The sequence below is a fragment of the Camelus dromedarius genome, chromosome 13, assembly GCF_036321535.1.
Source record: "Camelus dromedarius isolate mCamDro1 chromosome 13, mCamDro1.pat, whole genome shotgun sequence".
Taxonomy (NCBI): domain Eukaryota; kingdom Metazoa; phylum Chordata; class Mammalia; order Artiodactyla; family Camelidae; genus Camelus; species Camelus dromedarius.
In genome coordinates this window covers 67,380,687-67,441,634 of record NC_087448.1, presented here as the reverse complement: position 1 = coordinate 67,441,634, position 60,948 = coordinate 67,380,687, and the positions used below count along the sequence as shown (strand labels likewise).

At 49.9% G+C, this 60,948-nt stretch overlaps 1 protein-coding gene across 1 annotated transcript; it reads right to left on the bottom strand.

Annotated features, from left to right (window-relative positions):
* Positions 1–4,760: 4,760 nt before the first annotated feature.
* GPR12 (G protein-coupled receptor 12) lies at positions 4,761–9,934 on the bottom strand. The gene is made up of 2 exons (XM_031465790.2): positions 9,833–9,934; positions 4,761–9,107 (listed from the first exon to the last, which is right to left on the bottom strand). The coding sequence occupies exon 2, from the start codon at positions 9,090–9,092 to the stop codon at positions 8,088–8,090; it is 1,005 nt and encodes a 334-aa protein (XP_031321650.1). The 5' UTR covers positions 9,093–9,107; positions 9,833–9,934; the 3' UTR covers positions 4,761–8,087.
* Between the last annotated feature and the right edge of the window lie 51,014 nt (positions 9,935–60,948).

The window sequence follows — 60,948 nt, the reverse complement described above, 5'->3', positions numbered from 1 at the left end:
ACATCCATCCTAGTGCGTGCACACGCACACACTCCCGTGAATATAATTCTAGCTGTAAGAATTATTATTTTGAGGTCTCAAGTTCTATGAGTCAGCTGATTGCTGTGCTGAAATGAACTGTCAAATTCATCATTTTCAGTGAAATCCTTTATCAAATACATAGACCATCATCTTAGAAAGTCTTAAGCTTGGCAGACTGGGAAACAGCCCGTCTGGGCTTCTCTCCCTCACTAGTCCTAAGAAAGCAGCTTTAAAAAAATCCTGCTTTTTGTGGGTTAGCTTATGCCATTGAGGGGTTCTTCAGGTTACCTGTGTTTCTGTACTTCCAAATGTTTTCTAGGCTTCCTTTACAAAATAACTGAGACTCAGGAAATACTCCTGTATTTAAGGACCAGGCCCCACTGAACAGTAGGGTGGAAGTCGGGGGCTGGAGCCCCTCTATTTAAACATTCAGTGCAGTTTACTTGATTCGCATCCGCTGTTCACACAGGGTCAAGGAACGTCTCTTGGCGTGTGGTAGAAGGCAGTCTTGTGCTCAGAGGTGTTACAACAAAGACAGTCTCAGATCCTGTCTTCCAGAAACTGCCTTCAGTATTGTGTAGACAAGCCTGCTGAGGACAGACACTCAGGTTAATCCTCAAGACAGATCCGAAGGAACAGGGTCTAGCGGGAGAGAGGGTGGCTGTGACATCAGGCGGATCCTACACTTAGCAGGCGGAAGGTCACGTTCCTTAGTCTCTCAGTCCTTGGTACCCTCGCCTGGAAAATGGGGACAGCGAACCTGCCTGTGGGTCCCTGGGTCACTGAAAAGGTTGAAAGAGCTCGTCTAGGCAAAGCACTTGCCCTGCCTACTGCGGTGCCCGGGACAGCCGGCCCCCGATGGATTTTGCGATTTGCTGTCACTTTGAGCAATAGTTGTATCGGGATTATTTCCGCAAGCTGGTCGCCTGCCACATGCGGGATTCCCTGCGCCTTCTCATACAGGCTTCTTCTAAAAGCATACTTGTCACGTCTGGTACCAGCCACGCACTTTCTGGCAGGACAGAAACAGGTTCTAGGCCTTTGCAAATCCCCCTTCAAAGCGTGCCAGCCCTGCTGTGACACAGAATCACAGTGGGTGGGGTGTCTGCCAGGCTTTGTACTGATATTCTGGACGGGCAGACGTCATATAACCTGTACTGAAGATGCAATGACTTCTGAAATGCAGCGTCACCTGTTAAGGTGATAAATGGTTTTGGAGGATTTTGGCCAGAAGTGTGTTGAGCTTGTTCTCCATCTGGGTATGTAAACAGCCCCTCTTTTGAGGCTAGTTTTCAAATTCTACCTTGAAGGATGTGAAGAATGGCCAAGTCAGTACACGTATTAGCAGCAGTGCTAATAATAATAATACGAACGCAAAATAACATCCAAGCAGGTGTGTGCAGAGCGCCGTCTGCTAAACCTCTCCTGTGTCCTAACTCACCCGGCACGGTGGGTCCCTGGGTCAGGCCCCTCGCACAGAGCCAGGACACGGAGGGTCAATCGGAAGTGATGGAGAAGGGACATGATCCCAGGTGGTCTGTGTCCAGAGCTGAGTCAGCAGGGCTGGGGTGAGGCCTGAGGCTCTGCATTTTTAACACGTTCCCAGGAGACGCCGCTGCTGCTGGCTGGGGCCACACCTGCAGGCCCCACGACCAGCAGAAGCAGAGGATAATGGGTCGTTTTGCTCCAGGAAGCGCTGCATAAATGAGCCATTGTAGCCCAGTTTTGATGAGTAGAGCTGAAGAGGTTGCAGAGAAATGGTAGATGTATGGGGGGAAAGAACAGGAAAATGAGCAAAAGGATATAATAGAAAATAAATCGGAAAAAAACAATTTCAGTAATTGGGATAACCTCGTGTGAAGAAGAGGATAGCGTTTCATTGATATTTCCAATGTATAAATGTTGACTGCGACGAAGGCATTCTCAGTACCTCCAGGGGCTGGCCAAGAGAAACAGAATTAGAGAGTAACAAGGAAGACTTCCACGCGGAATATTAACACACCGCTAAGCACTGAGCGAAGCGGTGCAACTTCCCGAGGTATCCTGACTTCGATGATTTTGATTCAATATAGACAGTTCCACTCTGTGAATTTTCTTCCCATCGTTAGACCCTGTAGGTTCCAAGAATAAATTTGCTCATATTTCAAAAGGATCTCTTTCCTTTTAGCATCTTCTACTTGCCTGTTCACATAGTCAGTTACCAGGGAAATCTGTGCCCTGGGTACTGTTTTCTCCTCTGCTCCAAACTTGTTTTCAATTGAAAGTTTGTTCACTGATGATCTGATGCTAGTATTTGAGTGTTTATGATTTTTAAATTCCTAGATTTCTTCTGTAAATATTTTATACCACGGAGATATTTAAGTTAGATATTAAAATCCATTTCAACTACGTACCTTAACATACTTCTATTGGATACAAAATGTTCTCATCTCCTTGGGCAGGAAAGAAGCAAGACGTAATGACCACTGTAACGACAAACATTAACATCGTTTTTGATGCTGAAAAATAACAAAAGCTTACAGATACATGTCAGAAGTCAAGGTGAGATATTTCAGAAAGTCTCTGATTTACCAGACTAGAAAAGGGTTGCTTTAGGATGAGTTCAGCTGAATTTTAGAACACAGAGAACGAAAGTTTCGTCTCAGTTATCTCAGGATGAAATCAAGCAAGCACACACAGCCCCCCAAACACAAACCACAGGTCACGCAGAAAACTGACCTTGAAAAAAATGGAGGTGCAAACCTCTGTTGCTAAGTATGCTCACACACATATATAGAAACACATTGCATTGTTATGTAGAGTTTCTGAAAGAATTACCCTAAGGCAATGGTAATCTGAATTTTTAAAAGTGAGAACATTAACATGGAAAAAATATATTTATAGAGCTTTACTAGATACTGAGAAATTCTAGGAAAAGTTCAAAGTTCATATCCATTAAACACAGACTAGTTATCTATTAACTTCTGACAAGAATACACACTTTAAGTATATATATTTAAAATACATTAAATTTGTATATTATATAATAATTATTATAAATTAGTTATAACTTAAATATATATTATATATTCTATTTAAGTATATATATTTTAAATTATTTATTCTTATCAGAGGTTTATATATGTGTGTGTGTGTGTGTGTGTGTGTGTGTATACATATATATTTTAAGGATGCTGAAGGTGTGACACTTACCCTTGTGACTCCAAGTGTTGGCTACAGACCACCAGCTTCAGCATGACCTGGGAGCTTGCTAGAAATTCAGCAATGCCCAGATCTACTGAAGCAGAATCTGCATTTTAACAAGAGTCTCAGGTGATTTGTATATCTTTTAAATATTTAAATTTTGAGGATCCCTAGTCAAAATTACCAGTACTTTTTTTCTGCATCGTTTGCCAAGAGTACAATAGATCAGTAAACCTGTCTGCTAATTCAAACCACATTTTTACTTCCTTGATGTACATAAACTATGGTGATGATTCTAAAAGATCTAACCAGATTTTAAGATTCCAATAAAGCCTGCCACCCCCCACCCCGGCCCCTTGTCTATAAAAAAGCCGAGTCTCCCCGCCTCCCTGAGTCACAGAAGAGCAGCTCCAGCAGTTGGTGAGGACAAGCCTACGGGCACCGGGGGATGGCAAGGACTCTGACCACCTATCTCAACAGTTAACTGAGATCACTCACCCATTTCCCTTTAAAACTTTCATAGCTGAACAGCATCTTATGAAATTTGGGGGGAGGGAGGGGATGCTGGGTCCACCAGATTGCAGGCATTTTGATTAAAAGGCAACTTTCCTTTTTGTTACCAATGCTGTTGCCCCCGGATCGTACCCCTGCCCCTCCCTCAAACAGAAACCAGTTACTCTTATCTAAGTGTCAGGAGGCAGCTGCAGAGAAGAAACAAGAACTGGTTAGAACCGACAGAGTCCAAGATGGTGGAGGACTTGACTTCCAGTGACCGTGAGCCTCATTATTTGTTCGTTGTAATGCATTATCTGCTAAGTGACACCCCCACCAGGACCATGACAGTTGTGATCACCATGACAACAACCGGAAAAGTCCACACAAGGACTGAAAAACCCGAACAAGAACTGACTGGCTCCATCACGCCCAGAAGGCGGACATGATGGTGGAAGCCTCCCGTAAAAGTCCACGTGGCCCAGCCCAGGCAGGAGCTGTCTCTGCCGCCCACCTTGGCTGACCGCTCCCCACCTGAGTGCCTCTTCCTGCTTGAGAGCTTTTCCTCCCTCTCTCTGCTCCAGCACTTGCCTTTCACTTCCCCTTGTGAGCAATAAAGTGCCTGTTCACTTCATCCCCCTGCCTCTGCCGTGCAAATGCTTCCACAGCCAGCGGCAAGAACCCACACTTTGGTGGGCTTCCTACTTTAGGGGTCCCTCCCTCCACTACCACAACCAGGTATCAAAGCCATCCAATAATCACGACATTTTTTAAAGAGGACAAGAAGGCCATCTGTCCCTTTATTACACCAGGCATATAATCCAAGTGGAAACAAATGTTCAATGTAACACCAACATAGTCACTTATTTAATATGCATTTTAAATTTGAAATGCTAAGTCATCCTAATTTCATAGGATATATATTTATCATGAAATAAAGTCAATCATTTTAATAATGGACTAAGCATTTCTCTAAAAAAATAAAGTTTAAAGTTGCCAAGATACTTTCACTGGCACTAAACATTTATTTCTCATTTTCTCTTTTAAGTTTGTTTAAATCCTGCTTTAAATTCTGGAGGACTCCCAGACGATTCCTGCTGCCAAGTCACCCGAGGATTTCTCCCCTCCTGAACGCAGCTGTGTAATTTAGGCTTCAGGGAAAGGAGGTGCTCTCCTCGGGGTCACCCCCTCTGCCTCCAGGTACCAGAGGGAACAGTCCCCTCCACCACCAAGAAACAACCGTGACAGAGACAAAGAAACAGAGCTACGAGGGATAAAAGGAAACAAACCCCAGGACGCCACAACTTGGATAATGAGCCTAGAACTGAGCTGTCATCGTTACAAGTGTAACTCTTTCTACTGGAAATAATACAAGTTTCTTGGCAGCTAAAAATTTTAATCACATGGAGTAAAAGATTACCTGCTACCTCAGGACTGCTGGCAAATGACTGTTTTCCATGCTGTTTTCAGTTGCAAAGTTCATCTTATTGAACATATATAAGCATATTACACATACACAAACACCTACAGAGACGTACACATATATATCAAGACACATGAGCATATCTTAATCATTAACCCGGTAGAAACAAGACGCTTTGAAGAAACCACATAAACATCCAGAATTCTTCACAATTTAAAGTCCACAGAAAGGACATGTTGTAGTCGATTGAAAAATCTCAGTGGAAAGCAGATGTTTTAAAACTAGGAGGCAAAATCAACCATTTACAGGACTTACAAGATCATTATGTACTGATGTTAAGTGGATAACATGAAATTTAAAACAGTAAATGGTCCTGGGTTCAATCTCCAGTACCTCCATTAGAAAAAGAAAAACAGTAAATAAATAAACCTAATTTCCCCTCCCCTAAAAATAGTAAATGAAGGGAGAATCTCTGCACAGTAAGACTGCCCTCACGTCTTTAAATTAAAATATTGCCATGTGCCTCTGGGGGTTGGTCTCGGCTCCAAGTGGAGGAGAGGACACCTAAGTAACCCAGACCCCTTCCACGTAGTAGGACCAAGCTGACAGTCCCATCACATGTAATTTTAAACAGGAACCTTTATGTCTTAACTGTGGAACTAAAGCGTTAGTGGCAGTACCATGTTATAAATCTTTTCCTCCCTCTTGGATCCAGGGGGGCATCAAAGGCAGCCCCATGTGGGGAAGGAGAAAGGCAGGGACTTCGGAAAACCTGGGTTCAGAGCCTGGCTTTACCCTTGAAGCTCTGTGGCCTCGGACCAATTTCTTAGGTTCTCTTACCCTCAGTTTTCTTAAATTTAGAAGTGTGTGTTTGTGAATATAGGAACAGAGCAGGTAAAGCCCCCAGCATGGGGCCGGCACACAACATGCGGTGAAACACACTGTAATTTTTACTACTAGAGATATGCAAATGGCAACCACCATTTCTGCAGAAACGTCATTTACCGCTTTCAAGCCTCACTATGGATACTCCCCCGGCCCCCGTCAAAACCGGTCTTACCTCGTCATTTCTCACATGGGGACGCTATTAACTTTTAAGTGATTAAAAACATATTCAACATATTTGGCCTGCCAGCTGCATCCCATGTTGATGGATTTTTTTTAAAGGCATCAGCTTGACGAGATTGATCGTACAGTGATATGTACTGAAATCCTCTCCCACTTCTGAAATATTTCAACCCCTCTCCTGCTTCAAAGTAACCTAAGGGAGGAGGCACAGATTCAAGCCTAGGGTTTGCTCACGCTTGTGCTATGATTTGAGGGGCGCTGGAGGTGGTACCGGCATGCGGGCTGTTGTACCGGTCCTGCGACCACCACCGGCATAATGTTTGGGACAGACCAACGACGTCAACTTATTACTGATGAATCCCCAAGGGCCCTGAAACACCAGGCTTGGGCTACGCTGATGTGCTGTCCAGAAAGTCTTCCACTGGTTGTACAGACACAGCCATAAACGCACTGCAAACAGAGGGAAGGTTATCCGTGTCCAGAACGTCTGTCTCGCTAATGGAAGTGACACTCAGACACAACGATTTTACAATATATATAAAATGAATTCTTCTGTGTCATTTCCTGACTAAATCCTTGATCTTTGAAAACAGGCAATATAGTTTTTATTGCATTTAAGTTGTTTTTTGGTGAAGAGAAAGATCAGAGTTCAAATTTAACTTTTCACAAACAGCCATGTGGTCATTCTGGCTGTAAACTTACAGGACAGAGCTGATACACATCACAATCAGACAGGTACGTTGTTCACTAACTGAATCAGGAAAATAGGAGACCACCTGTTTCAAATGCACTGCTACCACAGACAGTATGAACAGAAATACTTGTCTACAATATTTAATTCTATTTGCTTCAATCAAGAATACCTATTAATATAGTCTTAAATAGAGAGAGATAGGAAAGGTGGTGCTTTTCATATTTTCTGATAGCTTTCCATGGATTTATTTTTTCAGAATATACTAAAATAATTTTAATCTACTTTTAATAATATTATTCATTTTTTTTCTTTTGTTTCCTGAACACAATGAGACTGTAGTTTAAAAAACTACATGGTGTACCTAATCAATCTTACTTCATATGTAAATCAAGACAAATTTCACAATTCATTTTAGAAGGACATATTGAAAAACTATATTAAAAAGTGATTCACATTTGATTCTGGATTTACACGGCAACATTTGAAACTAGTGGTCTAGCTAACACAGGCAACCATGCAGAAAGAATTACAACATTCATAGAAATACCAAAATAACTCTGGTAAACAGTAATTGCTGAAAGGAAGGAAAGAATGAATAAGAACGGGGGTTCACGGTTTCAATGTTGGTAACTTATTACTGAGTTCATGTTACTAAAATCAGGTTCCTTCCAAACATAACCATGTAAACGATTTCTGTTGGCTTGAGAGTGACTGCATTTTGGTAGATACACATGGCAGTGAAAATCTACCTTGACATTAAAACAACAAAGCCTGCAAAAAGTAACTTCTCCATTTTCCTCAATAACTCAGTTTTATTTTAAAGTCTGGTAAACTCTGGGACCAGTTTACTTTTTATAATTTCATGGACATGTCATAGCCCTTCCTTTCCCACCCACTACCAATCCTCCCAACAGAACAGAAAACAAAAACCCTACCTCCAAAGATATTTTTTTAAAAGCCCACCCACCAAACAAAACAAAATAATATTGAGCGAAGAACTCAACCATTTTTTTTAAGAGTGAAAACACTAAGAGCATTATTTTCACTTCAATCACTTAACTCATCTAAACGAATGCTTCACGAGTGCTGAGCTCTCCTATGGCTCAAAGAGAATCCAGCAGAAAGGATTTAAGGAAAGCATCTCAACCATTTGGCCAGGCAGTGGGAGTGCTTGGTAAACGCAGTGTTCCCCTGCGTGGAGGGCTGCTACACGTCGCTGGGTGACCGCGCTCTCTGGGAGAGGCTGGACGGGACGCAGCCGCAGCAAATGAGGCAGAGGGCTTTCTGGATCTCTTGGTTTCGGAAAGCATAGATGACAGGGTTGATGATGGAATTGTAGGTGGCGGGCAGGAGGGTGGCGTAGGTGTAGATGGAGGGGTAGGTGTAATCAGCTATCAAGGAATAGAGGGTGAAAGGCATCCAGCAAGCAGCGAAGGTCCCCAGGATGATGGCCAGGGTCGATACCCCCTTCCGGGTGGTCACGTAGTGCGAGGTGGCCAGGAAGTGGTGCTGCAGGGCGATCTGGTGGGCGTGCCTCATCACAATCTTGCAGATCTGGATGTAGAGCTGGAGCATGAGTGCAAACATGAAGAGGAAGGAGATGGAGAGGATGGCGGCGTTGTTCTTGGTGAGGGGTCTGACCACACTGCAGGTGGACTCGTCTCGGAGGCAGTTCCAGCCCAGGATGGGCAGCAGTCCCAGGCAGATGGACGTCCCCCAGAGCATGATCAGCATGACATAGGTAAATGTGACCGTCCTCTCCGAGTGGTAGGTCAGAGCGTAATACAGGGAGAGGTAGCGGTCCACAGTGATAGCCAGCAAGCTGCAGACAGAGGCAGAGAAAGAGGCGACAATGAGTCCAATTGTGACCAGCTTGGTGGCTTCTGACTGAAGCAGGTAGGCAAAAACAAAATTGATGATCAGTCCGATGCCGGCCAGCAGGTCTGCAAGAGCCAGGCTGCCTATCAGCAGGAACATGGGTGCACGCAGGCTAGGGTTATGGAAGATGATAAGGACCACGATGGCATTCTCACAGGAGATGAGGGTACCCGAGGTACACAAGACAATGTCCCAGGGGTTGACCACGAGCTCTGGCTCTGGCTCTACAACAGGAACCTGGGAGGAGGCAGCAGCCGAGACGTTCTCCGCAGCACGGGCATCTAAATAATCCCGAGGCAGCCCGCTTACATTGCCCTTCAGGTCTTCATTCATTTTAACCCCTGTCCTCTTCAACGAAAAGACAGGCTGTTTAATGTTTAGATACAGCAGGGAGACAATCCAACATCATGCAAAAAACACACAAACAGAAAGCCAGCCCCCACTCGGATGCTACCACCAAATGCCACAAGCTTCGTGAATCACAAACTGATATGAAATAAAACAAAAGCCAAAGTCTCCGTGGTTTAAAACCCACACCACCACCAACAAAAAAACGCCGTCTGGCGTTGGGGAAAGCACAGGACTTGAGCACGCGAGCGTGAGCGGGGCAGGCACACCCGGAACCGCGGCGCTCGGTTTGCTGAAGTGCTGGGGACACGCACGTGAAAATCCGTCTCGCAGGCTGACAAGGAGCAGCCGCCTGGCATCGGGTCGGCCGCCGGGGGACCCCGCCGCTGGGACAGGTCGCCAGCCGGGGGCTGCCATCCTCGGTGGAATATTTAAACCGCCCACCTCCCTCGAACTCCCACCCGGCCAGCCAGCCAGCGCGCGTGCACACACTCACACCCCAGCCAGAACAAAGAGGGGTCCCGGCCTCCCCCGTGTGCACGGGGCAGTCGCGGCAGGGCCACAAAAGGCGTGCGCGCGCGATGGAGGTGTGGACACAGACAGATACACAGATGTCCATGCACCGCGGCCGCTGCCCTGGCGGCGGGGGCGCGCGGCGGACGCGAGGGGACACACGTGGCGCCGGGACAGGCAGCCCGCGGGGGCGGGGGCATCAAGGGGGTCACCTTGCGCGCCCAGGCCGGGGGGCTCCTCCGCTGCTCCCGAAGCGCGCGGGCTACCCGTGTCGCATGTCGGCGCCAGGCCCGCGGGGCGAGGGGCGGCGGCTGCGCTCGGGGCTCCGCGGGGGGGGACGGGGGCGCGCTCCGCGCCAGGTGAGCCTCGGCGGCAGGTGAGCGGCGGCTTCGGCTCGCGCGCCCGGCTCTCCCAGCCCGGCCGCCCGGCCGCGCGCTTCCCGCGCGCGCCCCCGCCCCGCGCCCGCCTGCGCGCGCCGCCGCCGGAGCCCCGGTAGGCCGGCGCGCGCCCCGCGGGGCTCTGCTGCGCGGGTCGCGCGGACAGGCGCGGACGCGGGCGCGGAGAGCCCCCCACCATCCTCTGGGAGCGAGGACCCGGACACCCGGAACTGCACCGTCACCCTCGCTGCCGCCGCCCTGCATCCCACCGGGCAGGCGGTCGGCGCTCGCACCCGCGCGGAGGCGGGGCAGCTCTGCCTGGGAGCCCCGTGACCCATTTCGTTCCTGAGGTCCCCCTCGGGAGTCCCAGTCTCCAGCGTCCCGCTTCTTCACGCCTTTCCCTAAATTGCTACAGTCTTGGTCAAAAGAATTACGATATTCAAGATTAGCAGCGAGGATGGATGTGGGGTGAGCAGATTAGGGAGGCAAATCCTACAGCAGCAAAATGCTCAGCCAGTTTTAAGAACCGCCGTTGACCACATTGCATCCTGATCCCAAAGGAGCCCCTTCCTTATTGCGCCCTGGATCTGGCTCACTGTTACTATTCCCCGAGAACATCGGCTTGTCTGGATGGACGCTGCTGCGGTGTAAATCACCACTGTGCTCCTCAGACTGCAATTACTAACTGCTCCTCGAGCTGTGTTTTCAAACGGAAATTATTTACCGAGTTCCTGCAGAAGCAGATGCTGGCCCAAATCCAATGCATTTAGGTCCTGAAGTGGCAGTGTTAATTTATTTGTTTTTATTTTAACCCATCAATAGTTTCTAAAATTAAGAACCTGATCTCTGCCTGGTTTTATGAGCCTGTCTCCTCTGGATACAAAAACCAGAGCACGCAGTAGATCTTAAGTTTAAATATGATCTCTCCGTTTATAAAGATGGGAGAAGGAAAAGGCGTGATATTCTGGTGTTTCCCCGTCAGCAGGGAACGTTTTCCCAACTACCTCTCCCCACACTCAGGGACGGGCTCCTGCATGAACAGAGGTGGCCTGCAGGATACAGGACCCCAGAACTAACTCCTTCCTGCAGAAGCAACATCCTCAGGGACTATCAAATAGAGAACGGAAGCAAGCATCACATAAAGACAGTATTCCGCTTGAGATTCTGTATGAGAAAGAGAGCTCTGTGGTCAGGGCCTCATTTCTCTATATATTTTTGTGTTGTTAAAATGGTATTAAACATTTTTAAATTATATGTCTTTTTTCTGATTGTAAAGTAACACATATTCATTACAGAACTTTTAGAGCCTGAAACTAAGATTAGAAAGTAAAATTACTCTCACTTTTAAGGAGAGGCACTGTGCTCGTTCTGTCAATACACATTTTTAATGAATTTATTTGGGTTTTTTTGTCTGTTTTTTTTGGTAGAGTAACTTGAAGAATTACTTTCAGAAACATTTTATTCTCGTTGTTGCATGGAACAAAGTTTTTCTTTTTCTTTGGATTCTGAACTGTTGGTTAGTCCGGCCCCTGCCCTGGAATGTGGATGGTCAGGCAGAGACAGTGCTGTTCCCCCTTGGCCACTCCTCTGCCCCTCGGCCACCCGGTACGCTGTACACCCCCAGCTCCCACCAGTCCGCTTCCTGCTTTGTTTCTGTCCTCAGCGCTCATCACCACTACTGTGCCGGGTATTTTATTTCTTCACCTTGTTCATCTGTCCTCCCCTCAGCCCCCCCAGGACAGGCTCCTTGGCTGGCTGCGGCATCTCCAGCACCTAGAACCGTCTGGTGTGCAGGGGGCCTATTTCTGGGTGACGGAGGAGTCGGCGTCGGAAGTGAGGAGACCTGACCGCGGCAGAGTTGGACTGCGATGGCCTGCAGTCTGTGTCTGACCCCAGGGTAGGCCTCCCCCGAGCCTGGGGCAGCTCGTGTCTGAGGTCCTGGATGTGCGGGGTGGGCCTCCGCCGGCATCTCCATGGTGACCGAACAACTCCCTTGGGAGCCACGTGCTCTCTGAGACGTGCTCTTCTACCCGACGGTCTAAGGCAGGTCCCGCTGATTTCAGAGCCCTGTGCTCTTTTTCAAATGACTTGCCTTGATGCTAGGGGAGGGGTAACTGGTGTTAGGGGCTAAGTTACATTCCCCCCAAATTCCTATGTTGAAGTCTTAGCTCCCAGTACCTCAGAGTGGGACTGAGTTTGGAGAGAGACACTTTAAAGAGATGATTCAGTTAAAAGGAGGACATTAGGGGTGGGCCCTAATCCAGTACAACCAGGTCCTTACAAAAAGAGATCAGGACACAGACTCACCCAGGACAAGGGAAGACCACGTGAAAAACCGGGGGAAGGCGGCTGCCTGCAAACCAAGGAGCAAGGCCTCAGGAGGGACCCACCCTGTCGACACGTCAATCGCAGTGACGGCTTCCAGAACTGAGATTAAATAAATTTCTTTTGCTTCAGTCACCCAGTCTGCGGTGGCACTTGATCACCACAGCTGAGCAGATGGGCGGATTCTGACAGAAGCCAAGCTCTCCTGGAGGGCCTGACATCGGTCTAGAACTGAACTTCCCCAACCGCATCAAGGAATATCACTGTTCAGTAAGACGTGAGGACAATTCTGAGACGCGTGCCAGGTGCTATCAACACCCCAGCGTGTGCCCCGGCCCCTCAGGGCCCACCAGCCAACCTCCAGCACCCAGCACCTGCGTCTCTTGCCTGAGGACTCTCTCTGGTCTGGAGCCTGCTTGGGCACCTGCGCTGCAGGTGGGTCAGCGCCGGGCGCCAGGACTGATGGGAACAGTGTACGTACCCCAGCTCCCTCCTCCCCTCTGGGTCTCAGTTTACCGGACTAACAAGTTGGCATGATGTTTTCAGATTGGAGAAGCCACCACCGCCTGGGTGACGTGGGAACTTCTCTGGTTGTGCCACTCACTCAGTCCCGGGTGTGCCGAGCACACGGCACGGGAAGCTCGCTTATACCCTGTTACTGTGCGGAGATCCCAACCTGCCCCCCCAGGTTGTCTCCTTGTGGTTTAACCAAGGCCCTGGTGCAGGTTTTCCTCTGACCCTTAGGGGCCTTAAGCTCATGGCGGGAGAGCACTAGTCAGCTCGGGTGGATGTAACCAAGTGCCACGGCCTGAGGGGCTGAAGCAGCAAAAGGTTTATTTCCTCACAGTTCTGGAGGCTAGAAGTTCAAGATCAGAGTCCTGGCAGAGTTCTGTTTCTGGTGAGGATCTTCCTTCTGGCTTGTAGACACCACCTTCTCTGAAGGCCTCACACGCTTGTCCTCCGTGTGGGCACACGTGCCTGTGGAGAGACCACGCCAGCTCTCTGGTGTCTCTTCTTATAAGGGCACTAATCCTTTCAGATCAGGGCCCCACCCTTATGACCTCATTTACCTTAATTACTTCCATCAAGGCCCCATTTCCAAATACAGTCACACTGGGGGCTGGGCCTTCACAATACACATGTGTGAGGATGCAGACGTTTACTCCACAGCAGGTAACTTGCTTGAAAGCCCAGCACGTTGTCTTATCTTCTTTCTTGTCTCACTTCTCCACCCCTACCAATGTTTCCTGGGATCACATCCAAAATTCCTGACGGTAAATCTGCATCTCAGGGCCTGCCTCTGGGGAACCCAAACCAAGACGGAAAAGCTGAATGTGTTTGTCCTTCTAGGAAAATTACAGCCCTTAGGAGCATGTTAGAGGCTAAAGTCTTCAAAAAAAAAGGCACTTAGTTGAGTTCAAGCCAGGGCTTCACAAACTTTCTCAGCCAGGATCGCTCGTTAGCCACCCTGGAACACCCCTGAGCGCTTCCAGAATTTACTTGGACGTGCTGCTGTAGGATGGGGAATGCTGGGGGTGCCCATAGTTGGTTTATTCTACAATTGTTGCTGGGGAAGCCGGGGGCCATCTGGGTGGACCACAAGTCGAGGACGTCCTCAGTGGAGGATTGTGTGTCAGGACAGAGGTCGGGGCTGCACAGGGAACACTGGCCAGCGGCATGAATGGTTCATCCGAAGGCACTGGACTAGCAGCTACTGGTACAAGGCCCCAGAGGACAGGGGACCTGACTGCTGCCCTCACCAGGCTCACGGGGGAGTGAGGGGGCAAGGGAGCTGGGCCACAGTTGTCACGGGATACCTGATGCTGCGATCCCCACCACGCGTGCTCGGTGACTGGCCCCAGGACACTCATGATGGAGAGGAGAAGGGGCTGAGCCTCTAGGTGCTTCAGAGACGCTCAAGCTCTGGTTGTTCGTTTTGGGATGATGTTTTATCCATCTGTCCCCAGGTTTATCAGAACTCCAGCCAGCCACCTTTGTGGCCACTAAAAATGCCTCCTCCGTTTCCTCCAAGACCAATCAGATTAAATGATGTTGCAATAATACCTTTGGTTCAACATCGACTTGCCCCTGTTCACAGTCCAACCAACTTAAACGTGTTATTTATGGGCTAATATTCATCCTATTAAAGTTAAATGGCATGAAATCTGAATTAGCCCAATTGAATTAGTTTCCTTCTCTGATGTATTTATCCATGACTCAGAGGAGTCTGGGCGAGGGCCACCTTGGTTTCTTTCAATAAGACACATTCTGCTCCATGCTCCCTAGTTTGGACTCTGTAAGTCCCTCAGGGCCTGGAGGATGTGAAGACACCCTAACCGCCCCTCCTCATCCTACTTAACTGGAAAAGGGAAAAAATGGAACCCATTTCACAGGGTTTGCTTTTTGAGATTAAGTCAATGAACTCACGTGAAGCCCTTGGCATGGGCCTGGTACCCAGCAGGTAAGCTCGATGTGCTTGGTAGTAACATGCTGTCAGCACTCCCAGGAGCCTCCTTCTGTGCAGACACGAGGAAACAGTACCGGAGGCTGGGCCAGGAACCGGGAGACCCAGATTCTCGTCCCTCAGTCAAGGGAAACCCAGGTCTTGTTTTTTCCTCTGTTCTAATTTTCTGATCCACAAAGGCAGCCACACCCTTCCAGGCTGGAGGAAGAGCCGGGCGCGGCTGCAGGTGAACCTCTGTGGCTGTGCTCCCTGCTGTAGTGTGAACCCAGCCGGAGGCCTTGATGTCCCCAAATGAAGCTGGTTTAGACCCCCAGGATACCAGGACAATGAGTTGGCAGCTTTTCCAATCACGCCATTGCTTGAAGGTCTGAAAGGCCAGTTCTGCCATCTCTTGCGGCTCAGCCCAGCCCCAAGCCCATGCTTCCTGTGACCTGTGCTACTGGGACTGTGGTCCAGGGTGGGCAGTGGGGACGGCAGGAATGACTCCTCACCTGGGACTGAAAGGGGCTGATGTGGGTGAATTTCCTGTTGCCAGTTTCTGGGATCATGACCCCTACGTTTGCAATCCTAAGAGCCCCTGCATTGTTAGAGGCTCTGAAACATCCGGGCAGCAACGGATGAAGATGGGGATGTTCTGCTCGTCCAGTGAGTACAAAAGAGTAGGTATTTTTAGTAAAACTTTGTTTTAATTCTATATAAACACACATATATACATGTACATGTGCAGACTCCGAAGATCAATCCTCTCAACTGCGGGATGTAGTTGAACAACATGACAAACACCGATGTGGTCCATCACCATCACTTTTCAGAGGAAGACACGCAGGTCCACGTGGGTTTACTGCCCGGCTCCCGCTCGCCAGCTACGTGTGGTAGAGGCTGGACTCGTCCTCCGCTCACTGACCCAGAGCATTCTCCTCTGTTGGCTTGGCTCTGTCCATTTCATCATTACAGCGCTGGATTGTCAGAGCTGGCCCCATGGGATTCTGTCATCACTAAAAAATTAGATCTCATTTAGAAAATAGGGTTTATTATTGCAGGAAAGTGGACTAACCCATTTTAGAAAGATTTACATGAGAGCTGACATAAAAGGGGTTTTCTAGTGAATCCGTCTTCGGTGAGAAAGGACCTCGTGGATTCACACCATCCCATCTCAGGCTCCGAGGAGTCCAGTGGACTGTAACTTCTTAGAGCCTCCTGTCCCCCCATCGCATCCTGCCCCAATTCTTTACGTCAACCTGAATCTGGTTTAGAGTTGCCTGGGTGAAGGAACATGATCACTTCCCTGCTGTTCTGGGAAGCGTCCCAGTGAAGGGCTGGGTGTTATAGGAACCCCCATTTCAATCCAGTTTCCAGGAAGCATTCTTGGACTCCCGTGCATATTGTAATAGTCCAGATACTACTGACCAGTTAGATGGGGCTGCCCACCCGACCTCAGTCAGCCAATTATGATGTGTTTTGACCTTTGGAGTCAAATAGACCTGGGTTCACATCCCAGCTCTGCAACAAAATGACCTGGACTCTTGGGAAGTCCTATAATTTCATTCACCCCTGTACTTCCATGGTTCATTCAACAAATATTTCTTGAGAGCCTACTATGTGCCAAGACTGTGCTGGGAAAAATCAGAGTCAGGCAGCGTCTACTCTCATGGAGCTTAAAATACACCAGGGAAGAGATTCATCTCACAAATAGTAATATAACTATAATTGTAGTGAAATAGCAAAGAAATACTATTGGGTTAATCAAAAAGAAATAGGAAATATCACAGGGCTATTCAATGAAGGAAAACCATAGAGTCAATCCATAAAGAAAGATGTCCAGGCACTGTGAGACCAGGACTACCTGGCCTCATTAACCTTGGAGGACAAGAGAAGCCACGTTGATGGAGTGAATTCTGAGGTGATACCTGAAGAAGGTCACAGCCAGAAGAGTGGTGGGGTCGGGGGAGAGCACTCCAGGCGGAGGGCAGCACGTGCAAAGGGCCTGAGGTCAGAATCATTGATCCTGTCGACCAGATCTGGAAGAAGAGACTGGTGCCCATGAGGATCTGAGGACAGGAAAATAAAGCCCACGCTACTGTGCTACTGTGAGAATTAAACAAGTTAAGATCCCGAATGCATCTAAAGCTCTTAGAACACACAAAACTAACAGCTATTACGAGGGCAGCCTTTAATAATTTACAAACTGCAGTTGGAAGCCCTTGTTTTGGAACACATCAACATTTCTGTGGCCAGTGTTTCTCCCTGGAGAACCTCAGAAAATAGCATCAATATCAGCCGCCTGGTTCCCAGGCTCCAAACTGAGGCAGCATCCTTGATTCCTTGCTGTTTCTCAAGGCTCACACTCAGTCCTTCAGCAGGTCCTGTAGCTCCGCCTCTGATAGAATTCTTCATCCTCACCTCACCCATCTCCGCTCCTGCCCCCCTGGTACCCATCACAGTCTTGGGGAAGGTTTCCTGGGAAACTGGCTAAGATGAGGGTTTGCCTGAGGGAAGTTTACTGGGATCACTGCTGGTGAGGGAGCAAGTAAGCAGGACTGGCAGAGGATGGAGAACTGAGGGTGAGTGGTGCCAGAAGCCTCTGCCAATCCCAGGGGGCACTATGGGGTGGCTCTGGGTTGCCCCCAAATCGAGGTGAGAAGACCACTCCACTCCTCATAGACCCTGGGTGTGGCAGCTTCCCGAGTGTGGCTTGGCTACGGCTCCTCGGGGGGGAGGATGAGTGTTTGGCCCCAAAGGGGTCTGTCGGCTTCTTCTAGAAGGTGGTTTCCCAGGAGGGCTGGCAAGATGGCCGCCTACTATTCGGTACCTTCATGCAACTGAACAGTTTGTCAGCAGCTGCGAACAAAGATCCCCGGTTTGGTGGCATCTGCTTTTATTTATCGCGAAGAGAGTTGCGAAAAAAAATTCCAAATAAAACCAGTTGAACCTGTTTCTATAAATGACACCGTGTCCTAGTTTTCTTAAAGCTGAGATTCACTTTGTTCCCCCCTTTCCAAGTCATCACTGCTGTAAATTCAAAATGTTCATGCGCAAAAACAAACTGTGCAAAGCCCGATGGAAGGCTTTCCTAGTGGAGGTCATCGATGCTATCAGTGTCTCTTGCATTTTAGTTTCAGGTGTATGTTGATGACTTGTTCTGTCATTTTGGGGCTCATGTTAGTACTTGAAGCAAAAAGTATGTCTGCAAAACAAGAGTTATCTTGGTTAGTATTAGCTATTCTCTTCTTTATTGTGGTGCAAATACACAATGTGAAATGTACCGTTAAAACAGTTCTCAAGTGTGTAGTTCTGTGGCATGATTCACATTCACACTGTGGTGCAACCGTCACCACTGTCCATTGCCAGGATCTTTTCATCGTGCAAAACTGAAACCCCTTCTCCATTAAACAGCAACACTCCATCCCCCCTCCTCCCAGCACCTGGCAACCACCGTTCTACTTTGGGGGTCTCTGGGTTTGATTACTCTAGGTTCTTCACATAAACGGAATTGCACAGTATTTGTCTTTCTATGACTGGCTTATTTCATTCACCATCATGTCCTCAAGACTCATCCGTGCTGTAGACGTGTCAGCATTTCCCTCCTCTTCAAAGGCTGAATAGTCGGTCCCCTTGTGTTCATACACATGCAACTGCTTGCTTAGCCGTTCCCGCGGCCGCGGGTGCTTGGGCTGCCTCCACCTTTGGCTCTTGTGAAAAAGGCTTGGACGCACAAATAAGATGAGCGCTTCTTGAGTGCACTGAGCGAGGCGTGGAGCCACGACCCACAGCTGAGACGCAGGATGAGCGTTCTCCAGTGGGTAAAACTTCACACCCCCGCGTGAAACGAGTGCTTGCGTTCTGCTGGGCTGTGCTTTGGAGATTTTATTTCCTGGCATAAATAGTTATGCATAACTCTGGGTGACTCCAGAAAGTCATCTGCAACCAGAAACTAGTTCTTGTGGAGTCTTGTGAGATGGGTTGGCTGACCAGGAACCAATGGCTAATCCTCACTGATTTAACCAATGAATGAAGGGTGGGGGCTTGCTCAGTGCCTGAAGTGTTCTTTTCAGCGTTGGTGCATGAAACACCAGGGGCCCTGTATGTTTTTGGTAAATCGCTCAAATTGTGGACTCTGCAAAGCTGCATAAGACACAAACCTATTTTGCGACGCCTAAAATCCGAGTCTAGACCACGTCTCTTTGCGCCTGAATGTCCTCACTGCACAAAGCGGGTTGTAGCTACAGCATTTGAAAGTAAAAATTAGTCTGACTGTTACGCCTGAGATATTTAAGAAGGATAAGATTGAGGAAGGACAGGAAAAGGCTGTGATATCAGACCCAAAGCATGAACAAAGGAAGATGTGCACAGAAGGAGGAAAAGATGGGTAAGTCCAAAAACTGGGCAGAAAGGCTCACAATCCATTATCTACAATTCCAATATCCAAAACCCAAGAGGTCTGGGGATTTTTTTATCTCTTGCATTTAGAGGCAGAACCTGACCTAAAATGAGATGAGGCAAATTAGGATCTTAACTCATGACACTTAGGGCGACTGTTGATACCCTTTGCTAGAGGAATGCTCGTGAGTTTAATTATGACATGCTGCCCTAGACCTGGGGCTGTTACATAAAGCGTGGCAGCTGCCTTAGACTGACTTCCTGAGGTCTGCACACTTCTGAAATCTGAAACACATCTGCCCTAGCAGGTTTTGAACAAGGGATTCTGGATCCTCTAAGCACACCCAAGGGGCAGAGAAAAATAGTTCCAAAAATGACGAAGGAGGAGGCTGACTGCTTCGGGCATGCTGTTTTATCTGTGCGTGTCCCTCTTTGGGAAATGCAGTAACCTAGCAATAATTAGATACACTTCTACTCTTGTTTTCTGGATGAAAAGGCTGCAAATGCATGTTATTTTCCTGTGGCACTGAGTTCTGAGTGTGGCCAGCTAGAGCACACGGTGGCCCTGCCAGCCTCGCCGTGTGCGTGTGTGTGTGGTGTGTGTGGTGTGTGCGAGGTGAGCTGTGTGCACATGATGACGTGTGTGTACATATGTCTGTGTGGTGTGGGAGGTGTATGTGTATATGGTGGGGGGGGTGTGGTGTGTGTGGTGTGTGCGTATGTGTGGAGTGTGTGTGTGATGAGGTGTGTATATGGTGGTGGTGGTGGTGGTGTGTGTGTGTCTACATTACTGTCTATCCTCAGCCTCCAAGCACGGTCCGCATCCAAAGTGAAGTGAGAGAGTTGCCCAGTGAATGCGTCACACACAGAGAACTCTGCTGAAGACCAGCTCTCTCACTGTCCACATCAGCTTCAAACAATAAGACCAAAGCATTTCTCTAGTCTCCGAAACTTGGCCAAAGCCTCAGAGCTGAGAAATGAATGACAGGAACTCCTTATTCTGAAGGAAGGTTCTAGACTCATCTACGCAGTTAAAATACAGCGAGGCAATCCAATAACCGCTACCTCAGGCTCGCTGAGGAGGCTGCAGTGTTTCTGAGAGGCCCTTGAAAGGCGCGCACAGACACAGGGCGCAGTGCTGGCTGAGCTCCTCGGCAGAGCAGGAACGGTGCTCTGCCCGCCCCCCTCTCGCAGGTGGGGGCCCCCAGGAGAAGGTTTCCTGGAGACCAGGGCTGCCTGGAAGCAGCTCGCTCACTGCCAAGTGCCTGCTGAGCCAGGGGAACAACTCTGAGGCCTGGCCCTTGCTGCTGCCAGAGCAGGAGGCTCTTGAGAGGCATGTCCCTGGGGGTTTGGGACACACACACACACACACACACACACACACACACACACACACACGGAGGGAGACCGTACCTGTGTTTCCTCTAGACATTTCTGGGAGGGGATGTCAGTGAGGAGAGACGGCCCCCATGGGAGCCGGCTGCCCTTAGACACTGTGCAGGACCAGGAGGCAGGAGGGTCCCCGTGGAGGGGGGTCAGGCCCACATCACCCTGGAGGACTCTGCCCAAGAGGGCTGCCTGCTGGCACAAGGGGTTTTAGCCAGAAGAGCCTATAGGTGTAACAGCACAGGTGCAGGAGCTGAAGGCGTGGACGCAACAGAGTGGCCCGGGAGTGCAGCCCACAAGAGAGAAAGCAGGAATTTGAAAGTCTTCCGAAACAGAAGGCATCTGACAGACAAGGGGGGACACAAACAGCACCAGCTTCGCGTAAAAGCCCCTTTTCCTCTCCTCCTTGCCCCCTCCTCACCCCGTCTCAGACACGGAGGAGGCAGAAGCTGTGGGGAGGGGCTGAAACGCAGGGACAGGGTGCTGACGGCAGAGTGGAAGGCTGCCCATCGAGTGCCCTTTCCTGGTTCAGGCACAGTGTGCTTCCTAGGTGTGGACTCACGTCTTTCACCAGTCCTGGAGAATGATCTCTTTATATTCCGTCTCTGTCCCCTCCTCTGGCATTCTGCCTGGATGTAACTTAGACTGCCTCGCTCAGCATTCCACATCTGTTATCATGTCTTTAATGTTTTCCGCTCACATCCTTAATGTGAGTAATTTCTTTGGTTATAACTCCTAGTTCACAATTTTTCCTTCGACTGTGTCTAATCTGCTGTTTGACCCATTTGCTGAGTTTTTATTTCAATGATTATAGCTTTTTCTCATTTCCAGAATTTTGATTTTTAAACATCCGATTATTCCTAATCATTTCTTGATGATTGATAATCTTTGTGGTTGACTTTTTTATTTCTTTTGTCACTAATACATAGCTTGTCTACATTCTGTGTCTGACGGTTCCAGTGTCTACAGTCCTCGGCAGGCTCACTGCGGTCATGCTCTGTCCCAGTGCCCTGCTCTGCTCCCTTGTGTTCAGTTATCTTGGCTGTGATTGTGAGCTTATTTCACATCTTACTCTGTCTGGGTAGCTGACACCAGGGGTTGGGAAGGCTCTCCTGTAGAGAGGATTTGCTTTGTCTTTTGCCAGAAGCCAGGGAATATCACCAACTGAGGACTATTTCTCCCCGTCCGGGGCATGTAGTCTCAGTTTTGGAGTCCCTGATTCTTCCTTCCTGACCTTTGTCTTGCTCTGTTTCCCCACAGCACGGCGGCTACCAGTGATTCCTGACAGACGCCCCCGGCCACCTGCCACCTGGTGTGACGCTCGGCCCGGCTGGTCGCGCTCCGGCCCTGACCTACGTGAGAGCTTCGGGGATCTCGCGACCTCTTGTGAGACCAGCAACAGTCACCTGCTGCGTCTCTCCCAGGCTTTCGTGGTCGGCAGGGGGCGGGCCCCTTGGAGCCCTTAGGCTGCCACCCCAGTCAACCTTTTGAGTTCACGGTTAAGGTCACAGAGAAGCATGTAAACCATGTGCAGACAACTTAGCAAAAATTCCTAACAACAAAATGCCATTCTTGCCTTTGCTGTTGGTTGCTTCTACTACCTCCTGTGACCCTGAGCAGGCTGCTTAATTTCCTCAAGCCGAAGCTTCCTCATCTGTAAATGGGACTGTTACTGCCCACTGCATGGAATGGTTAAATGAGATAAAGTAACATACCTGCCATGACGCCCGGTATGTGTTTCCTAACAGATGAGCCCATTCGGGGAATAAATTTGCTACTGCAGCAAAGATATAAATCTCTAAGGGCTTTAAAAACTCCAAATTAAAATCAATCTTGTATAACAGATTAATGCAGCATCCCATTGTATTTCCTAAGAAAAGTATTCATACTGCCTAGCGGAAAAGTAACCACTGGGCGTGGAAGCATGACTTGCTCAAAAACCACGTGAAGTGTAGTCTGAGAGCAGGCGGGGCTGGGGCGACACAGGACATGATCTGAAGGTGGGCTGGGGCGTGAGCATCACCAAGGAGGCTCTGAGAGCACTAGCCCTGCCGCACGATCTGCAGCCTCTGGCATGTGTGCTGCGCTGTTTCCCCACCGGCTGGCCAGGTCCCCCAGCTCAGTGCTGCCTCAGGCATGGGGGCTGGCAGGGCTGGGTCAGCCAGGACCAAAAGCAGAGCCAGGGAGTCAGGGAGGCTCCTGCAATAAGGAGGGTCCTGGGTCTGCTTGGGGGATCAGGTGGGCTTGAGGAACCAGGAATGTCAAAGGTCTGGGTGGCAACAGTCTGCAGCCTAGACAGCCAAAGGTCGGCAGTCCAGGGAAGAGATCCTGGAGCATCAGTTTTCAGGCCGATGTTCTCTGCACCGCGTGTGTATCTCGTGGTGGGGGCGGCCCTGGGAACTCGGCGGGCACGGCTCCTGCTGGGCCAGAGCTATAGGAAGGCAGGTGCGTGCTTCCCGCCCCTCTGGGACCAGCCCCACAGGATCTACTGTGTTTCTGCTACGCTGGCCTCACAGCTCCTTGGGCTCCTGTGAAACAGCTCCGTGGGCAGCCTAGCACTTTCTGTGCCCAGGCAAATTGTGCTCCGCTGACACTGGGCAAAGCTGGTGCTTGGGAAAGTCTCTGATTGCCCCAGAGGAGTTCAAGGCCTTCAGTTCAATGTTGAGGTGTTTTATTCTGACCTGGAGCCCATTTAATTAATTCCTCGGGGAAGCCAGGGGTCCCCTTGAGTGCTGGGGTTCCCGTAGCTGTGTCCTGAGCAGGAAGACCACGGTAGCACAGGGAAAGCCTGGGCTGGACTCGCCAGTCCTGAGGAGGCCTGGGCTGTGGGGTGATCTGGGCGGACTTGGATCTGCTGTGATTCAACCCCACTGTGCGTTTCCCCACAACCGGGACGTATCAAAGAGTTACATGTGACTACGGGAGGTGACAGGACTTAGAGACGCTGGGGTTGATGGCTTCTCTCTGCCACCCCAAGCATGTCCACACCAAGTATGGACAATCTTGCCTCCCGAATTAAAATCTGAATGTCGAGGACAAAACTGGGGATAGAAGCATAATACAGATTTTAAGCATCACTAGCAAATTCTTTCATCAGAAAGAAAATGTGTGCGTGTATTCGGAAATACCGCCTTCTTCCGTCATGGCAGGTGCGTGTGAGCCTCCAGCTCTCCCAACAGCGGGCCAGCTCTCTGGCCTTAACGAGCTCAAAGGCCAGAAAAGTAAAAATCTCAGTAAGTAAAAATGCAAGAGTCAGTCGCTAAAAAGCTTTCCTGTAAGCAGCTGGATTTTAGCTGGTTTGGGGTTTAGCCCTGTTTTCTGTTCACCACTGGTTGCATAAAGCATGAAGGCTTCTTTCTCCCGTGAAGCCTCCAAACGAATTTTCTGAAGACAGTTCAAAAAGCCTTGTTCCAAAATGACCACAGTGATCGCTTTGTAGAGAACACGACTCCTTTACACACATATTGTGGCGTGTTCCGTCTGACTCAGGGAGGGCGTGTTAAGCACCTGGACGAGAGGGATGCGACGCAGAGGCTCCCTGACCTCTTCCAGTGCGCCAGCTGGTGGGGAGCGGGGAGCCCGTGAGGCAGGTAAGTCAACCACGGCGCGTGCTGCGGAGCAACTGTGTCGGGAGGGCGGCTCTGTCCGAGTAGAGCTTGATAAGCCGATCGTCCTGTGCCCTCTCTGGGTCAGATGGCCGCACATCCACTCCGTCCCAGCGAGAGCGATGCCCCTGGTGGTGGTGGGTGGGCAGGTGAGTGGAGCACACGTGGGAAACAAGAGTTGAGAAGCTTGCGTGAGTTCAGGACTGGAGGCAGGACAGGGATGTCACAGGGCAGCGAAGTGACCACCACACTGGTGGGGGCTGTAGATCCCAATCACGGTCACGGTGTGAGTTCCCTGCCCTTCTCTGGTCTCTGCCTCTCGCCTTTGTGCTGGCTTCTGGACCTGCTCAGGTTGCCAGGACCAAGTACACCCTTGGGCAGCCCCCAGTGACAGGTTTCACTCTGGGGGTACAAGAGCCAGGTAACAGCCTGCCCAGGACGTCAGCATCCTGCAGTGGCCTGGAGTCTGCAGGTGCTGCCCAGCACCCGGCCAGAGCCTGGTGGCCTTGGCAGCTCTGGCCAGCACTCCTGACCCAGGCCCTGTCTCCAGCGTGACCGGGCCACACGGATGCTTGGCTAAGCAGCGTCGCTCCACCTCCCGGCTCTGACTTACTGCCATCTTCTCTGTGTTCTGTCCCTGCACCCCACTCTCAGTCCCTCCGCATCTTTGAGATCCCATCTCAGGAGGTTCTAACTCTCTGAGGTCCTCTGTTCAGCTGGGTTAGTCCCACCCTGTGTGGAGGGCGGGTTGTGAACAGAGCTTTGGGGCATCAGGTGGGTCCCTGGGCAACTGCCTGCCTCTCTGACTCCTAGGTGCTGGGGTGCAACCACCTGCAGGGCCTTTACATGAACTGGAAAACGACTCCCCCCAGGGCAGGCGGTTATAAAAGGCCTGTCTCCAGGCAGACGAACTGTAAAAGGAGCCCTTTCCCGGGCTCCTGCGCCCACAGCCAGCACATGCCTTTTCCAGCAGAGCGTGGGATTTCAGTCCCCACACCCTCTGGGCCAGGCACAACCTGCAGGTCCCTGCAGTGGCCCTGCCGGCGTGCGTCCCTGGTCCCACCAGCTGGCTCCGGAGGCTCCCCAGAGCTGGCACCTGGGGCTCCCCTGCCTCGGCTGAGGGCTCAGTGACCAGAGGAACTGCCTGGCCTCCCAGGGCATCCTCCTCCAGGGCAGGGAGTATCTGGAGCCTGGCAGGGCCGGACGCAGCGTGGCTCACCAACACGGTATTCGGTGCTGCGGGGGGGAACGCATTCACCCTTGATGGAGACAGGGATTCCTCCTCTTCCTCTGGGCCTCTGGCTTCCAGAGCTCTGCGCTCCCTTGCCCTGGGGGGAGTTGACACCTGTTTTTCCATTTCAGGCCAGGTGGGGGTAGGTAAGACCCCAGATCGCCCCCAAGCCCCAAGTGGCACAGCTCTTCATCTGAAATATCTAAGTTGATAACGATAACATAGCCAAGAGGGGGAGGAGGTGAGGGCAGGGGGAGGAGGTGAGGGCTGGGGGAGGAACGGGCGAGGGTGTTTAGGGAAGGAGACAGGTGTGTGTGTTCTATCGCTCACAGCCATGACCTGGTGCAGGACCGGGGCGGGGGAGGCTGCAGAGATGCCTGGGGGCACCGACCTGGCACCTGCGTCCTGGGAGCCATAGTGAAGCCCACTCTGCATGACAAGCTGGGCTGGGGGGAGCTGAGCCCACTATTGGAACATGCCTCCCAACCCCGCACTCCCTGCCCCTCCAAATGGTCCACGAAGGGCAAGGCAAAGAGTGCAGGCCACAGCGAGCCGCTGGCCGGCAGCTCTGCGACAAGGCGACACTGTGCTCAGACGTGCGGGCAGGTTGTTTGGGCTTAAAATAAATGTCTCCAGGTGGCAGCGCTCCCTTGTTATGGTTTTGACTTTTAGACAAGGACAGATGGCTAGTATTTGGGGTCATGCAGAACCAAATTCATTTTAGAATTAGGCAATCAAGTTCATACGGAGTCTTCTCTAGGTGGAAATCGATCAGAGGCAGGGAGCAAATTCTTGACTTCCCCCCCTTCATTATTCCTGCGTGAGCCCTGGAGGGACCCCAGGGATGGGGAGGGGGCGAGAGCCACCACGATCAAATAAAACCCAGCTCCAAGTCACCACTTGTTTCCAATGGTGAGCAGTCATTTGGAGCTAAGTCTTGTTTGAATTTTGAAAAAAAGAAATGGACCATCTGCTGCTCCTTGGGAGTCGGAGGCAATTCATGTTGGTTACACTCGCTTCTCCACCGGCAGCCAGAGTCCACACAGCATCATTGGGTGTTGCCTGAACCACTTCCGACAGCTCCCTGCCAGCCTGGCACTCACATGGTCACACTGTCCCCTCACACTGTCGCCAGAGAGAAGTTTCCAAGCTCAGATGTGATCAGCTCACCAGCCCCGACTCTCCGCTGCTTTGAGCAGAAGGACCCGAAGCCACATTGTGTTTACAGGGCTGGCGTACCTGGCTTCATTTTGCTCCACAATCCATCTCACTCTCTGAGCTCCATCCATTACTGTCTTCCTTTCTCTTGAAAACACTGAAATCCTTGCCATCTTGAGCCTTTTGCACACGCCACCCTCCCCATGAATGCCCCTCCCTCCCCCTAATGCAATCGGGCCCCAGGCCTCTGTCCACACCACCCCATCCCCGGCAGCCTTTCCAGACCCTCCTGACCTCTCAGATTCCGTTATTTATTCTGCACTCCCATGTGAGGTGTACCCCTGCTTGGTGCAAGCGTCACAGCCGTATGTTTCTACTTGTGATCTGATCTCATGATTGTCCTTCCTCAGAGACTCTAAACACCACGTGGTCAGGGACCGTCACCTCCAGGAGGCTGGGACCTCCACCTTTTTGCTTAGGGCTGTATCTTCAATGGCTCACGCTTCACAGTCAAATGAATGAGTGACGAGCACAGGACCATCAACATTTGTCAACAGATGGCCCTCAGGCACTGCCAAGAAATTTAGGATCTAGACAGGCTGGAAACCAAAAGCCTATGAGATTCCCTAAGGACCTGTCAGTCTGTAAGATTTTATGACAGTGAGGGAGGATTTCTAGGCAACTGACGGATGGAAAGGAACACAGAGAAACAGGCTTTCAGAAGGGAAGAAACACAGAGCATGTGTCTAAAAGGTATTCTTTTCTTCCCAAGCTGTTTGCAGGGATTTCTGCCTTATCCACTGAGGTCGAGCACTGTCTTTTTTATCTTTATGTCCCCAACGTTCAGCATCTCGCGTGTGACAAATAGTAAGTACTCCGTAAACGCTAGCTGCGGGGAGAGAGCAATGTGTCACCTAGAAAGAGGTGAGCACAGAGGCGCTGTTCTCCATCCTCTAATCTGATTTTATGTTCATTATGGATTGTGGCCATTGAATCCTTTTTATTGAGATTTCATTAGCTGTTCAGCAAGCCATGTGCTTGTATTAACCTCCCGGGCTCTTTCGTGTAATTGAATGTAATGGCTTGAAAGGGGTGGTGATAATGAGGTCAGGGAGAGAGCAGGCGCCCTCAGCTGGACCGTCCGCAGCCCCCGCACCGAAGCCTGCCGGCGGGTCCTTCCCACTCCTTCCCAGCACGACCCCCGGCTCGGGTCCCGTCCCGCCCTCATTCACGCCCTCATTCACGAAGCAGCATCCACTTCAGGGGAGAAGCACGTAGAAGCTTTGGAAGCTACCATGCCTGCTTCTGTGAAAATATATTTAATTGTTTATCTCAACTCAGTTTGATCCATTTTGCTCAGAAATGTCACTACTTTCTGGATGGCTCTTTAAAAGAGTTTCAGAGGAACTTACTTAACCTTTACCCAGAAACCCAGAGCAAGGGGTCTGAATCTACGAACTCCTGGAGTGGATACTCCGTGGGGCACAGGCTGTGGCCACGGGTGCTCTGTTTGATCACACCGTTGCCTCGGCCCGGAACAGCCTCTCTCTTCCCTCATTGCCTGGAGAAGTTCAGTTCACCCTTGGGTTCTCGGCTTAGAATGTACTTCCTCTGGAAGCCTTCTGGGACCTCCTTTTTTTTTTTTTTTTTTTTTTTAGTGGAGGTACTGGGGATTGAACCCAGGACCTCTAGTGCATGCTAAGCACGCACTCCACCACTGAGCTCTACCCCCACCCCCATTCTGGGACCTTCTGAGCCTGAGTGAGGCGCTGCTCCTCTGAGCGCAGCACCTGTAGGGTCCCCTTGAACAGTTTCCAACACACCATATTTATCTATTTCCATCTCCCATCAGACCGAAAGCTGAGTGAGGACAGGGGCTGTCTTAGCTGCTGCCGAGTTTCCAGCACCTGTAATAGATATTTGTGACATGGATGGACCTGGAGATCATTATACTAAGTGAAGCCAGCCAGAAAGAGAAAGAAAAATAGCATGTGATGTCACTTGTATATGGAATCTGAAAAAAAACTTATTTACTAAAAACAGAAACAGACTCACAGATGTAGAAAAGAAACTTACGGTTACCGGGGGGAAGGCGAGGGGAGGGGCAAGTTGGAAGTTCAGGATTTGCAGACACGCTACTATATATAAAACAGATAGACGACAAGTTTACACTGTGCGGCTCAGAGGACTATATTCAATATCCTGTAACCTATAATGAAAAAGAATATATACGTATATAAAATACAGAATCACGATGCTGTACACCAGAAATTAACACATCATTGTAAACTGACTATACTTCAATTTAAAAAAAAAGGTATTTGTTGACTGTTCCTGGAAATAAGGCTTCTTAAGATGCAGGGGGTGGATAAAGCCGGGCTGTTCCCTTGGGGTCAGAGGTTTGGGGCTGGCTTGGAGCTGGAGGCTAGCCTAGCATTCTCCCTATGTGTGTGCACACAATCAGCTAGGTAAAAAGCGACCTTTCAGTTTTATTATTTCATTAGAAACCTCCTTTATAACAATTTTTTATGTTGCCATATACATTTATGACAAGCTAAATGCTCATTGCCATTAATCATAATTAAAAATAACAAATAAAGTCAATGGTGAAATGTCACATCCATTTGATTCCTGTAACCCTGTACTGAGATAGCATCTCCTATTAGCTGTAGCCTAGATTTTTCCAAGGAGAGTAACTCTCACGGTTGCCATTTTGCTTAAGTATCTTTCTGGAGATAATTTACGTCAGAGTTTGTGTGATTTAAATACACTCCCCGTCCACGCTCAGCGCTGGAGCAAAGCCTCTTAGCTGATTCCATCGTCTTTAGGGATCATCTCAGCCTCTGACACTGTGCAATTCAAATAACGTGCCTGGAGGCTGTATGAGACTATTTTCATAATTTTAAAGGGGAAGGGATGTCTGTTCTTCACAGAATCTAATTGGGTGCTCACTTTTCAAGAGGATGTCGTGTCTCAGGTTAATTCTGCAAACCGCACTGGCACGTGGACTGCGGGCAGCAGCAGAGGACCGCGCTCGGAAGAAGGCGGTGCCCGGGGCCCCAGTCCCATACCAGCAGCCTTCTGGTTTTCAGGACACAGGATACACAGTGCGTATAACAATGTCCTCACCCTTTTAAGGTTAGGGGGTGGTGACAGTATGCTCTGGGGTTCCTTTCCCATAAAGTCTATATTTTGTGTCCTCTGCAAAGACCTTTGGCCATCAGGGGCACAAGCCAGCACTGGGCTTCGCCCTGGAGAGGGACCGCACTGGTGCTGAGTCAGGGGACTGTCCCATCCCCAGCACTGCTTTTCTCCATCCCATCCATTTCCCCTCCGAGGAGGGGTGGGTGGTTTTCACTGTAACAGGTGGAGCTTCCAGGGAAGACCAATTGAAAACTCTCAGTCTAGGGACTGTCATTTTGGCCCCACTGGCCTTCGAAAAATCTGACCTGTGAAAACCCAAGGAAAGGATGGGAATTGCCCCACCAGGAACAAGTTTTCGTGTCTCTGGAAGCTCCACTTAAATGTCTGAGGCGCTGTTGGGATGGGGCTGTAGGAAAGTAAGCTCACCCTCACAGGAGGGCAGGAACAGAGCCCAGGCCTCTGGGCAGGGACTGGCCAGGCACTATGTTGCCAAGATCTGGAAACCCCACTCCTGCCCTCCAGAGCATGACACGCACAGAAATGCCATCTCAGAGATCCCTTCCTGATGACAGTCCCCCGTGAGTCCCTCCTAGTGCTAAGAGGTCCGGGGCAAGGTAACTGCTCTTGGTGTGGATTTTCCTGCACCATCACTGGCATCTTTTAATTCATCCTCACGTGTATAGAGCTCTCCTCCTTCCTCACGGAGTTCATGGCCCTGGGTGCCTTCTGCCACCCTCCCCTGACCTAGCTAACTCCTCCTTATCCTTCGAGACCTTCGAGATGTACATAAACACCACTCTTTGGGGTCAGTTCCCTAGAGCCCGCCAGGGCTGATCTGAGCCGCTCCCCCAGGTGTGCCCCTCCCTGTGCACCTGTCCACCTGTGTCCCTCCATCCTCCTCCTCCTGGGAATGCCAGGGCTGTAAGCCAGCACCTGCCACCGTGCAGGGCCTCCGCAACTGAATACATGGCATCACGAGTCTAACCTCCTTTGGAACAAATAAGAATATGCAACAGGAGGGCGGGTGGCTTCTTTCTTTTTTTTAGTTAATTTTTTTAAAAATTGAAGGGCAACTGAGCATTTATAATATTGTGTTACTAGTTTCTGGTGTACAGCCTAGTCTTTCATTTATACATATTCTTTTTCATTGTAGGTTATTACAAGGCATTGTATATAGTTCCCTGTGCTGTACAGGAGGACCTTGCTGTTTATCTATTTTATATATTGTAGCTAGTATCTGCAAACCCCAAACTCCTGATTTATCCCTCCCCCCTCTCCTTCCCCTTTGGAAACCTTAAGTTTGTTTTCTACGTCTGTGAGTCTCTTTCCATTTTGTAAATAAGTTCATTTGTCTCATTTTTTTAGATTCCACATATAAGTAATATCATATAGTATTTGTCTTTCTCTGTCTGACTTACTTCACTTAGTATGACGATCTCTAGGACCATCCATGTTGCTGCAAATGGCATTATTTTATTCTTTTTTATGGCTGAGTAGTATTCCATTGTATAAATATACCACATCTTCTCTATCCAGTCATCTGTCGATGGACATTTAGGTTGCTTCCATGTCTTGGCTGTTGTAACTAGTGCTGCTGTGAACACTGGGGTGCAGGTGTCTTTTCGAATTAAAATTTTCTCTGGATACAGGCCCAGGAGTGGGATTGCTAGGTTATACAATAAGTTTATTTTTAGTTTTTTAAGGACTCTCCATACTGTCCTCCATCGTGGCTGCACCAGCTACAGTCAGCAGGCGGTCTGTGGACCACGGTCACGTGGCTGGCTGACAGCAAAGCTGGGGTACTTGGGGGTCATCCCTGCCTTTTACTCTGTCTGCTGGTAGTTAATTCCGAGATGTTTTGAATGTAATAATCTTTAAAGAAAGACTGAATATAAGGAATATTAGGTAGGCTCAGATTAAGATCCAAATAAAGATTATAATATCAATCTTTCTGAGCTTTAAAACGAGCCCCAGGATTTGAGAACAAATGTCACTCAGGATTGAACGTATGTAAAAGGAGGCAGAAAGCTCAAATTAGGAACGTAGGTCGTGGGCGGGGGCGAGTTCCTTCATTCCTTCACTGCTTCCCCAGCCTCCCATGCACTGTAGAGCCATTACCTGCCAGGTGCGTGCTGGGGGCTGGGTCTGACGGGGAAAGTGGAGGCGAGGATGGATAATTTAAGTATGCGTGGGGTGTGCTCTGCTCCCGGTGACAGGAGGTTCCCTGAAAGGGCAGAGAGGGCGCCGGCACTCAGTCATTATTTTCAAATAAATAAAGTCAGCTGGAGATTCAGGACGGCTCCTCGGAGCGCTGGCACCTGGGGGTAGGCCTTTCCAGGGGGCAGGGGGAGAAGTGAGAACTGTGCTCTATGCAGGGGGCGGAACACACAGAGGCTGCAAATGGAAGCATGTTGGGGGCTTAGGTCAGTGTTTGGAGGCTGGGATGCAGGAAGCGGGTGGGGTTACGAGGCTGGACAGGTAGGTGGAGGCCGGAACAAGAAAGGCTGCAACACCACTGAAGACCCTTGGGTGCTCAGGCTGAGCCTGCTGACCGGGGTGGGGGGGGGTGGGGGGGTCTCTCCTGCTCTGTTCTGCACCTGAGCGTCCTCATGCGAGGATCAACACTTAGCGTGTGTGCGCACAGGGTGGGAAGAGGGTTACAGGTCCAGAATCCTATGACTGTTTTAGCATTGTTTTACTATCCTGACAATTGAATGTTCCTAAGTAAAGGCTGGCAGGCTGAGAGCACCCCACTGCAGGGGAACCACGACATGGCCACACGCATCTAGTACGCCCGCTGCGTCAGCCCGCACCGTCGTGTTTAGGTGGTATTCGGAGGGACGGAAACGGGTCTTTCAGCATAGTCATTGCATCAGTTTCATTCTTTTAAAACATGCTTGTGGACCTCCAGAACATTTCCCCTTGCTTTAGATAACTCTTTTTCTTTAACAAATCAACGTACATGCTTAGAAACCACTCTAAATGGAAGCTTCTGCCGGAATTCACTGCAAACCCCGACGACAGCACTGGGCCCAGGGTAAAGTGTGTTCCCACGCAGGGCACACGAAGTTCACTGGGCCTGGAAGCTACTGTCGCTCCCTAAAAGTCTCCTTTCCTATCTCAGAACAATTCAGAGAGCAATTTAGGTCCCAGGGAGAACGCTATTAATCACCACCTAATTGCTCCTCGGGCTGGGTGTGCAGGGGGCTGCCTGACACGGCCTGTGTTTACCTGGCGTTGCAGGCAAGTCCGGGCGTGTGTGCTCATTTATAGCACGGGCTGCAGGGGCCTATTTATGCCACAGAACAAGGGTCCCACTGGGACGGAGCGAACCCCAGGGAAGGAGTTCCGTGCACAAGGACGATGACAGCTAGTGGGCTGTTGGTGGCTCTGCAGGGTCCCCCACCCCATTTTGTCCTCCTGCCTCGTCCCATGAACTTGTTCCACTGTGAGCCCTGGGGGTGGGGGTGTGGGCAAAACCAGGAAGAGTAGCCCACCCCCAAACCACGGTGAACTGGGGGCACCAACACTCGGAGAAATAGTCTCCCTGAGTTAGCAGAGATCCCAGCTGGGTTTGGTGCAGTGAGGACCACGGAACATTCTCGAGCATCACCAGCAACACTGGGGGTGTGTGCCCAGGGCCTCCGGCCCCTTTGTCGGCTCCAACTGCGCTGTGGCCAGCACTGTGTTCCTTCACCTAGGAACGCTGCCTTTCCATTTTTGTATCTGTATTTGCAAGTTTGGCAACTGTCAAAACAAACAAACAAAAAAACCCCAAAGAGAAGTATATTTTTGAGAGAGGAAAAAAGGAATAATGGCAGAGAGAGAACTGACTTACTAAATTTTCAGTTTGGGCTTTAAACACAGTATTAAACTCCACCACTCCTTTCATCATGTCCTGTGCTGGGACCAGGAGACAACCTGCTCACCACCGGTGATGCTTCCACACTCGGCATCTTGTGAAATGTCACGTGTCAGCAAAGAGCTGCCCCCAGGCCAGGTCGGGAGAAGTAAGGGGTCATTAGCTTCCATTTTTTCAAAGAGACTGGAACTTCTGCTTAGTTTATGACATTCATAAACGAATGGATATATCTTTAAAGGAAAATTAAGAAGACATTTAAAAGTGGTGGGTTTTCCACTTCTTGTAAAATATGGGCAGTATTTTGGCATTTCTAGTGTGGTTCTGTTAGGAAAAAGGAATGTGTCCTTGGGTCCCCTCCAGTGAGAATAGGTCTCTTCTTGCAGGGGGGCAAGTTCTGGGCACATCCAGGCTGTCAGCCATGGCCTATCCCCCCCCCCCCCCACTGATGGATGAAGCGGGGTCAGCTGGGTTAAACACTTCAGGACATGAGCAGTTCTCTTTGTCACTTTCTCTGCTTTACCTGATTACGAACTCTTTCTTCTCTAAATTTCACTTTCCATAATAATCAGGCGGGGGATTTGATCGTTCATCACTCGCTCTCTCTGCAATAACTTGTATCTTGCAGCATGGGATACAGGCAACGAGGCCCAGGAAACCATGTGATCGGTGCTCTAACCATCGTGGGGATGCTTGAAGCCACATTTTTAAAAAGCACAGGAGGTGGGGGGAGCATTTAGACCTAGAGCATCCTCATATTTTCTTTGGCAAATAAGCAGAGTGTGTTTCCTTCCTTAATAGCTATTCTTGAATGAGAGTATGAGATGACAGAAAATATATATTGGTCTCTGCTCCCAGTTCCTGGCACAGAGCCCCGAAAACCCTCATAGTTTCCTTAGTGATCAGAGCACAAGGAGCATCTCTTGTTCTAACGTTAGCGTTTGACCTTGGTTCTTGACACAGGGCTCCTGAAACCCTTCTAATCTCCTGGGGGACAGGAGTATCTTTTGATCCAATGAGACAGCTCTGGGTGGACTCTTGGTTGGGGGCTGGTCACATGAAGGACCAAGCTGAGATGGGAAGCTTGGGGTTTTCAGCCCTGCCCCACTTCTCTTGAGAAGGGAGAAAGGCTGAGAGCGGAGTTACTGATGATCCCACCCACATGCTGAGGCCTCCATCGAATCCCAAAAGCGCAGGGTTCAGAGCGCTCCCAGTGTGCACACGTGGAGATCCGGGCATAGTGACCGCCAGGAGAGGGCGTGGATGCGCTGTACCCCTTCCCCCGTCGAGTCCTCTGCATCTCTTCCATCTGGCTGTTCCTGAGTTACATCCTTTAATAATAAACCAGTGTCCTAGTGAGTGAAATATTTCCTCAGTTCTGGGAGCCACTCAAGCAAATTAGTCGAACCCGAGGAGGAGCGGGGTCGTGGGAATCCCTGAGTTATGGCCAGATGGTCGGAAACACAGGTGACAACCTGGGCTTGGGACTGCTGTCTGAAGAGTGCAGGGGGCGGTCCTGGAGGACCGAGCCCTTCGCCTGTGGACCTGATGCCATCCTTGGGTCCATGCTGTCAGAATTCAGTGGAATCCTTGGACTCCCTGCTGGCGTCTCCAAATTGCGTGCTGGTGTGGGAAACACCCTCCCCCACTCCCTCTCCCACACACACTGGAGTTTGGGTACAATGCCGACTTTACAGAGGGCTTCTTAGGTTCTAGGTCCTCTTCTTCCATGATTTTGTCTTAAGCATCACAACGACGCTCCAAGGAGCTATGACCCTGATTTTCACAGCAGAGAAACTTGAGGCTTGAGATATCACGTAAGCTGCTCAGGGCCTTGCGCATGTAACCGATGCCGAGGTGCGCGTCCTCCCCACCTCAGTATCCAGTGTCCCCCTGGCTGCTGCCTGTTTCAGGGCTCGCGGGGCTGGCGGCTGGGCTCCCTCTCCTGCCCCGCCGCCCCTCCCAATCCGACCTAAACAGACGAGCCGCTGCTGACTCGCCTTCCTTGGTCTCTTACTGGTCTCTGGCTTCTCACTTCAACCCCTTCCTTCCCAGCCACCATAGAAGCCTCCTGAAGGTAGACACCTTTTGTGTCTGAGAACCGCGGGGCGGGCTTGACAGTCGAGAGATGCCGGTCCTGCTAACGCTCCCGACCCCGTGGTTGTCGGCACACCACGCGCTCCTGAGGCGAATCCTCACATTTATCGACATCCCCCTCCTTGCTGTTTTAAAAGCTGCTTCAGCACCTTCCTGAGGTTCTGCGTCCTCTTTCTGGAGACCTTATTGGCGGGTGCTGTTCTCAGGTGGGTCCTCCTGAAGAATCAGAAGCGTAACCCTTTCATCTGCCTGTTTCCTGGGCAGGCGAACGGGTACCTTCAGCATCGTCCTGGAGACGCGGTGGCAGGAGACTTGCAAAGAGACTGAGGGATGTGCGTCCTTGGGAGTCCAGCTTGGCGCCTTCTGCTCTCACAGTTCTTAACCACCAAGGAGTAACTTCCCGACAAGGCAGTGAGTCTGCCCTGGGACCCCTCCCCATTCTCAGCCTCCAGGAAGACGACCACTGGGTCACAGCCCTGCGTCTCCATCAAGGATTCACGAACAGCCAGCCAGGATCTTGCTCCCACTGGGAGCCAGGTCTCAAGGTTTTCTCAGAGAGGGCACGTGGGGCTGCAGGGCAAATGCACACCACTGAGGTCTTGATGAGAAACAGCAACGACAAAACGGAGCCCGGAAGAGCATGCGACCCCCCGTCTACCAAGCGTACCCTGGCCTTTCTCCCATGTCAGTCTTGGACATCTGGGAAGTTTTAATCATGTCCATTCCTTCACTGCAGAATCCACCGGCACCGCGCGGGGGCAGAACCCCACCAGCCCTGGGAGAGCCGTCGGGGCAGCAGAGTGGCCAGTGGGGAGGGGGCTTCCTGTGTCTCCCAGCCCCCACGCCGTCCAGGGCTGCACTGTCAGGCTGGGTCAAAAAACGAAAGAAAGATGTGGACACCACACCCTCCCTGGTGGGGTTGCTAAGGACATCACCAGACGGAGGCTGGAAGTGAGGGCTTGTCATTTCCTTCAGGGATCATCACCCCTGTTACCCCCAGGATTCAAGCCCACGGCTCCCAGCAGCAGAGCCTGGGGCAGGGGGCCCCCGGTGCCCACCAAAGAGCCAGCCCTCCCCACCCTGCCCTGGGTGGCCTCCAAGGGGAGCCTCGAGCCTGGCCAGGATACACAAACACTGATGAGCATCTGGACAGCGGTGTCTGAGCGTTGGTCCAGCCCCAGACAGGAGCATAATCCAGACGCAGGAGCTGCTCCCTCGGAGCAGCCAGGGCCAAAGGAGCTGGAAGCCAGGCCAGAGGCACGGGCGGGATCATGACCCAGCCCCTACCTTCTGCTAGGCTGTCTGTCCACCCCAAACAACAGAAATGGACTGTCTCAGTTCTAGAAGCTAAAAGTCCAAGATCACGGTGCCAGCAGGGCCTCGCTCCCTCTGGAGGATTTGGGGAAGGACCTGGTCCTGGCTCCCAGCAGTCCCTTGGCATGTGAGCAAACTCCGGTCTTCACATGGTCTTATCCCTGAGTGCGTGTCTGTGCCCAAATTTCCCTTTTATAATGCTCAGTGTTACTAATTATCAGAGAAATGCAAATCAGAACTACAAGGAGGTATCACCTCACTCCAGTCAGAATGGCCATCATTAAAAAGTCCACAAACAATAAACGCTGGAGAGGGTGTGGAGAAAAGGGAGCCCTCCTACACCGTTGGTGGGAATGCAGTTTGGTGCAGCCACTGGGGAAAACTGTATGGAGATTCCTTAAAAAACAAAAAATAAACTTATCACATGATCCTGGGCATACACCCAGAAAAGATAAAAACTCGAATTTGAAAAGATATACACACCCTAATGTTCACAGAAGCACTATTTACAACAGCCAAGACATAGAAGCAAACTAAATGTCCACTGACAGATGACTGAATAAAGAAGCTGTGGTGCATATGTATACAATAACATATATATAATGGAATAGTACTCAGCCATAAATAAAGAATGAAATAATGCCACTTGGAGCAACATGGATGGACCTGGAGATTGTCATTCTCAGTGAAGTAAGTCAGAAAGCGAAGGAAAAATACCATATGACATCACTTTCATGTAGAAGCTAAAACAATGACACAAGTGAACCTATTTACATTACAGAAGCAGACTTACAGACATAGAAAACAAACTTCTAGTTGCCCAGGGGAGAAAAGGGGGTGGGGATAAATTGGGGTTTTGGGATTTGCAGATACAAACTACTACATATAAAATAGATAAACAACAAGGTCCTACTGTAGAGCACAGGAAATTGTATTCAGTATCTTGCAATAGCCTGTAATGAAAAAGAATATGAAAAGGAATATATGTATGTGTAACTGAATCACTATGCTGTGCACCAGAAACTAACCCAACACTGTAAACCGACTATACCTCAAAAAAAAAAAAAAACAAACCCAAAAACAAAACCCTCAAGTTTCCCTTTTGTAAAGACACCAGTCATACCCTACTCCGATATGACCTCATCCTAATTAATAACCCTATTTTCAAATAAGTTCCCATGCTGAGGGACTTCGGGCTGCGATTTCAACACATGAAGTTTGACACATATGGAAAGGACACAATTTAGACCATAACAAAGGCCACCTTCTGGAGAGAAAAATATGTGAGTCAAAAGGTGTGAGGATCAGCCACAAATTAGGGGTGGGGGCGCGAAATGGGTCAGGGGAGATGGTTCAGGAATAAGGTCAGCTTTCCAGAGAGGATCGGAGGACCACCGCTCTGCAAGGCAGTGGGAGATTTCAAAGAGGCAGCAAAGGGTGGAGTGCAGTCCTGGAGGCCTGGGTGCCGGTCTGGGTGCGTTGAATGATCTGATCCTGACATGTTGCTACTGTTCAAGGTCATTTAAGGCACATTTCCTAAGCACCATGTGCTAGGAGCTGGGTACACTGGGTACACTGTTGCTGCTGTTCATGGTTTACGTTAACGGCAACACCTTATAGAGCTCAAAAACAGTTACATTACTTTTCTAACCAGACTTTCATTAGTCTTGAGCTAGACAACTAAAAAAGCAGTGAAACCAGCAGGTGGGTGCTAAAATTGCAGAACAAAGTTGTGAGGTGTCGGCTTTCTGTTGGTTTCCAAACAAACAGTAAGTTGGCTGATGGGAAAAAAGCAGTGTGTTGGGGGGGGGGTGCATAGAGATAGGAATGCGGCTTGCGAGTTCACCTCCACATGTCCTGTTTCCTGTAATGTCCCCTTTATTAGGCTCTGCAGATGCCAGGTGGTCGCAAGTATGTCTTGCTTGGGATCCAAGACAGGGCCTCTCTGCTTCCCAAATTTCCAAGCATTAACCTGCAGTCGTTCATATAATGTAGTCCCTTAATAACAGGTTCAACTGAATACAGTGCATCTTGTTGGCATTTGGGAGCTAGACACGCCTGTCACCTGTCTGCTATCACTGCCCCAGGGCCAGCTGTTCAGGAGGTTGGGCCTGCTGTTTCTTGTTGGCAAAACGGGAATAATAAAAATTTTCTAGAATGATGAGGAGGATTGGACAAGAGAACACGTTAAAAGCCCTTAGTCCAATCTAGACACACAGCAGGTGTTTATAAAAACGTTTCCTGGGCTCGCACGAACAGACACATCTATCCCCGATGTGGTTTCACGAGTTTTGAGGAGCCAGTGCTGGGACACGGGGAGGCAGGCCGGGCAGGGAGATCGGCCAAGACAGGGGCAGACTCGGGGACGCGGAGGCCCGGGAGCCTGGGGGTGAGGTCAGCGCTGGGAACGTCAGATCCACGTCTGTGCGAGGCCAGAAACGCAGGGAGGCTGTGCTGGCATGTGCAGCTACTTTCGCAATACCTCCGAGTCCATCCTTTTCTCTCATTCCCACTGCTGCTGTCCGAGACTGGGACACCTGGGCTCCTCCAGGGGCCTCCTAACTCACCTCCCTGTCCCCCCTCCTGTCTGCCCCTCTGCCCCTCCACTCTGAGTGACAAAGATCCATATAGATGCAAATCTCATGACACCCACCTGGGCTGAAAGCCCACATGACTGCTAGTTGCCTTTGGTATAAAGTCACATTTCCTCCCATGGTTCACAATCCCTGCTGGATCTGGCCCTCGTATCCTCCGGCCAGCCTGCCACCCTGCTGACAGCTAGGCCAAAGAAACTCGGTTCCTCCACCTTACCATGTTCCTTGTGGTCTCTAGGCCTTTGCACATTCTATTTCCTAAGCTTAGAACATTCCCAGCCTTGCCCTCTTTTGTGGTCTTTATTCATCAGATTCCTGATATATATATACATATGTTTCTTCCTCCAGGAAGCCCTCCTTGCCTACTGCCGAGCCTAAGACTGAGCTGATTCCATGTTAATCCCTAAATTGCTTGGAGGCACCTCAACAGTCAATGGCTTACAATGACACTCAGGAAATATTTGCTGACCAGACAGATCTACCTTGCAGGTGAGCTGCAGGCTCAGTTGGCAGATAATTAAGACAATTCAGTGGCAGCTCTTTTAGGTGTTTTCTGTCTGTGCCAGTCAGGGTTCCAGCAGGAAACACATGGCTCAATCAGCCAGGGTCCTCCAGGAGCGTGTGACCAAAGGACTCTCTGCAAAAGTGGAGACAGGGTCAGGGCAATTCTACAACAGAGGAGGAAGCACCTGCTTTGGGACTAAGGACCGAAGCCACCACCATCCTCATCCTGATGGGACGAGAAGAGGAGGGAGTTACAGAATCTCAGCGCTGCAGCTGGAGGAGAGGCTGCTGGGCCCTTCGGGGAGGAACACAGCTACTGCCCTTGGGGTCCTCCCTTTCCCACTGGTGCCTCCATTGGCCAAACCAATCCAATGGGCAGCTGGAGGACAAGGAGCCAGGTCGATGAGGTCACAGCCCTGTGGACTCCGAGTGGAGTGGAGAAGGGTGGTGTGTGATCTGTGGTTAGAAACAAAACATCCAGCTGTCCTAATAACCTAATAACCTGTTCTTAACACCTGCCCTAAACTGTGATAGCAGTGGATTCCACCTGCCATTGTTAAGGCTTCTATCCCTGGGAATGGAACCGACTGACCTGACAAACAAATAGAGATTTAAAATGTTTTCACTGAATTGAAAAAAATTTAAGACTAATTTCTTAAACTTAGTTTTATCTAGACTCAGGGCTTTATTTGTAATCTAATCAAATTAGCTTTTAAATTTTAAGTTTTAAAAATCTGCTTGGAGATTTGTCCTGAACTGGGACATAACTCAGCCACCAATCTGCAGGTGAGTCTGCCCAGTGCCAAAAGGGCTGAGGTCTGAGCAAGGGCCTCTGGTCTGGACCACAGGCATCCCTTCCAGAGATGTGCAACATCTCAACAGAGACAGGAGTGACAGTCTCCTGCTGTCTGTCCATCAGTCTAGAAATTAGATGGTGAACCCAGAGACAGTTCGCAATTCGAGGGCTACTATGTTGTCATCTGGAGGATGTCAAGGTGGAGAGAGGGCCCTTCCCGCCTGAACAGACACACGCTTCTTAACTCGTGAATCCACAAATAGCCTCCTGTCGGCTGTACCCTGTGTGGTGCGATAATTCAGGAGTCAGACGCTGCGTGAAGGCTCCTGTGTATGCTAAGCACTTCAACACCATCTGCTTTTGTCTGGATTTAGGTGCTGCGCTTTTTGGCTCAGGGTGCCTGCCAGTGGAGGCTGCAGAGCCCAGAGGCAAGTCTGGCCTCGTTCCCCCTTTGTTGTCCGCCCACCCAAGCTCTCGTGGCCACACGTTTGTGTCATGCGGTCCCTGATATTTCAAGACTGCTTTGGGGAGCAAAGCTGGGGAAGCAGAGGGAGGGGGAAAAAGAGGGTTCTATCTGAGCTCTCTCAAGGGGGCCAGCCGCTGAGTGGCTGGTGCAGAGAGGAAGTCAGCACCCTGGACAGCAGCCGTGGTCACGGGCATAAGTCTGGAGCAAGGCGGAGTCAGGACGTGGAGCTCAGTGTCCCCAGTTGATGGTGCCCCAGCTAAGCTACAAGAGGCAAATGCAGGAGCCCGAGGGATGGGGGTCTGTCCTGAGAACCCACAGAGGTGCCGTGGGGAGAGCAGGCCCCAGGGAACTTACAGGCAGTGCCTCCTGGAAAGGCGCCAAGTCTGAAAGGCAGGACATCATTTAACCCATTCAACTGGCACACGACAAAACGGCAAACAGGAGGAGATGACATGGCTCTGGAGTCATGGAGACTGGACTCCAATCCTACTTCTACATTGAGCAGCTGTGACCAACTCCAGTTAGGGTCCTCCCTGAACCTCTGTTTCTTCCTCTGTGAGACAGAGGATAAGAGTGCCGGTCTCGAGAGGTTCTGGTGAGGGCAGAGGGTGATGTGTGCAAGGACCCCCCACACGGTGGGCTCTCAGTAACTGGTGGCAGTCACCAGTATTACTGTAGGAGGAGTGAACTGCTTAGGGTAGGTCTTCCAGAATCCACGCTGTTTGCTGACACAAGAAGGAAGGCGTAAATGCTGCCAACCACGTATTCTGCAGGCATTTATTATTAAGCATTGCTGTGTCTGGGGGCTGAGAGCACAAACATGACCAAGCCCAGGGCTTCCCAGGAGAAGCTCCAAGGCAGGTGGAGGGTCCTGGAGTGTTTGGATACCCCCCCCACCGGCTCCTCCCTCTCCCCAAAGTCAAGCAGTGTCTGCAGAGATGGAAAGAAGGCAGCTCTGAATAGTTAAGCAAATAAATAAACAATGCACCCAATTACAGATGGTCTTAATTATATGAGCCTGTCTGGCCGCCAGACACTCAAGTCAAACAGAGAAAATGTAATTTCCTTTAAGCACCTTCCCTGAGGTCGAAAGCATTTGTAGGCGATCTCGGCATCCCTCCAGGAGGCTCGTCCAGGTCTCACGGGGCTGCCGCTGCCAACGCAGCCGGCAGTCTGGTCACCCCTAGGTCTCAGGAAAGTGCTGACACCAGGGCAGGAGGTTTTTGGAAAGGCCTTCTGTGGGCCTGGAATGTCACTGTGTTGAGGCTGGCTTGGTAGGGCCTGAACAGAACTTGCCGTCTGCCAATAACACACAGAGAGCCCGGGGTTTGCAGGCCTGTGAGCACAGCAGACAATGGTGTCCCGGGCGTGGAAACTGCCTCGAACAAGCTCTTAGGAGAAGGAACCACACTCTCTAGTTTCTCTGAGACCGGCTAACACAGCACTGCCCTGAGACGTGGGCAGGAGGCTCCCGCCATGGGACCCTGCTTCAGGGAGCCCCGCCTGCCCTGAACATGCAGAAAATCAGCTCCTCAAAGAACACAGGCCCCTCTGCCACTCAGGCCCTAGGGGGCCCTTGTTCCTCAGGGCCTCAGACTGTGCAGACTCGCAGGAGCTGCATGGTGACACCAGCGAAGGATGCTTCCTCAGAATACAGGCAGGGTTTGAGCTATGGAAGCTTCCGGATAGGAGAAAGGCAAATTAATTAACCTGTCAGAGCCTTCCTCTCAGCATAAAATGCAGTCGATTTCTGCACAGCAAGGCCTCCTTTCCCAGGAGGGCTGCCGCCGTTTCCGTGTTTCTGCGCACAAGGCTGGGGAGCCCTTTCCCGGGCAGACGTACAGGTGGAAACCTAACACATGCCAGACAATGACGCGGAGCCTCAACCTTGGCGACTCACTGGACACAGAATGCAGGAACGGTAAATGATGCCATTTTTATAAAAATATTCGATGACATTTAATCACCTTTTCAAAAATACAGAAATTATACAGTTTTATTGAAATAATTTTGACTTTTGCTATTCATGACTTGCAACCTATTTGTTTTTAAAGTTCCATAGAGGACTTTGTATATTTTCGTAAGAAAAAGAAGTGTCTTGAAAACACAAACCAACTTTAATTCATATTTTTGATAAGAATATATTCAATTCTATACACGCTGAATAGAACTCTATGTATTTTTTTTCAATCCTTTGGATCATTGAGCATGAGTGCAACTGGAATTGTGACAGGTATAGAAAATGGAGCTCAAGAAAGAAGAAAATCGATGGAAAAAATAGAAAACTCTCCAAAGGGGGTCTGCTTAAATTTGTTTAAAAACAGGAAACAATGAAATTCAGCAGACCTCTGGTGAGCACGGACCACCTGAAATTTACATACAGGATACGGCCCATCCTTTATTTAATGAAAATTTGATCAAAACAATGGAAACAGAAATAAGAAAGAAAATTACTCTAACAAAAGCAACGACTTGAACAGATCAAGTAAGACCTCTGAAATTTTATACTCTTTACTACATACAGATTCAATTACTAATCAAGCCAGCGGGAGTGTAAGTGGGCCTTCTTTCTGCTCTGGGTGGGGCCCCAGACACGTCAGGGATAGCCCTGGGCCACCAAGATTCTCGTGAGGATGCCTGCTCTGCGGGGCCAGTGGCACAGCTTCCCATGCACCGATCCTGGGACATGCCACCAGGCCACAGCTTACTGGATCAGCTCCCCTCTCCTGGAAAATCTCAAGTCAAGATTTACAGAGCGTCAGTTAACCAGAAGCACCAACTGATAATCACAAAGGATGAGATACAAGCTCAGAGTTCCTAGCAGAGTGGCTTGCACAAAATAGACTTTAGTAACACTTCTAAAATTTATTGAAAAGCATCAGTGAGCTCGAGCTCCCCTGGGCAGGGAGGAGCCACTATATTAAATAAATATACATGGAGCATCAGTGCTGAAAGGAACTGGAGAAGACAAGGACCCTGGCTTCACGGAGCTTTTAGTCTAAGTGGAGAAGGTGGTGTGATTCAGTCAGGCAAGACGCCCCCCCAGAAGACACGACTGCTGGTCACAGAGGCCGGCACCCCCGAGAGCCATCTGGAGGGGGGACAAGGTGGCGGCATGTTCCTGCTGCATGGCCAGCCACACCTCTTTTCCTCCTCCGCCCCATCCCTGGGGCTGGACTCTTCCACCTCCCCGCCTCCGTCCTGTAAGCAGCCTCTGTGGTTTTAGGTGGGGTAAAATGTGGAATTCTTAAGAGGCTTCCTGATAAGCAGCATTCAAATGCATGGAAATTCAGAGAAGGGAGACAGCCTTCACCAAAGCTTATGTTTAAAAACAAAATAATCATCCGGATGAATGTGTCCTTTCCTCGGAGCAATAAACTTGTGCTGCAGTGAATGAAAAATGGCTGCCTGAGGCATCTGGGGCGTGAATGTGGTTTCCTGAGATTTCAGTTGGTGCTGTAAAAAAAAAAAAAAAAAAGGCTGTGAGATGAGATTTAGAAAAAAAAAAAAAATGGAAGCCGGAGTCGCAGATGGGTGGCATTCTTGCTGATGGCTGATTCCTATAGAAATAGAGCGTTTAAAATTAGCTTGGCATAAAAATAATCAGGGATGTGGGGTTGATTTACTATCTATATCCCCCACTGCTGATTCAATTTCTGTTTTGAGAAATCTATCATGTTTCCTGGTTCCTCAAAGACTCAATCGTGGCTCTCAGCCTCAGTAACTATGACTACGGCCACTTCCTGGGGGCCACACGTTGTCCGCTGGCAGGTGCCACCTTCAATGTTCTCGCAGCCTGGCCTTTGACCTCGGAGATTTCCTGCTGTCCGGGCCTGTCTGGGCAAAATGCTTGGTTACTTTCACATGAGGAGACAGCAAGAAGGCGCTGGTCATGAACCAGGAGGAGGGCTCCCACTAGACTACAGGCAGGCTGACAACTTCATCGTGGACTTCCAGCCTCCAGAACTCTGTACTGGCTTACAGGAGCCCCAGCCAAACTCCACTCCTCTGTTTGAGAATGTGATGTCTAGTTAAACGAAACAATCCTCGGGAAAGGCCGTATTTGGAGTAAGAGACCCCATCCATCAGTGTAAACGAAGGACCAAAGGCCTGCCCCAGAACTGCTAGGGATCTAATGGAGCACAGCTTGAAAATTACTAGAAAAGTCTGTCTCTCAGATTCAGCTGCAAAAATCCAAGATCTTCTCTGGCAGTGTTTCTGGAGCAGATCCTGGAGGTAATGGCCCCAGTGCCCACCGAGGGATCAACCCAGTATCTACCCAGTGCCACACCCTGGCATCCACACCCATCTTGTCCATGTGACCTCAGCCCCTCAGAGTCTTCCTTCCTACAAAGCCTTTCTGAGTTGGATCTGAGGCCATTTCACCATAGTTAGAAAGAGACACCAGAACTGGCTCAGAAGAGGGACAAGGATTTGAGAGATCAGCAGGGTGGTGCGCCATTCAGGTGTCAGCACCGTTGCTGAGGACAGCGCCCCTCGCCTTCTCCAGCACACCCACGCCCACATCCGCACCCACATGCACATGCAGCTGGAACCTCCCACCCCGCCATCCTGGCTGGCACCCGGCCTGCCATTGAGCTGTGAGCACATGACAGATCCGGGGTTATTTTTAAACTCCCTTGCTGGGAGGCAGCAGCGACCTTAAAGTAGGTTGTCTCTTTTTCTGGCATTTCAGTTTTATTATAAAAGCACTTATTTGTAGGAAGACAGAATACTAAGCTGCAGAAGCACGTGAGCTATGCAAATGGCAGACGTTGCATGTTCCCATATTGGCCAAGGGGACAGGGGACCTGCTGTGACACCCCCTGGGGTGAAGGAGGACCACCAGCCGTCCCATCTTGAGAATGACCATCCTCAGGGAACACGTTCCTTCTCAGATCTGGGGACCCCAGTGGGGCCGAGAGGTTCCTAAAGACGGGAAGGTACCCCCAAGCCCTTCCAGGCAGAGGGAGCGGGTTTTGCTGGCGGGGTGGTACCATCCACTCTCCCTGCAGTGCCCTAACTGCCAACAGTTGCTCAGGAAAGCTGGTGGCATTTCTCACCTTCCCCTGGCTGAAATAGATATGCCTTCCTCTATCCATCAAAAGACAGAAGAGACAAAAAGGCCTCAGCTTGCACTCAGGGAACCAAGAAACAGGATGGATGCCTGAAAGTCTGCGAGGGTCCTCGGGAGTCAGGTCTCTGAGTAACAATGATAATCATAACATAGTGGCATATTAATAAATAATACCAGCCTATTATTACCATATTAATTAAATAGTACGTGGATTATAATATGTAAAATGAAATAATGATATAATAGAATATTTAACACTATTAGTAATTATTATAATTTCAATGAGGAGTTCTGCAAAAATGTATGTCAACGTGCCTTATGTATGTCAACACTCTGCTGGGTCCTAGGGATCTAAAACCCTCAGGGGCTCACGGGTTAGAGGGAGAGAAAGAAGGACAAGCTGACGATTTCACTAAAATGTATCAGTGGAGTCACAGAGGTGAGGACAGAGCGAGTCACAGAGGTGAGGACAGAGGACTCCTGGACCAAGGACGGAGGCACAGAGAATTCATAGAGGTTCCATGGGCAGCGCGGGTTACTGAAAGGGTTAGAGATTATGTAAGCAAAGGGCCTAGAACATGGAGTGTCCTCTGAAAAGCATCCCCTGTGGATGTTTTGTTCGGCGCCTGGACTTTCCTGTGGAAGCCCCCTGAGATGAGGAGCCCCAGCGCCATGTGCCCCCCAGCTAGGCACACTACAGCCTCCTGACCTCCTCACTCCATTCTCTCCCCACCGGCCCAGGTGCCCCCAACAGTGTGCCTGTCACCCCGTGTCCCCAGTGCCAGGCAATGTCACACAGCAGGTCATCGATACACATCTGGAATAAACGAGTGGATGATGAAACTAAACGCACTGGAGGAGGCTGGGCTGCTCTTCAACTCAGTTTCCTAAGAAAGCTGGAGACCCTCCTGATGGAGCAGAGCAAACACTCGGATCACCGTCCCCCTGGGTTTCACACCTAGGGCCAAGTGGGAATTTCTTTGCATTCAGGGGCAAATTAAGGAGCACAGGGAGTTGAGTGACTTGTTAAGATGATGGTCACAGCTGTCCTCTGATGTGGGGAAAGCTCACTGGTCTCCTGTGACAGGGACCCTTCAGCTGAGAGACCACAAAGTGCACCTCGAGACAGACCTGACTCGAGTCCCCAGCACCCACCGCCGAGCTGCCTACAAGCTTTTGTGCACCTTGATTTTTTTTCTTCCAATTTCACAGAGGAAGGAGCGACTCTATTGAGGTGATGTTTATGAAACTTTATGAAATCACAGCCTCATTCCAATTCTTCAGAATCTGCATTAGAATAAAACTCCACATGGACAGGAGGGTACAGCTCAGTGGTAGAGCAAATGCTTAGCATGCATGAGGTCCTGGGTTCAATCCCCAGTTCCTCCACTAAAAATCAAGCAGTCAATCAATCTCATTACCTCCCCCCCAAAAAATTAAAAATTGAATCTTTATTTTAAAAAAAGAATAAAACTCCACATAATGGCAACCATGAAAACTCTGGGAGCTCGACAAGTGAAGGAGTTTGCTAGAATGACCTGCTCCTACTACCATTCTCTCCTCAGCAAGAAGCCCTCCTAATTCTATCCTACGACCAGATTTTTTTCTCACCCAGGTGTCCAGGACACACTTTCTTGAGCCAGACATAAGGAGGTAATAAAAGCCGAAATGAAAACCCAACATTTACCAAGAAAAAAAGCTGTATCTCCCCTTTATTCTGCTGGAATTTTAATTGAGCCAGGAACTTGGGCACAGACTGCCACTCTCCATTACGTGCACTGAAGAGTTCTGGAAAGGATCCTTTTCTTCCCCTACAGAGATTTATTAAATAAATGATGATTCCAGCAAATTAATTCACTTGACTCTTATTATTTGAAGACTTCCTGAGCATCTAACAAAGCCAGCCCATGAGTATAGCTATCTCTGAAGAAATGTATGCTTTTCCTTCTCCACGAAGAAAAAAGAGCCAGTTAGCATTTTTATGATGCATATCTCTATGTACGACTGCCTGCTTCCCTTAAAGAGGTAGAATTGGAATGCTTCTCTACAGATACGCGTTAGACTTGCAAGGGCCGCAGCGAGCATGGTTCGCACCCGAGAGGCCCCGGCAAGCTGAGAAGGGCCTGTTAACACTCATTCCTTCTTGTCGGCTGCCCTCATGATAAGGCAAAGAAGCGTTTAAGTACCATTTCTTGCCATTCTTCACTTGCCTGTCTTGGATTTTCTATCATGTAAACTGTCCACAGACATTTTTCCTCTGCTTTGCTAATGTTTCCTGATATGCTGCTTTGAGCAGCTGCCCTTAAACAATGGAGGTGCTTTGAGGGAAACTCAAGAGACAGTGCCTACAATCCTGAGACCTGGGCCTGGGTTCAAGCCCCAGCTCTGGGCCTTCCGAGTCACGAACCACTGGGGGCCCCTCTCTCCTCCGTGGGAAGTGGGGTTGTGATGCTTTCCTGGAAGGTTTGTCCGGGGCAGAGATACACGATCCGGCGGGCAGCAGCGGTAAGTGCACGACAATGGTCCCTGTTACCTAGCGGTGATTGTGTCACACAGCTCTGTGCCTCTGCCCTTTTAACAACCTCTGGGATTTCACATGAACATGACGCTGGCTGTTGGGGCTTCCGTGTGGGCCTAATCGCTCCTCCTCCTGGCCTCCAGATTTCAAGCTAATTGAGAAGTAGACACCAGCAAATATACGTATGTGCATGTATGACTGAAACATGATGTACACCAGAAATTAACACATTATAACTGACTATACTTCAATAAAAAAAAAAAAAAGTAGACTGGGATCCTAGAGGAAACTAACACAATATTCACTGAGCTGCCATCGCAGTCGTGCTGATGCACTTTGCACTGCTACTGAAGAGGGTTCTCCTTCTGTCTGGCTTCTCCTTCACTGTCCAGACCTTGAGACTTGCGTGTAGAGAGAGTGGGGTCAGCATCCCCTCACCCAGCCACGGGGAACTGCAGGGATCCCGCCTATGATCCCAAGGAGACAGGACGATTAAGACTTAGGGAGTCAAGCCATGGGGCCATGAATGAGCTGTTAGTTCAACATGTTACATCCAATCATTTGGAAACAGAGACCAAAGACTGCCAGATTTTCACCATCCTCTCAAGGGGGAGGAAAGTGGGATGGAAACAAAGAAACAAGAGATGTACGCCCGAATTCTTCCCCACCGAGGCAAGGAGCGCTGGGGCACACCCACGTCACGGACCAGGGCAGGAAGAGGAAGGGAAAGGAGACGGCCTCTCCCTTCACTGGCTATTGGCTTAAGAGCTCCTTTTCTATTTAAGAGGTGGTCCGAAGGGCAACGAAGACATAAAGCTCAATGCAACACGTCTGTGTGGAGTATCTACTGGAGGCAAGGCGCTGCAGTGTTTACTGGACACGCACTGTATACAAGTGTGCGGCAAAGCTTCACCTGAACTTGGAACAGCTGATGCCGAGGTAACCACCGCAAGACTTCTCAGGGCCTTTGCTGTTCTAACGGGACCTGTGAAGTCCCAGCTTCACTAAAATAGCAGGAACCCGCCACAGAGCATTCTGCCACCTGGTCAGTCAACCGTTCACTGGGTGGTCGGGCGAACTCCAGCTGGAGGTGGGAGTGGTGAGAGGGCTGGGAGGAGGGCCCCAGGGCTCTTTGGCTGGAGGGTCTGAGAGCCTCACAAGACCCGAGCCCAGCCCCTCCGTCCCCTGGTTTCCTCCAGCACATCCCCTGATGACCCAGCAGTGACCCTGCCCTGAGGACATGCAGGTGGGACCACTGCCGAGTCTGCAGGTGGACTGTGTTCTGAAATCAGTCTGTATAGACAGCGTCCACTTGGATTTCTGAAAAAAGAAGGCGAGCGATTCAGGTCCAGATCAAGAGGTCTGGCGTTTTACTCCAATTCTAATGTTTGTTGATTACGATCCCTTGGACCAGAAAACAGCACAGGCAGCTCGGCTTGCTGAGTGCGTGTGAATTGCAGCTTAAACAGCGCTCATGCGAGAACACAAGGCAGTTTTCCTCATTCTACGAGCTTCTTAATCCAGCGCCTGGGGCTGGAGCCAGGCCACGCGGGATCGTCAGGGGGCTTTTCAAGGCCAGGTTTCTGGTCTTGCTCGCACAGAGCCTGGTGTGGTGCGTCTGGCGGGCCTGGGGACCTGGAGGTCTGGCGCGCTCGCTCTCCTGTGAGCCCTGCCTGCAGCCAGGCTGAAGGAGTCCTTCCCTCAGTCTCCCCTGGAGAAACGTGTCAGCACAAAGCCCTCCCAGGTGAGCACAGGCCCCTTCTAGCTCTTGACCCACCTCCCTGTGCCGATGACTGCATGTCTGACACCCTGGGGCGTCGGAGTCTGCGTCCCCTGTGGGTTGGAAGCACTTAGCCAGCACCGTGGCCTAGTCCTTGCTCCCGTCTCCACAGACTTAATGGGCCACTGGTAACAGCCCACCGACTCTGGTGCCCAGCCGGCCGGAGGCTCCCCATGCTGTCCCACCCACAGCCCCCCCGAGGAAAGGGGCCCAAGGGCACCCTGCTCCACTGAGCCCGCTGCCCCAGCGTCACCTGGTCGGCAGGTACGCCCCAGGGGCCTGGGGTTAAAATGACAGTGTATTCTTAGTGATCCTTCATTTTAATCTTAAAAACAAATACTAATTTTGCATTTGTCTACACAATCAGCCTTTGGTAATCTTAACAAAAACCCACCATCCTGCCCAGCCCAATCCTGAAGCACATAAAGCTTTGCGCGTGGCATTCCTCTTGTAGTCTGGGTTGTCTGCACAGAGCTTCAGGCTCCTGCGGTGTGCAGACCCCTGTGTGACAGGCATAAATCCCAGAGAAAGGTTTGTTTTCCCAGGAGAGGCTCTGGGCTCTGGAAGGACTGACCACGGGCTCCTCCCAGAACTGAGATGCACTCCAGCCTCCAGGATGGGACCAAACCCTGGGATGGGGGCCTGGCAACAGGCTAAGCAGCTAAGGGGATCAGAGGAGGACCGGGAAGGAGGGCCCAGGGGCCCCTGAGGCCCATCTGAGACTCACGCTGAACAAGGTGACTTGAGTGCAGAAGTAGAGGAAGATGTTTGGCACGATCCTTTGTGTGGCCAACAGGTGGCTGGTTTTCCTTCCGGTCACTGATGGCCCGAGTACACTTTTCCCAGCATGACAGGGCACACCTGAGGCCTACCACCAGTAAGCAACCAGTCCCAGGGTGGGAGAAGCTTCAGGTTGAAGCACATTTTTTTTTTTCCTGTTTGGAGTAGTTCTGTGCTTTTACAGCACAAGGATGTCTTCTGGCTTTGAACTGAATCCAATCTTCAGCCAGTCTGCTTTATCCTTAAAGCAAGTTGTTCTCAATTCCCTCCAGATGGGTAATTTATTACAGTGTCTCGAATGGCCCTGCTTTTAATTGCCAGCTGATTCCCTCTTAAACATCTTGTGCTTTGTGGCTCGGTTATGTGTCAGTGCTGGATCACAGCTTTCAGAGAAAGGCGGGCCAGTGCTGAGGTCAGCTCCTCTGATGATGACAACCCCACCCACGGCAGTGAAAGCCCATGAAATAAGCCCGCCGCCACTGCCCTGCTGTCATTTATCTTTACTGCTCAAAGAAGATTCATGGAGAAGGGGGCCTGAGCTCCCATGTCACCAGGTGTTTGCAGCAAAGCCTGTGTTCATCTTGCAATTGTGCACATGGAGGAGATCATTCATGTCCACCTTCTCAGATGGAGGGGCAAGGTGAGATGATGGGTGAAGAATCATCTCCAAGCTGTTGGAGATGTAGTTGCTGTCTTCCACTCTTGGCAGGCTGCCCTCAACTCTGATTGGCCTCCATAATTCATTCGCTCATTCATCCTGATACGAGATCGCAAAATAGATTCAGTCCTTTTGCTTGACTACGGTGTGTTTCCACCCAGAGGAACCAGGACACTTCTCTGTGCCTTGGAGAACTGTTAACGGGAGGAGGGTATAGCTGAGTGGTAGAGAGCGTGCTCAGCATGCACAAGGTCCTGGGTTCAGTCCCCTTAAAAATGAATACTAGTTTCTCATTCATTGACACAATCAACCTCCGTTAAAAATAAAGTAAAAACCTAACTACTTCCCCCCAAAACAAAAAAGAAATTATCGTAAAACACTGAATTTTAATGTAGTTATGAAACAAGGAAATCATGGAACAATCCCATCAACTTTTTTTTCATTTCTAAGAAATACAGAAAATTCATACCTCACCATTTCTCAGAACTCAAAGAGGAAATAAAGAAGTTTTCTTTAAAGGCTTAACAGGCAAAGCAGTCTGTGGGGCAGAGTAGCAGGGACGGTTCTTCTGTGACCCAGGACCAAACGCAGCCAGCCACACGAGGTTAGAGCCTGGATCTTCGCTACAGGAGGCTCTGTCCTTGGTGCTTATCCAGCCCAGATGAATCGGAGCTGGTCCATGAGAAACGCAGGGGGTTGCGGGAGACCCGGGTGGGGACAGTCCGGAGCCTGGGCGCTGGTCCCCACTGGGCCTTTCTTTTGTGTGAACTTGGACAAATCACTGACTGTCTCTGCAGGCCTCGACGCTCCCCTTGGCAGTGGGCAGAACATTCCCCCGGGGTGGTAGTCAAGATTAAGCGAGGTGACAGGAGATAAAGATGGCAGGGACCTCCATAAGCACAGCATGCTGCAGCCTCCCATCCAGATGTCAGGGCTTCCTTTTGGGGTGCTGTTTTCTGAAGACTCGGGGTTTTCTATGACCCTCCAGCCCCCTTCTCTTTTACAAATGGTGATACCTTTACACGACAATTTGATTTGGTGATTGAGAACAATTGTTTGGTGATTAAGAACATTTTTTTTTTCCTAAAAGGAGTTAAGAGGGAAGGGGGAGAGGATTCAGGACCAACGGGGAGACCTCTGGCCCCAGGGTGTGGGAAGGTGGGATGGAGAGTCGCATTTTCTAGGCTGGTGTCCTGGTTCTGCCATTTCTTGGCTGTGTGACTTGGGCAAGACATCTGTTTTGGGCTGTTTCCTCACCTGTACAATTGTGATTCTAATGGTACCTACTTATTAGGCTTAGTGAGATTTAAACAGATGGTGCATATAAAGCACTCAAACACAGTGCCTAGCTCACAGTCAGATTTCCAGAAATGCGCGTGATTATTGCTATGTACATATATGGCCTTAAGAAAGATGTGTTGAATAAGTGAATTCATTAAGTAGCAAATAAAAAACCAAAATAGAGGAAATTCAAGAATAAATTCCTTCTGGAAGTCTTCCATGAATCCCAATAACTGACGAATTTGCAGGACAGTCAACAAGCAAGATTGACCTGGCCTCTGATGGTGTCTTGGGCTGTATCTGCTGTCATGTGTCACTGCCTCCGCCCTGTTCCAGCCTCACCGGACACACAGGCACCCCGTGCTTTGTGATGTTGGCCTACAGAGCCATCCTCCCTTCATTCAGTGACTGAATCCTAATTCTTGAAGGCTCCATCCAGAAGCCATCTCTTCTGCAAATATTTTCTGAATCATCCTGAGCCTCCCTGAACTGTTTTATAAAACAGGCTGGCAGGATTTTACTGACGTTGTTACTGGCGTCTGTCTGTTTCACCGGCTTTCACACCTCCCTGTTGACTCCGTTTCTCAGCGGTCCTGTGGGCCAGCATCTTGGGGGTCCTGGGTACAACATGAGCAGCAGCCCTGCCCCCGCCCCTGCCTCAGCACCAGGAGAGGCACCTGCACCTCCTCCCAGGCTGTGGCTTCCTGCCTGGAGTGAAGCCAACTCCGCGTGGAGCAGACAGTGTCTGCTTTCTTGTGTGCAGAATGACGGCATCAGGCTGGTTGTCTGAGACAATTCAAGAGTTTCACCCCCACTGTTCCTCGGGCTCAATGACCCTCAGAAATTAGCAGTGGGCATTTGTCACAATTCCAGCCCATAATCTCTAGCTCTCAAAGATGCCACAACAGACAACAAAAATCCCTGCCTTCCTCCCCAATACACACAAAATGTGCAGTTCATCCCCCGAGGAGATTCTCAGTTGCCCCCAGAACTGCCTGGCCTGGGGAACCCACAGCAATTTTCAGGTTTCTCAAGATCCTTTGGGACCTCTTGGTATGGCCTTGGTCTCCCAGGTCCAGTGTCATCTTCAATACGATCATGGGGCTGAAACAAAACCATTTGTCCTAGAGAGACAAAGAAAGACAGCAAGTAGGTGACAGACACGAGTCCTGTGTCGTCTGTGGCCTGTATGTTTAGAAGTGGCGGGTTACAGGAGTCACACTTTGTCTGGGGGCGGAAAATGCATTCCATTCCCTGGCATCACCCCCGCATCTGCTCCACAAACTGTTACAGGGGAACGTTCAGTCTTCAGTGTCCTTTTGTAGAGGCGAGCACATGACTACGGTTAAGTTCTTTTTCACCTTGCAATTCTTCTTGGGATAAAATGCCATTTTATTATGCTGTGATGGTGGTTATGATTACCCGGGGCACTGAAAAGAAGAAACAATGATTGAGCTACAGACAGAAATTCAATCTCACCATTTTTAGAGGCTCCATTATTCTAAGACCAAGTGCTGTTCTGTCTTTCTGTTTGACATTCTATAGCCATTGCCTCAGACTAATTATAATTCATCCGACCACCTAATTCTAACAGTCTAATTTTATCATTCCGTAATTAAGCTTCTCTGGCAGCATGCTATTCAGCCATAAAGGAAAACATTTCTCTTCCCATTTTCAAAACTGGTTGAGCAAGACAAGGAAAGGCAGTCATGCCCACTTAGCTCTACATATCTTTTGAGCAATGCTTTTTCTTATTGACCTGAAGAAATGATAGATGAGTCCAAGAAAAACCTTTTCAGGAATAAATTGTTTGAAGCATTTTTTTCCCTAGAAAGACAGCAGTAAATCAGTCAATATTGATCAAATGTTTTAATCACTGCTTTGCAGCTGAAGACCCACAAGGAGAATGAACAAGGTTTCCTTAGCTGTCTGTCCTACAACTGATGACACTGCATATCTGAGAGGCCAAGGCTGCTCATGGCTTATACAACATCCAATATCCTGAGATTGGATTGTAGGTGGAAGGTACTGAACTAAAGAACTACATTTCCCAGGCTCCCTTGCAGAGAAGGATGGTTAAGTGACCAAAACTGGCCAATGAGATGTAAGCAAACATAGTCAGATGGGGTGTCTGCAAAAGATTCTCATAAGAGAGGTGGACTCAGCTCAAAGTCTATTCTTGGCACTTCTTGCCTCTTTCTTCCTAGAAAAAAAATGTGATTACTGGAGCTGAAGCAACCTCCAGTGACCATGAGGAAAAAGCCAAGAGAATTTTGAAGGTCTCAGCACTGATGTTCTTAAACTAGTAAACCAACCCCGGCACCTGCTGGCCTCTGGACTTTTCACCGTGATGGAAAAATAGATCCCAGTGCAGTTTAAGCCACTCTGATTTGATCATGTGATTGACATGCATGTGTTCATTTGTTTATGTGTCTCTCCTCACTAGGACATAATTCACAAGAGCGTCGACGTTGCTCATCGTGGTGTATTATGCGTGGAGTATCATAAGCACATAATAATAATTTGCTGAACACTGCATGAATGCAGCTGAACTTTACTGAGACAATCTGCTAGCCAGTAAAAGCTAAAAGCTGTCACTGGTTCTTCTCCCAAGCCACATCCTACTCTCAGAAGAGACTAAAAAGCCAACTGATTTAAAACTCTTCATTCAAACCATGAAATCTTAATGATCTTTCTACACGGAAGTAAGATTTCATTAGTTATTGATGACTTCTCATTAACACAGCTCCAACATACGCAATCATGGAGGAAAGGGGAATCTGAGAGATCCCCCCCCCCCCCAAAAAAAACCACTCCTGCCCATGACTAAGCCGCAAGGCCCAGTGGCGGGCCAGGTAGAACACTCTTGACCGTGGGGAGGGCTGCCCTCAGGATCCCGAAGGCCATGCTGACACTCTGTGATGTGACCCTTTGGGAAGGGCTGTCACAGCTGTCCCCCTGCAAGGCAGACACATCGGGGAGCCCTCTCCTCTCCTTGCCGAAGATGAAGGCGGGTGAGCTGGCGGCTGGGGGCGGCATGTCCTCCTGGCCGGCCGCTCACTGAGCCTTCTCTCTCGAGAAGCCATATTCTGTGGGCTTGGACCCTCCATGCTGCTCCCAGTTGAAGTTTCTCTGTGTGTGTCTCATGCTACTGACTTAGTAAACGTGTTCTCCTTGCTTCAGACTTCCTGTCCTTTGGGCAGTTAGTGCCACCGAATGAGGATGGTGCGAGAAAACTCAAACACTCTCCCCGCTCAGAGCACCTGCGCTGGCTGCTCAGTGTCTCCAGAGAGGGCTTCTCACCCGCTGACATCACATCTTACTTTAAAAGAAGAAATAAATGGAACTTCATTTCTCTGTCCTTTTCCAGGTAATTGAAATGATGTGACCCTGAAGCAAGTCCATATTTAGGTGGGTTCCAAATGGCCTCCCTGCTTCTTAAAATAGGACAAAATACAAAAAGTAGTAAGAGTGAAATAGCCAGCTTCCACCCCGAGGTGGTGGAAAGGCCGCCGAGGGGGAGGTGAGCTTGCCCCCTGCACCCCGCACCTCACCCCACCCCTGCCGTGATGGATTCTACTCAAAGCTGCTGAGTTCTGGTGGTGCTTCCTAGAGTGGAGCTGCTGGGGCTGCCCAGGTGGCTGTCAGATTTGGACTCCACAGAAGTCAATACTTAAATATTGACAGGTTTGCCTATTTAACCAAGCAACTAGCTTTTACAAAGCTAAACAACCAGCTGTTTCATGAATCAGACAAATCAGTGGGTTTCTTTGGCTACAGAAAAGGTCTTGATCCCTAACCTGCCAGGCTGGAGAGGATTCCTTCCTCCTCTATTCCTTGTCCCGGTTCGCCATTCCAGGCTTGAACATGAACCTTGCCTCCGCCTGAGAGGGCAGCTGCCGGCCCCGTCCAGACACAAACGAAAAGCACAGTGGCCAGTCCTGCTGAGGGCGGGCAGGCGGCTCTGGGAGAGCCTGCTTGTTCACAGAGAGATGGGAGAAAGAGCTGGGGACGAGGGAGGTGTGGGCAGCACTATGATCAGGTTACGTGGGCTAAAGAAGCAGTCAGCTCCAGAAGAGTCCATGTGGACTTCCAGACCATTGCCTGGAGGGGGGCCGGGAAGGATGCTGGGAGTGCCCACCTTCCAGGCAGGAGCCTGACCTCCCACTTCTCTCGAACCAATCCCATTTCTAGCAGCTGGGCCTGCTGCCCCTCCACCTCCCCTCCCCTCAACAGACTTCCCCGGACATGATCCAGCTTGGCTCAGGACCCCACCGCCTCCCAGGGTTTCTGCAGTCCTGTCCCCTCTGTGTCCCTCAAACACAGAATCTCTCTTCCTGCCCTGAGCCTGGCTGCAGCTTTGCTGCACCCCATTTGCTGGCTTGATTGGTGATGCTGGGGTAAAGGGTGGTTTCCCATCGGAGGGCAGGGGCCGTGACTGTACAGGTCACTGAGGTCACCTGAAACCCAGTACCCGTCGAAAAGCAGCAGCCTGAACACATTTGCTGAATAAATGGATAGCATTTGCCTAAAGGGAACTCTTCTTGGAAGTCGTGAACAGAATATGCAACTGGATTACTGCTGCTCTGACTCAGAAAATCATGCATGTCCTCAAAGACGTGGGCCAGTGCCTTCGCTACAAAATTAATGCATTCTCCACCCACCGGATAGCATTCTCCAAATACCTTTTCATTATTCAGTTCCTCTGCTCAGAACCTGAGTGGCTCCTCTGTGAATGCCGCTCTCCTTAGCCCAGCAGCCAAGACCCCGCACAAGCCCAGCTCTCCCTTCCTCTTCCAGCACCATGCCACACCAGCCTCCATCCCAGCAGGACTGCTCCCGGAGCACAAATCCTCGTCCCTGCCTCCATGCAGCTGTCACTGGACACACTGTTCTCTTCCAGCCCCTCCCTATCGGCCAACTCCTACCCCTACGCCAAGGCCCTACCCAATGGTTACTCTGTCTATGAGTTCTCCTTAAACATTCCAACTCACAGTAACTGTCCATCCACAAGCCTATGGGACTGACAACATCTGCTATTCCCGGGACACTGCAGGTCTGTGATGTCGTCTGTATTCTTGCCATGCATGATCTAGCTGTGTGCACAGAACTCCTGTCCCTGCCAACTAGATAATAAGCCTTCATGCTCTCTGTGGCCCCCATGTGCCTACAGCAGTGCACACAGTAGCTGTTTCCCAACAGTTAATTGAATGAACGATGGAAGGACCGAGGCCTCTTCCCCTCCTTCTCTGGACAGGCTGACCAGAGCCTGCAAAGGCAGCTAGAGGGGAGAAGTAGAGAGACGCCCTCTGCCTGTGTACCTTGGGAGCCCAGGGTGGTGGGGTGGCTGGGACTGTCCTAGGCTGAAGAGGGTAGAGACAGTTCACCGGCAGGCTGGGGAGGTCCCCACTGTCACTCTTCATGGGAGCAGCCCTCTGAGTGGCGGAGCAGGCAGCACAGGTTGGGTGTTGAGAAAGAGACTAGCGTCCCCAAGGAAGGGCTCGGGCCGAGCCAGCTGGCATGCCTGCTGTAATGCAGCACCATGGGGGCTGTTCTCCATAAGAATTAGTGAGTCACACTTAAGAGTATCTTGTTAAATGCAGATTTATCCCTCAAGTCTGAAAACAAGATCTGTTGCTTCTGTATCAAACCAGCTGGCTTCATGATACCTACGGACAGCTTATCTTCCAGGAACAAGTCTTTAATTCTCCCCTAGCAAATGTCTCTCACTGGCATTTCCTCATCAAATGTGCATTATCCCTACCCAGCAAAATCGATTTTCCTTTAGAAGTGGGCGTGTAAGTAACCATCACGTAGTGAGAGGACACGTGATGTGTCACAATACACAATGTCATTATTATTAATGTGTTCGCTGTGTTGGTTATCAAACACTGAGAAGGCTCTGGCTCAGTCCTGGAATTTCTCCAGCAGATCCTGGACTAGGATTTTTCCTTTGAGACTGTAACAAAGAACTTGTTGTCCTCCAGTATCCAATCTCCCTGTTTTACTTTGTAGGAAAGTGCTTGATTTTTAGCTGGGTGCAAGACTTCTTGGCATAGACATCACATTTCCAGCCCCCTTTGGAACCAGGTGTGCTCATGTGACTAAGTGGAAGTGTCATGTGTGACTTCAAATAAATGCCTTTAAAATAAGAAAGTGTACTCTTCTTTTTTCCTTTTCTTTCATCTTCCACCATGTTGAAATGCCAGCATGACGTCTGGAGCTCAAGCAGCCATCCTGGACTATGAGGTAATATGCTGAGGAAGTGGAGGGTAGCTAGATAGAAGGAGTCTGGGTCTCCAATTACTGACAGCTGACATATCAACCCTGGACTTCATTTACACGAGACAAACTACTAAATTATTTAAGCAATTGTTATCCTGGTTGTGTGTCACTGTAGCCAGTTGTAACCCTAATTGTGGTGGTTGTTTTTTGTGTCTATTTCTACCCATATCCTATGGCCTTTATCGCTTGTCTCCCTTGCCCTCTGGCTTTTGATTAAATTTAGCCAATGGGAGGCACTGGCAAGAGAATGGAGTGTGAGAGCCGAGAGAGAAGGACGTTCTTCCTCCCTGCTTTCTCCATGCCTGGGTACAGCAGGGTTTGCTCTTTCTCACCTGACAGTTCCTGCCAGGAGGCCTCTCCTCTTTATCTCCAGTTCTTACCAGGCTCTGGCAACTCTCCTTTTCCTCTTTTCCCTCTAGACCTGGGGTGGGAATATTGCTGACCTCTGGGATGCTCAGCAACCTTTGTGGGTTCCCTCAATCATGCCCGTGCCTCTGAAATAGTCCCTTTATTAATTTGCCTTTAGTTATACATTTTGGTAGAATTCTGTTTTCTTCTAGGACCTTGGCTGATAGACTGAGGCAGGGACCAGTGGGGGAACACCTTATCTTGCTAGTCAGCACCTTCATAACCAGTCAATAAACAGCACTTTACTAGTTTACTCCGCTTAGGTGCCTCTTATTCCATGAAGCGTTCCCTTGTGCCATCCCCCATCCAAAGACTACATTAGGGCCCTTTCTTCCCAAGCACTCTCATAGGGTCCTACATTTACACATCACAGTTCTCCATATTAAACTTGTGTTTGTAGGTTTCCCCCTCGGTACTTTAAATCTCTTTGATGACAAGGACTGGTTATTATTCAAACATCTCTCACAGTGTCTGGCACATAGTAACATGGCTGAATATGAAAAAAATACTCCTGTTGGGGTGCAGTGGAGAGAAAATGATGGGGCTACTGTCCGTGGTCCTGAATAGCACAGCCAGGCACTGTGCACATTGTGTCCAAACTCCCTAGCAAAGTAGAAACCAGGTTATAGGATGTGCTGTGGGGACAGGAGAGAGGATTTAAGAGATGGATGATAGGAGAGAGAAAGAGAATAAAGAACTGGTCCACGTGGTTGTATACGCAGCTCTCTGGAGGAAACTGCTCTCCACAGGAAACCCCTGTCCTTGTCAATTTAGCAAAGCTACACTGTAACTAGTATTTAAATCAGGCGCCCCCATGCTCCTCTCATCTCTGGCCCAAGCACAG

What these genes read in the sequence shown, in the direction of transcription:
- GPR12 (XM_031465790.2), bottom strand. Translation starts at nt 9,092, where the DNA reads ATGAATGAAGACCTGAAGGGCAATGTAAGCGGGCTGCCTCGGGATTAT.